The sequence below is a fragment of the Diospyros lotus genome, chromosome 10 (assembly GCF_014633365.1).
Source record: "Diospyros lotus cultivar Yz01 chromosome 10, ASM1463336v1, whole genome shotgun sequence".
Taxonomy (NCBI): Eukaryota; Viridiplantae; Streptophyta; class Magnoliopsida; order Ericales; family Ebenaceae; genus Diospyros; species Diospyros lotus.
Window position 1 is genome coordinate 29355408 of NC_068347.1, and position 54892 is coordinate 29410299.

Below are 54892 nucleotides of genomic sequence, written 5' to 3' on the forward strand. Positions count from 1 at the left end.
ACTCGGGGGTGGTTCCCCCTGTGTGGCCTTCTTTGGCCACCCAGGGGCTGCCACGTGGCGCTCTCTTGGGGTGCCACGTGGCGTTCTCTCGGGGGGCCATGGGGCGCTTTCTTGACCCGATTTCTTCGGCACTCACTCTGCTTTTATTTATTTTATACATAACAGTTATTAATCGATACTACATCATTTTCAGTTGAAAGTTCTCAAAATTGTTGATCGAATTTTATAAACTGTTGACCGATTCTAATAAATTGTCGACTAGCCCTGATAATGTTTTGAAAAGCAATCGATCGATTTGTTGCAAAAATTTCAACGGCTAATTGCAATTGATCTTTGTAGGTTGGATTTTATCTTGAACAATTGTACCTTTTAAGAAAGGACAATGAAACCTATATATAGAGGAGGATTTGAAGTTTGGAAAACGGGTTGTGAATGTACTCTCAAGTTTCAATATGCTTTGTTATTTTTTACTCTCATTTTCAATATGCTTTTTATGCTTTGTTATTTTTCACTCTCATTTTTCTATTAAGGCTATTTTTCATAATTGTAAATATTTTTTTAAGTCTTGTTTTAAGATAAATTTCAAAAAGAGTAGTGTGAGATTTGTATATCTTGTTGTGATTCCTAGCGGTTTGCTAGATGACCTACTTAGTTATAAGTATGAGATTGTATATTCCTAGAGGTTTGCTAGAGGACCTACTTAGTTTAAGTATGAGATTTTTAGTAGATTGGAATCTCTAGTAAAGAGTTAGAGTATTGAATGTAGGCTGATTTAAATCGAATTACTCTAAGAGTGTTTGATTGCACTAATTTTCTATGGAAAATATGAAATTATTACACATTTTTTATGGAAAACAATTAAACACTCTTAATTTTTCTATGAAAAAATATATATGGTACAAGCATTTAAAGCTTCTTTCCATAGAATTCATTTTTCAAGGGGGTGAGATGGTTTTTGTTTTTTAGGCAATATTACCTAGAATTAAATTCTAGGTAATGCAATCAAACACACTCTAAGGTGTGTTTGATTGCACACATTTACCATAGAAAATATGTAATTATTACACATTTTTTATAGAAAACAATCAAACACTATTAACTTTTCCATGAAAAAATATATATGGTACAAGCATTTAAAGTTTCTTTCTATGGAATTCATTTTCCAAGGGGGTGGGGGTGGTTTTTGTTTTCTAGTCAATATTACATAGAATTAAACACAATCAAACACATCTTCAATTCTAGGTAATACAATCAAACACACATTAAATTCTTTATGTTTTTTTGCATATTTTGATTTATACTTTCTTACTTATAATTCACTATTTCCATATTTATTTTTAAAACTTTTATAGAATTTTAAAAATTACACACACCAAATTCACCCTCCCTGCTATTCGATTACACAAACCCAACAATTTAATGATTAATATGTTAGTGATATATGTGCTAATATTAGATTTAGATGACATCTAGTATGTAATAACAATACATGTTTAATATTCTTGCAATTAATAAAATAACAATTTCTTCATTCATTGCTCCCCAAATGTGTATGAATGAGTCCTCAAAATTTCTTGACAGTCTTATTCTTAATTTATTAAGAATATGTGACAAAGATATATATTACAGGGTTTCTTAAAGGTATTTCTAATCCTTAGATTTATTAGATGGGGACTATGATGAGTTGATTATGGACTATCATATGAGTTACTGCCTTTGATTAATATGAGATAATAATGATAAATGATAGTGAATCACATGCCATATTGCATGCAGCTAGTAAACATATGAGTGAAAATTAGTTGAATATTTTACTAAATGTGACGCTTGTGACAGATCATATGGTTGAGATGATTAATGATCTGTTGTTGGTTTTTTATTATATATCTGGTCTTCAAACCAAAGGTGACAGAGTTGTCTTATGCATTGGTGCCAGAGATTTGCTTTTGAGCAGAACCATCCGAATTATAAGAGGTGAGAATGCTTTATGTATGGTCTCAGTGCAGTGGTGTATGTTGTACAGAGGCAGATGCTCACCGATGAGATCCATTAACCTTCGCGTGTGAGACAAACATCCTATACGATTGCAGTTGGTTGTGGTTGAAAAACCCCTGGGTAGGGTGCGCTTGATCAGAAAGAGTTTTATTTTTGGAAAGTATTCTGATGTGTCTCTCCATCACAGTGTATCGGATCTTGGTTTAATTATCAAATCTTGTGAGTTTAATAAGTTCATGGCTCTCACTTGATCTGGATGTTAGCTTAAATAGATTAATTCTAAGTATTGACTCCATGGCCATTAAGATTGTCTTGATATTATGCTAGATATCACTTAGGATTTTTCGGAGTGTTGTGAGGAAATAAAAATTTTCTAATAATAGACCGAAGTGTTTGGTTGGTGTCAAAAAGTTTGGTCTGCCTTGATTGCTACATTGCGGTGGACCTAGAAGATAATAATGTTATTTTTTCAACCACAACCAGCTTCGATAGGTAATGCATTGGTTTAACAAAAAATAATATTACTAAGTAATGCATTGGATTAGTGATTCCTTGTTGTTGTATATTTTTAATCATCGTTAAGGAGTTAATGATGATGGATGTATTGTTAAAAGTTAACAAATTAATGGTCTATAGTTTCATTAGACGAGATTTGATCTTGCATGATTTTATGCCATTGTTCCAGTTGATAGAGCATTAAATGATCTGCCAAAGCCATCTCATGCGTCTGAGACATAATTAACAAGGAGAGAGAAAAGGGAAAACATAAGAAGATAAGGGTGGCTTGTGAAGTATGCCCAAGAAAGTCTTCTGTTCTTGCCCAATTTTGAATAGTAAATCTTGGTTTTATTTTTTTTTTTGTTGTTGTTCATCATTTTCTTCCTCTATTCCATCATTTTCTCTTCTCTCCTTGCTCCTTGTTTCAATTGATCCTAAGGTTGTGAGACGACCAGGTCATTCAAGGAGAACCCAACACCTTGGAATCACCTTCGTAATTCTTTCTTGTCTAACACGTGAATGAGGCGAAGGGTTTCGATATGTAGCCTAGGTGTTGATCGACCTAGTCCCCTACATATTTGTGTGTGTTGGGGGGGGGGGGCGGTGGCGGCGGCTTGGTTAGCCAAGGAAACACGTATTTGAGCAAATTGACTCAGCAGAAGCTATTCTTAACAGAAGGATCTGGAGTTCGAGTCTAAGTGTATTTCAGGCGCAATCAATCAACGTCTCAACGAAGTGACATAATAACTATTTTTGTTTTTTTGTTTTGATGCGTATATATTTGCATATGACAGTGTATACTTAGTCTTTCAATGATTGTTTTTGTATCATTCTCGATGTGTGTGTGTGTGTTTTTGAAAATTTTTTAAAAATCATAGTGCTTCCTTATGTGATATACACCAAGTGTTGGTGCATTCTTATTATAATAATATTAATTTTTGTTTCTAATTTTCTAAACCAATATAGATTCTAAATAAATTTACAAAAAATAAACATTATTATCTCATATATTAATAGAATACCATGTTACCAACGGGTATTTACAAATTGATGATATTATTTTTCTTTATATACCAACTAATTTAAAATAAGTTTACATAAATTCAAAGTGACAGACCAAAATATACATTATCATTTTTGGTGTATCATGAAGTTGCCAAAATGCCAATCAAATGCAGTCATTTCTATTGATCCACTACTATAATTATTATTATTATTATTATAGAAAGTAAACAAAATTAAACAATTAGTTTCTAATTAAGTTTCCTAATAAAAATAGCAGAGGATGTGCATCATTCGACAATCACCCACCCACTTGTCCCATTCCCAGAGACTTTTAAAAAGTCAAATCCATCCGTGTATTTCGTATCGCTGAACCATTCGCCGGAATCCATTCAACGATCCCGCCGGAGTGCGCTTCAATTCTCGCTTCTCATCAGCCCCACAAATGTGGATGGATAGCTTTGACTGTGAATCAATGGCGATCTTAATTTGGCTGGCTGGAACCAGCACTATATATACTCCCTCGCCTCGACCCAATCCTCCAAGCCGGAGCCACAAGGGCACCTGGATGTGTAAATTGAATAAGCAGGGCCCAGAGCTCGCTTGAGCAATAAAACCAACCAACTGCCCTTCTGTTCTTGAAAAAAATAAAATAAAATAAACCATACCCGGCAAAATGGCCAATAAGGTAGCCGTTATGGGAGTTTCGTCCGTCCTTCTGGTGGCAATGGTGGTGGCTGTGACTATCGGCGTCTCCCGCAAGAACGGTGGTGACCCCGGAGGCGTCTCGGGTGGCGGCGGCGGGGGAGCCGAGATCTCGGCGTCGAAGAAAGCCGTGCATCAAATCTGCCAGCCGACCGATTACAAGGAGACTTGCGAGAAGACTTTGTCCGGCGGTGGGGAAAACACGACGGATCCCAAGAAGCTGATCAAGGTGGGATTTGATGCGGCCGTGAAGGAACTCGGCGAAGTCATCAAGAACTCGAGCTTCTTCCAGGAGGGCGCCAAGGACCCTCGCACCAAGGACGCGTTGGAGAACTGTGGGGAGCTTCTTCAACTGTCCATTGACGATTTGAAGCGATCCTTCGACGAGGTTGAGTCGTTCGACGTGACCAAAATGAACGAATATGTGGATGACCTTAAGACTTGGCTCACCGCCGCCGGCACGTACCAGGAGACGTGCATCGACGGCTTCGAAAATACGACCGGCGACTTCGGGGAGAAGATGAGGAAGCTCCTCAAGTTGTCTAGCGAGCTCACTAGCAATGGCTTGGCCATCGTCACGGAGCTCTCCGGGATCCTTACCTCGTACCCGCTTTCCAGCTCCAACAGCCGTCGGCTTCTGTCTGAGGACGGCTTGCCGGAGTGGACCAGCGCCGGACAGCGCCGGCTGCTCCAGGCTAGTCCGGGCACTCTGAAACCCAACGTCGTGGTGGCTCAAGATGGGTCCGGAAAGTACAAGACCATCAACGAAGCCCTCAAGGAAGTCCCAATCAAGGGGGACTCCACTTTTGTGATATACATCAAGGCCGGTTTGTACAAGGAGATCGTTAACATCACCAAGCAAATGAAACATGTGGTGTTGATCGGCGATGGCCCTACCAAGACCAAGATCTCCGGTAACCGGAGCTTCAAAAGTGGATACAACACCTTCAAGACTGCCACATTAAGTAAGCTATATATATATATATATATGCATATATCCCTCATAAAACTTGAGAGTGTCGTGTCTTACCAACTCTTGGTCTTAAATTCTAAATTTTAAATTCTAACGTGTATGCAGCTACCGACGGAGAGTTCGTGATGTTAAAGAACCTGTATGTGGAGAACACGGCAGGACACGAGGGGCACCAAGCTGTGGCCCTCCGGGTCGGATCAGACAGAGCCATCGTCTACAATTGCCACCTTGACGGCTTCCAGGACACCCTCTACGTGCACACCCACCGCCAGTTCTACCGCGACTGCACCATCACCGGCACCGTCGACTTCATATTCGGCGACTCCGCCACCATCTTCCAGAACTGCAAGATGATCGTGAAGAAGCCCGGGCCCAACCAGGACTGCATGGTGACGGCCCAAGGCCGCAAGGAAGAGCGCGCCATCAGCGCCCTCGTCCTCCAGAACTGCACCATCACCGCCGAGCCGGCGTTCGTGGCCGCCAAGGGCGAGCACAAGGCCTATCTGGGCCGCCCCTGGAAGACCTACTCCAGGACCGTGATCATGGATTCCTTCATCGACGGTAGCATCGACCCCGCCGGTTGGGCGCCATGGCAGGGCGATCTCTACCTGGACACCATCTGGTACGCCGAGTACAACAACAGAGGGCCGGGATCGGACACCAGCAAGAGGGTGACCTGGAAGGGGATTAAAAAGATTACTGCAGAGTCAGCGCAGTCCTTCACCGCCGGCAGGTTCATCGACGGCGACACATGGGTGAAGCCCACCGGTGTTACTTACAAAGCCGGCATGAAATAATTAAAGGATAATATTTTTATTTTTATTTTTATTTAGATCAGTGATGATGATCCCTTATTTTATTTTATTTTTAATCGATTGTCACAGTCTCTCGTGGAGGAGAGGAGTATAAGAAGATGGCAATCATATATATATATTCACACACACACACACACATATATATAAATAGTTCCTTTTCTTCTGTTTTAATCCAAATTTTCCCTTGAAAATTAATTAATTGTACGATGCTGAGAGAGTGACAATATTTTTCCTCTCGATTTTTTAATTGACATAATTATTTTTTTCTGGAGATCTCTGCTTCCACCGATATATTAATTACATTTTTAATTAATTCCGGCCAGCCATGCAAATTATTTAATGAATTAGCATATGAAATTATTTAATTATTTATATAACTGTAGAAACCCTTTTTCTCTAACCATTTGAAATTCAAAAACACATTAGACCTTTCAGAGAAGGGTTGATCGACTTTGGTAGGGTTCTTTAATTTGGATGCATATATTATGAGAATATAATTTAATAAGATATAAATGTAAAAGACTCATCGATAAGAATTGATTAATTATTTGGCATGAAATAAAATTCAAATATGGATGAGACATTTTAAATTCACAGACAAATTAATTCTATCTAGTCGACTTAACTTAATTGTAATTTTGGTACACTATTATTGAAGTTGATGATCCAATTGACCTAGACCTGATCTAGAGGACTTTAATCAACTGGAGATTTATTATGATCAAAATATGTCTATTCTACCCTTAAAATTTAACATTGCCAATACCTAATTCTGAAAAGAACATTTTGCAAAACAAAAAAGTAAAAAAAAATAGTTCTGGTTATATTTTATTTGAATTTAGTAACCCTCCAATTGCCTCCAAGGGCTTACTAGGGGGTTGCAATTTAGTTTAGTTTATTTTTTTTTTGGGCAAATTTCAGTATTTACTAAAGATAGAAAAAGATTTAACAATATTGTGACACCTGATACAAAATTCATGAAGGTAGAATAGGAATAATTATTAAATCTATATTTATTCTATTCCTAATACTAAAGTTATGTTTATTTAAATTTAATATATTTTTTGATAGCATTTTTGATAAATTTTATTTAAATCTCGTGTCCCATCCCCTTATCCATGTCCTAAATAAAATAGACAAATTATCACCCAAAGACAGACTAAAAGGGACCAAAAACTCCCCCCAAGGTCGTCAAAAGAAAATTGACACATAGTTTCTACTTAAATAATTTGACATAAAGGTCACTTAGAGAGCATCTAAGCTTGTTATATTGGGAAAACTCATGGTTTGGTCATCAGAAGATATAGCTCCACTAGTAGGGTCAATGTTTTGACATCGTGTCTTGGTTGTATATCGGGATCATGTCTTAAGTAAGGTATTCGACTAAAATCATACTCAAGTAATTATCATGTACGAGTTATAAGAATCTTGAATTTTATAACAATAAATATGTATTTACTACTATACTTGTCACTACTATAGCTTTCTTGTCTTGTTCTCTCTTTGATATACACTAATTTAACCATCAAAATTTATTTTGAAAGAATCAAACCTCATACTTGCAAAAAGTTGTCAATACTATGTAGGCCTCAACTTCCAATCACAAGGAGAATTGAAATTTGTAGTTTATCTTACTAACGTTATATTTTTTATTTTGCACGTGCATAGCACGAGCCATCCCTATACTAAAAGTAGATAATAAGTTTGCTTTACTTTTTTTGTTACAATTGATGCAATATTTCTCACCAAATGGCAGTCTACCCTCCAACTTGGATCTCTATGGTCGTATCACTGCTCTTACACACATTCACCCCGAGTCATCTCCCTCTGTCATGGGAAAAGATCATTTGGAGGTATTTAAAAGGATGGAGAAAAGGTTAGTTATATCTAATGTACCATAATAGAGAAAATCTATGAAGCATATTAAGGTTCTTAATTTCAAGAAATTAAGAACATACCACCTTAATCAAGGGCGCAAATGATTAGCAACCTTTCCAAACCTAATATCCCGCCCCTTACTCTAGCAAGACAAGATTATTATAAAGTCTCATTCTTACCCTCAATGAAGAATAAAGGGGACGCAAAAACTCCCCCCCAAGGTCATCAAAAGAAAATTGACACATAATTTTACCTAAATAATTTGACATAAATGTCACTTAGAGAGCATCTAAGCGCTTGTTATATTAGGAAACCTCATGGTTTGGTCATCAGAGGATATAGCTCCACTAGTAGGCTCAATGTTTTGACACCATGTCTTGATTGTATATTGAGATCACGTCCTAAGTAAGGTTTTTGACTAAAATCATGCTCGAGTTATTATCATGTGCGACTTATAAGAATCTTAAATTTTGCAGCAATAATAAGTATATGTATTTACTATTATACTTGTCACTACTACACTCTTATTTACTTGTTCTCTCATTGATATACGCTAACTTGATTGTCGAAGTTTATTTTGAAAGATTCAAACCTCAAACTTGCAAAAAATTGCCAATACTATGTCAGGCCTCAACTTCCAATCACAAAGAGAATTGAAATTTGTAATTTATCTTACTAATGTTATATTTTGCACATGCATGACAAGAGCCATCCCAATAATAAAAGTAGATAATAACTTTGCTTTTCTTTTTGTTGATTTTGTGTGATTCAAAATTGTTAAATGATTTTTCATTTGCATTCTTTTGATTTATCAAAATGGTTGCATGCTGTTATATAATATTGAGATGCATATTATATTCTTTTTGAATATAATTGTTATCCATATTAATTATTGTTATATGCTGTTAATTGTTATGCATATTATATTGTCGTGGGTTATTGGTTATACATGGGTTGCTGAGTTTATTATGGGCCGAGCCCATATCCGTTTTCGTGTTGCATTTCACTGCTGGTCCAGTCCATTCATTGGTCCATTTGGCGTTGCTATATAAGGGAAAACCGATGCCCTAATCTCCAGAATGTTTTGATTTTTCTTTCATGCTCTTTTTCAAAAATCCTAATCAGCGATTATTGAAATGAGACACGTCATGTGAATCATTCTCTCTTGTTTCGATCAGATCGATGTTTCTATGGTAAGATTAGTTGGTAAGTGATTGTATTGCTTAATCTTTGTGTTGTTTTAAGCGCTTGAGGCGTGAGAGATTGGTATACTATAAGAATAGATCCTTAGCCTTGATCGCGAGATCGGTTTAGAACAGATATTCACTTGTTCTTGTTTTGGATTCTACTTTTTGTTATGTTTTTGCAATACTATTTTTACTTCTGTTTGATGATCTTGTAACCAATTTTAAACTTGAGAAATCTAGTGGATTGACTAGAGGCGGAACATCTGCCGTGAGTAGGATCTATTAATCCGAACATGTATCTCGCTGTGTCGCTGTTTGTGTGTGTGAGTTGTGGTTTGAAATCTTTCGTTTCTATTTATTGCGCTTGATTTGTGTTTGGCCGAGATAATAGGTTGGTTAAAACCTACACTTTTTTGTTTTGTTTGTTACAATTGATGCAATATTTCTCGCCAAATGGCATTTTACCGTCTCTCACCAAATGGCACTCTACCCTCCAACATGGATCTCTATGGTCGTATCACTCCTCTTACACACATTCACCCCAAGTCATCTCCCTCCCTCGTGGGAAAAGATCATTTGGAGGTATTAAAAGGATGAAGACAAGGTTAGTTATATCTAATTAATGTACCATGATAGAAAAAATCTATCAAGCAATTAAGGTTCTTAATTTCAAGAAATTAAGAACACCACCTTACTCAATCAAGCAAATGATTAATAGCAACCTTCCAAACCTAATATCCCGCCCCTTACTCTAGTAAGACAATAATATTAAGTTTCATCTTTGCCCCCAACGAACATTAATAATTAAGTGTGTGATTCGTGCTATGTATGTGTAAATTAATAAAAATATGCATTTGATAGTTAAATTTTTTAATTAAGATGAGTTTTGTTGGAGAGTTAAATTAATTTTAAGAGGTCTTAAAAGAAAATTCATTGTATGGGCGTGTTCGGTGCGATGTTTGATATATAGTTATAATTTAATTTTTAATTTTATAAAAAAAATCAAATAAAATGATGTTTGATTTATATGATAATTAATAGTATGAATGCATTAATTAATTAATTAAAAGTTAAAAGTGAATGTACAAATAATATATAGCATTAATTAATTTTGGTGAATTAAAAGGTCAAATCCAATCCAACAAAATCGTTGCATTGAGCCATGCATTCTCCTGAATCCAAGCTATAGAGGATCCGCAAATGAACAAAATCTGTTCAAAATTATCAACCGCACAAATTTGGGGTGGCTTTGACCCCGCAACACTATATATATAACCCATCGTCTCAACCTGATCTTCCAAGCCATAGCCAGAGGCAGGGGCTTCTCATGCTGTAAATTCAATAACAGAGAGCCCCAAAGCTCACGTACCAATAAAGGCATCCCTCCTCTCTTCTCTTCTCTTGTACTTTCCATTTCTACGCCTTCTTTGGCGTCCCGACAATATATATCTATATATATATAATAAAATGGCGAAGATCGCCGTCATCAGTATTTCCTCCATCCTTCTGGTGGCCATGGTGGTGGCCGTGACCGTAGGTGTGTCCCGCAAGAGCGGAGAAGCTGCCGGCGCGGCTTCGGGCGGTGCCGAGATCTCGGCTTCCACGAAGGCCGTGAACCAAATCTGCCAGCCTACTGATTACAAGGAGACTTGCGAGAGTACTCTCTCCGGCGCCGCTGGCAACACGACGGACCCCAAGAAGCTGATTGAGGCGGCTTTCAAAGTGGCTGTCAAGGAGCTGGGCGAAGTCATCAAGAGCTCGAGCTTTCTCCAAGAGGGCGCCAAGGACCCTCGAACAGCCGACGCCTTGCAGAACTGCCGGGAGCTTCTGGAGTTCTCTATTGACGATTTGAGGAAGTCCTTCGACCAGGTCGAGTCCTTCGACTTCTCCAAAATGAGCGAATACGTTGCTGACCTTAAGACCTGGCTCACTGGCGCTATCACCTACCAACAGACTTGTCTCGAAGGATTTGAGAACACGACAGGCGACTTCGGGGAACGGATGAAGAAGTTCCTCAAGTTGTCTGGTGAGCTCACCAGCAACGGCTTGGCCATTGTCACTGAACTTGCCAGTGTCCTCACCTCTTATCCGATTTCCACCGGTAGCCGCCGGCTCCTATCTGATGACGGTTTCCCGACATGGGCCAGCTCTGGCCAACGTCGGCTTCTTCAGGCTAATGGCGTGAAACCCAATGTCGTGGTCGCTCAAGATGGATCTGGGAAGTACAAGACGATCAACGAAGCCCTAAAGGAAATACCTAAGAAGGGGGAGACAACTTTTGTCATTTACGTCAAAGCGGGTACTTACAAAGAGTATGTTAACATCACCAAGCAAATGACCAACGTGCTCTTGATCGGCGATGGACCGACCACGACTAGGATCACCGGAAACAAGAGCTTCAAATCCGGCTACAACACATACAGGACTGCCACCCTTAGTAAGTATATCTTCTTTGCTCAATATAGAATAAAATCTACCATTTATGGATGATTCCGTTATTACCAATAAGTGGTCTCATGCAGCTGCTGACGGAGAGCACTTCATGTTGAAGAACATCGGAGTAGAGAACACCGCTGGACACGACGGGCACCAAGCAGTGGCGCTCCGCGTCGGATCCGACAGATCCATCATCTTCAACTGCCACATCGACGGCTACCAAGACACTCTCTATGCCCACGCCCATCGCCAGTTCTACCGTGATTGCACCATCACCGGGACCATCGACTTCATCTTCGGCGACTCCGCCGCCCTCTTCCAGAACTGCAAGATGGTGGTCCGGAAGCCCGGGCCAAACCAGGACTGCATGGTCACAGCCCAAGGCCGCACCGACAAGCGAGGAGTCAGCGGCATCGTCATCCAGGGCTCCATCATCACCGTCGCCCCTGAGTTTGCTGCCGCCGCCGGCGAGCACAAGGCGTTCCTCGGCCGCCCGTGGAAGAACTTCTCTAGGACCGTGATCATGGAGTCCCAGATCGACGGCGGGATCGACCCAGCTGGGTGGGCCCCGTGGCAGGGCGATATCTACCTGGACACTCTCTGGTACGCGGAGTACAAGAACAAAGGCGCCGGGGCCAACAAGAGCAAGAGGGTTAACTGGCCTGGAATCCAGAAAAAGATTTCTGCCGATGTGGCTCAGACGTTCACCGCCCGCCAATTCATCGACGGCGATCTATGGATTCCGTCCACGGGAATTGCTTATCTTTCCGGCATGAAATCGTAATAGAATTGTATGATCCGTACATACGTTGGTTTTTTGCTTGTTGATCTGATTGTCGCATGGCATGCGCGCAGTTGAGTTGTTTCTCATGGAAATTAAGTTCTTAATTTGTGATGATTATGAGATGATGATGACCCCCAATCACACACACACACACACACATACACGTTATCCATTGATCATTCAGTTTTTCTGCAAATTTACCCGTGGAAATTAAATGTCAGCGGATCGTTCTTAATTTATTCGTCGCTGCTGCTGCATGCTCGCCACCTTGCTGACTGCCGCGGAGAGAGAAGGATCCAGCGGCAAGGCGGGCGACAAGGATGTGAGTGCGATTTTGTGCACCCGATTTTACGCAGGGTAACTTTACCCTCAGATAGAGCATCTCCAATGTTTTTAACATCCTGTTGTCTCCGATGTATAATATTTAGTGTAAAAGAGAATTTTTAAAGAATATTTTATAAATAAATATTAATTAATTAATTTAATTAATATAATATAATTAAAAATAAAAAAAATAAGTTGTTTTAAAATATATTCAATATTATATATTTTGATTAATAATAGGTATTTTATTTGTATATTTTGATTAATAATAAATATAATATAATATAATAAATATATTTAATATTATATTCATTTTATTGATCTTAATAAAATATTTTTATCTGTATATATATTTTTTTGTAACAATTTAATTTATATTTCTAATTATTAATCAAATTATACAAATATAATAAAAGTGATAAAAGATATAAAGGGAATAAATTGTTTTGAAATTATACAAAAAGGGGTAAAATTAAAAATAAAATGAAAAAGAAAATTTAGTGTTGATGAATAATATAATATCAAATTTGGTATTATACTATTCACTCAACACCAAATTTGGTGATTAAAAATTGTGCCCAACACCATTTTGCTGTATTTGTTGGAGAGGTTTCTGCGCTAAATTGCAATTGTCGCATTCATTGAATATGCTTTTAGTTTGGGGGTAAAAAAGTTATTTTGGGTGTCTCTCCACTTCTCCTAACCCATCTCATCTCTCTCCTGGCTTCCCTCACTCTTATTGTCGCTGTTGCATCCTTGTCGTCTCGTTGCATCACCATTGTCGTTGCATTCTCAGTGTCTCATGATGTCTTATTGTATATTCTTGTTGATTGCCGTTACATCCCTCTCTAATCGAGAAAACTCACATAAAAATACAGTTATTTAAAAGTGAGGGACCCACTTAACCTTGATAAACTAAAAAAAGGTAAAATTAAAGTGTAGTTTATGTAAAGTTCTTAATCAAATATCATAAATATTACTGTTGCAGACTTGCACGGATAATGTTTTTTTATCATAGCCTAAGCCGAGCAAGCTTAGGCCCAAGCCCATTAGCCAGATTGGTTGAGGCCTTCATTATTTCCAGCCTAGTGGTCTGGTCCGTACTACAGCCCAAGCCCACGAAAATCTTTGTCCTCTCGGGAAGATGTAACGGGCGCCAAAACAAATTTATCCAACGCATTTGAATCCCTTTCTCTCTCCTCTCTCTCTCTCTCTCTCTCCATTTTCTTGTATTTGCTTCCGAAACCCTAACCCAATTTCTGTGGTTTACGCTCCAAATTCAAGAGTTTTTTTGGGTTTTCAGATGAACTGCGAGTAGCGCTGACATGGACGGTCCGATTCGCCCGCCAGAAAATGAGTAGCGATTTGGAAGAACAGAGCGGGGGCCGGTTCCAGTCAGTGCAGCCACTTCGGGACCTTGAGTCCAACTGGGCTGTTGATCTCGCCAAGAACCTTGAAGAGTATCTGTTGAAAATTTGCTCCGGCGAGATTGCCGGCGAGGACCACGCCCACTTCCCTGTGAACTTCGCTGAGGGTTTGTATCTTCCAAATTGTGTAGTTCTTGAGTTGTTGATTTCCTTTTGGGTGTGATTTTACTTTTTCGGGTTTGTGTAGCTGCCCTGCTCCTTCAGGGTTCGATTCAGGTGTATAGTCGGAAGGTTGAATATCTTTACTCGCTGGTTCTACATGCCTTGGAATTCATCTCTAATAAAAGGTTTGGCTTTAGCCATATTGTTGATCAATTGTGCAAATTGATGTCTGATTTCATTTTTGGTAGTTATGGTTTCCAAATTATGAATTCCACGTGATCTTTCCATTCATTGACTTAAGCTGATGATCAACCTTTATATGGACCACGTAGCGCTGTCTAATTCTACTGGTTTTAAAAACTATCTACACGAGGACATATTGTGAAAGTAAAGGTTGTTGGAAATGCTTAAAGAGATTTGCGATTGGGTTGGAAGAAAAATTTATGCAGCTAGGCTTTTCAATCTAATAAATCCAGTTATTGTTTCATGAGGATATGCATGAGGTGTCTGAAAGATTATTTCCAGGTGTTTATGTAATAATTTCTTTTGGAATCAAATTATGTGTTTGACAAGATCTTCATCACAGGATTTATTAGAGTTGATATAGTTGTTTTATTGGATGGCTATAAGACCGTCTTTGCTATATAGCTTAGAATGTTTGGCATAGTTGAAATTTGGTTAGTTGAAATGAGAAATTTACAGTAGATGTGCACAGTTTGGTCAAAGGCGAGAGAGGCACTTGAGCGCAGCAAGGCGCTGTAGAAACACCTTGTGGAATGCCAGGTGAGGCTCCTTCACTTAGGCTAGTGCCTTTTTGAGCTGTTAGCCGTCACGCATTGCAAGCACTCATCTAGGTAAATCAACACAAAGCAATCTGAGTTTCTTTTGATTTTCCACATGTTTCTGTCAGGACCCTAGCCCTAACTTGATATTTCCTTTGAAGATAGAATTGGAATTGAGGGAGAAAACTGATAGAAATATGGGAAAATAGACATAATAATAGGGAGAACAGACATAAATGGGGGGTAAGCTAACAAAAAGTAGGGAGAAAACTAGGTGAAATGGGGGAGAAAATAGACAGAATTGAGGGAGAACAGAGAGATTTCAATAATCTTCTTAATAATTCATTCCTAATCCTAACATTGTGGGGTTACAGCTTTATATATAAAGCTAACCAATAGTTTTTTTTCTAGTTACAACAGTTATCACTTCTACTTCCACCACTCCACTACTCCACCTCACCTAACTACCCTAATACATAACTATAAATAATAACTGAATAAAGATATAACAATTGAAAAAAGAAACTTCCTAATTCATGGTCGTGACAGTTTCATACTTTTTATATTTGTCATGGCCACCATCAAGTACATCTGAGTGAGGCAACGTTGAGAGCATTTGTCAGGGGTTAGTTGGGGCCACCACATGCCATGTAATACCCCAAGAGTCCAGAGAAGGGTAGTATATATCGAGGATAAGTAAGAAAAGAAATAACACTAGCTAAATACCTTTTGGGTTGAATGTTGGTAAAGAACTCCCGGATTAAGCGTGCTTGAGTTGGAGAAACTTAAGAATGGGTGACCTTCTGGGAAGTTCACGTAAGCCCATCAGGGTAAGTTGTTCTGATCCTTCCTATTATTCGATGTGGGATGTTACACTGATGGGGCTACACGAACTTCCCAGGGGGTCACCCATCCTTGAGCTTCCCCAGTTCAAATACGCTTAACCCTGGAGTTCCGTGCCTACATTCAGCTCAAAAGGTATCCAGCTAGTGTTGTTTTTTTCCTTACTTATTCTCGATATATACTACCATTCTCTGGACTCTTGGGGTATTACATTCTCCGTCATGCGACTTTACAATTGGTCCCAGATCTCCCCCCTTTGCATGGCCGATATGGGATTCGCCTAAGGTGCTTACACGCACCCCCCTTTAGGGACTCAGCGCCCTTGCTAAGGTTTGCCCCACCATCCCGCTCAAAGGCTCGGGGCTCGGCTTTGATACCACCTGTAACATCCTGTATCAAGTGATAGAAAGGACCAGAACAACTTACCTTGATGAGCTCATGCGAACTTCCCAGGGGGTCACCCATCCTTGAGCTTCCCCAGCTCAAGCACGCTTAACCCCGGAGTTCTGTGCCTACATTCAGCCTAAAAGGTATCTAGTTGGTGTTGTTTTCTTTCTTACTTATCCTCGATATATACTACCTTTCTCTGGGCTCTTGGAGTATTACAATCAGAGTAAGTTGTTCCGGTCCTTTCTATCACTCGATACAAGATGTTACATGCTAGGAATTCTTGGTGCATGATGGCTTGTGGCATACCTTTCTTACAACTTCCTTGTCTCCTTGTGACATTTAGATGGATTTGCTGTGGGTTTTCTTGAACTATTGAAAGCAGCCTTGTTTTTCTTTTGAATTTCAAATGAAGCTTTCGTCTCTCATCTTCTTTTTGGTGTTATCATTTTATATTTTTTGTGTTTGTTGCTGAAATAGAGTTGAATACAATAGTGAATATTGTTTGCTGCTTAAATTAGCTTTTGAAAATTGAATATTGGTTGCTTGTTATATTGCTTGCTAATTAAAGAATATTGAATATTTTTTGTTTGTATTTGAGAGCATTTTAGATGTTTTACTATTATATGCATTAATGATTGCATTTTTCATATTAAATATATTTATTATTTTTTTTCCAATTGTGTGCCTTGATTTGCTCTGGTGAGCACTTTGAATGGCTTGGGTTATTGACTGTAACACTCACTCAACAATTAATATGCTATTTATTGAAAATAAGATGAGGTGTTTATACTCGTCAGAGTACGAGTAAACGTGTAGTACAAATTTAATTTCTGGATGAGTTCAGGTCGATTTACTGGGAAATTGTTGTTGGAAGTAAATAATTATACCAGAATTTTTGAATTTGAAAAGTAGTGTATTTGACTAAGCTAAGGATTACAAAATGAAGTCAACTGTAACTAAGTGTAGAGACCCTTGAGTCAAAGCAAATTCAATACCAATCCCATGATTTCCTAATAGCTAGATAACTAAAACACAAATCTGGACAAATTTGCAAGGTTCTGCTATTAAAATGTACTCCAAGATGATGATAGCTCTAGATTTAGTAAATTCCATATATGATATGAGAAATTCTAAGTTAAATAACTATCATAAATTAAGATACATTCAATATGCATAAAATAATTCACTTGAATCTAGGAATAATGGCATTTCCAGTCTTAGTAACCTCCATACATGATATAGAGACTCTAAACTAGGCTTATGCTTATAATTTAGATCCAAAAATTCAATGCACACACAACACTTAAGTTAACTAGATTTCTATTCATGCATATGGGGTTTGATTATTTTGGACAATCTATGGCATTGGATTGCTCAGCCATAAATCTCTATTATTATATCCAAGGGATTACAGAGCATGGAAGAAACATAAAATTACAAAATGTAAACCTTTAGTGTGTAATTTGTAGTGTTTAAAGTGTCAAGAACTTAACTTTGAAAATCAAAGGTGCAAATGAACTTACATAACTGAAAGTGCTTGTGATGGAGTTTCTTGAAGAAAGACAAGATGAATCTGTTTAATCGAAAATGGAAGAAAAGAACATTGCAAGAAAAGAAAGAAAATAAAACAACCAGAAAAATTTTAGAGTAGCTGCGTCTCTGCTTCCAAGTAACTCGTGAGGAGACTTTGGTGATAGCCACTATCTGGCAAAACCTTTAGAAAATTCTATCCAAAAAATAATAATAAATAATCCCCCCTCCCATGAGCATTAGTCCCTTTATATTTCTTTCTATTTTTTTTTCTAACAGAACTCTCAATTTTCAAATCTCCCGACAGTTCTTTTTCATTTTTCATTATTCCTCTACCCATGCTTCTGCAAAAGACTTTCTACTCATGCTCTCTTTTCAGATGTAAAGCATATCTATACTCAATTTGTTCCCATCGTGTGAAGGTGTGCTCTGTGCAATTATTTCTCGTGCATCCGGTTATGTAATGTAATATCCGGACATGATTTCACTAATATTCGGATACGTTGTGGGGTATTCGGATGTTAGTCTTTGCCTCTTCTCTTTGATATCTGGATACGTTGTGGGATATCCGGATGTGTTGCGCGAGTGTTGTGTCTTGTATCCGGATGCTTTAGTGACGCATCCGGATGAGGCTTCATTAATATCTGGATATGTTGTATGATATCCGGATGTATCTTCTTCGGATTTTGCTCTTGTATCCGGATGTGTTGAGGGACATCCGGATATATATACTTTTCATATCCAGATATGTTGTGAGGTATCCGAATATCTCTCTTGGCAGCTTCTTCATTTGTATCCGAATGCATTGAGGGACATCCGGATGCAGCATCTTCATATCTGGATGGCCTTGGATGGTCATCCGGATGTGTTGAGTAACATCCGGATGTTCTCTCTCCACACACCTAGGTGTGACTTTGATCACTTACGCTATTTGCATGGCTTAGGCACAATTTCCATAAGTCCTTGCAAAAATAAATAAACATGCCAAATTATCTTATTTAATAGATAGAAAATGGATGAAAATATGATAATATTTGACATATTTAACCACTAATCAGTGATGCATTGTCATAGTTTCTTTTGCCCTTGAATACCTTGGCTCTGTGGTCATACAAAGAAAAAAAATGAAAAAGAAAAATGAGATGATATAAAATAAGGTTTGAATGGTGCCTATGAAATTAAGGTGCAGAGTTGTGGTTTAGATGGTCTGGACCTATGGGATTGAGTACTGTTGTGAATCTACATCATGTTTGATGTTTGGTTCGATGAGTTTTATGCTAGCAATAACTACATATCTAAGCTTGCGGCTAGTTATAAATAAAAGGAACATCTTCAACATTAAAAGTATTGAGGGCATTTCTTGTCATATATCCAAATTTATACATGGGTGTGTAACAATGCTGCATGTTTGAAAATAAAAGTGCAAGGCCAATTCATTTCAAATAAAATTCTTTGTCTATGATTGAAAATTATCATTAACAAACTTAAAATAATCTAATTATTCAACTTTCTAGCAAGGTCTTTCTGAACATTCATTTCAAAATAAAAAAGTCAAGAATTTATAATTTTAGCTAGCTAAACAAATGTCTTTATCATCCTAAAATAAGAAAATAAGTAAATGAATAAATTAGCAGAGCTAATGTATTCAAAACACTCTGCCCATCAAATCCCCTAAACTTCATCATCTTTTACATTTGAAATGTTGATGAATAATAATGATGAGTGCAACCTCATATGCATTATAACTAAATATAAAAGTGCAATCGAAACTTAATGTTTCACATACAGGACAAAACATACATGGATGACTCAAAGGACAATTGTTAAAGAATTAGCTGTTTCATTTGCAATAATAAAGTATTTGGCTAGGATGATGTTGACCCTCATGGTCGGAAACCACATATATGCCTCGTGGTGAGGGCCTAGAATAGGCAAGACTATGTGTTAATGTATTTATCTCCAAAGACTTTCCGGAATGTAGTTGGATATTAGTTATTTAGTCCATATTTGTCAAAGGCACAAGGTGCAAGGAGGCTCAAAGATGCTTAGTTCTCATGGATGCTAGAGACAAACACAAACAAATAAAATCATAAATAACAAATAACCAACATCATGGTATCAACTAGTAGTGTTCAACAAATACTAGAAGTCTAGCCATTTAACTCAAATCTAAATGTTAAAAAACAAATAAACATTTAGTTTTTAATATAGTTGCACAAAAAAGAAAAATTACATTACAAGAAACTTAATTGATTGAAAAACAACATAAGGTCAAACTTTTGAAATAGAAAACACCATAAAAGAAAATAAAACTGGAAATAATCTAAACTAGTTGAAAACTATAAGTTTCACCATATAAAAAGAAATAACATTGAAAATAATATGAATTAGTTGAAAATTAAAAGAAGCAGAACAAATTTAAAAGAGAAATTGGATCAGAAAACAAAACATAACAGAAAAAATCAAAGGGAAAAAAAAAAAAAAAAAGCAGCACTGCAGCAGCAAGGAAAAATCAAAACAAAAAAACAAAACAATAAGAACTAGATAATAGGTTGCCAGAGGTTCTCTTGCTTCTGGCAACCCCAACAATGAAAGTAGGTGGTAGTAAGCCCGAGTCTCATGTGCCCACACCTGTGACCTCTTTGTTGGCACGTGAGCCTCATGCCCATAAGGTACCCAGCACATGAAATCTCTTCTGCAACCACTGATGATAGCCTTGCCTCTTTCTGATCTACACATACGTACTCATATCGACAAAAAACTAATTCTACAATGACAAATCGACTAAAAGTAGTGCTTCTTGAGTTCTCCATAAGGCACATGAGCTATGGATTGTGCCTGCATTTAAAGTGTTCACCTATGCACTGCCTTTTGGATGGCTCTGCACCTTGGTACTGAAGAGGCACACACCTCATGCCTGGGTGTGCCTTTTACAACTATGATTCAATCCCTTCAGTTTCCATTCATTTTCAAGCAAATGACAAATAATGCTTCTACAAAAGCACATGCTTGACCCCCTTGTTCATGGATTACATAAACATTCCAACAGTTATACAAGAACATACCTAACATTTAACCCCCCCCAATTTACAACAATTATAATTAGAAGTTTTGGGCAAAGAATTAATGAGATGAAAAACCACTAATAATGTGAAAGAGCCAATTACCTGATCTGCCAAAATAAAAATAAAACTGCAATCATGATAAGTGGCCTTTATATTGAGTATTTCAATTATTAAGATTCCATAATGCCTTGTCAAACATAAAGAAATAAATAATGACATAAATTTATTGGTTGCATAGAATAGTCAATAATTATAAATTTTTTGCATGTACTATTATCTTTCTTAACATATCAATTCTCCAAAATCCCCTAAACTTCCAAATCATTCTCTGAAACCAATTGTCATCTATTTCTATATTTGTTTTCTCTAAGTTTGAAATCTATATCCTTTCTTAGTAATTCTCCTTTCCTCAAGTTGTATCACTTCTTAAAAAAAATTATTTCATCACATTAGCAATAAATTTCAAGCGGTGGCCACCAATAGTGCAGTTTCATGCATTATCTGCAAGGTAATGTGTGAAAACATGCTCCGAAGCCATATTTCTATTTAATTTTGGTTTGGCATATATATATATATAGTTATGCACTATTTATCCCCTTCGATCAAGCTTCACTTGGCTGCTATAATTTCCTTTTGGCTGTACCTCCCCCCCCCCCCCCCCCCCCCTCTCTCTCTCTCTCTCTCACACACACACACATGAATTGATCTTGTCACAGCCCTTAAAGTACAATCAGTTTTTGAAACTTTAAATACCAATTCGCAGCTTAGAGTTTGATTATGCTATCAAATTTTTCATGTTTGTTTTAAGATTCATTATTGAAGTTCAAAGATAGCATTAGTTCTTTCAAGTGGATTTTGTCCTTGACAAGTCATGAATTAAGTTACATTCTTGTACTGTGCATTCTTTTTTGTGCACAAAAGGTGGGGAGATCATCATCAGAAGCCTTAATTCTACTAGGTTGGTTTGATTATTTGAATTTTAGCTCTCCAATTATCTTTCTCCGCATATGTATCTTTTGTAAGGCCATTGTGGTTTTTTCACCAAGTTTTTTTTTTCCTACCTCCTTTGCTACTAACTTTTTCTATTCAAAAGTGCAACGGTTGGTTTTTTCACATTCCTAATCATCTTTGTTGCTTACTATGCATCTTATTTTCAATAGTGGGCACTCCAATCTTATTATGAATAATTTTGTTTTTAATTTATTTTGTATTACATTTATCGCAATATCCTCATTTCAATTATGGTCATATTTTACACATAGTAAATATTAATTGCCCAACATTCTAATCCATACAACAAGAGTAGTATTATAGACTTTATAGTTTATAGTTGTCTAATGAAATTTTCCTTTTAGCTTGAAAGGGATTTTTACAATCTCTTCAAATGTTAGATTTACTTCTATATTTTAATAATTTTTTCTTGGTTCTATGAATAACATTCTTAATAATTTTTCATTTCTAAACAATTGATTTAAGATATCCTATCTTATATATTCTAGGAATAATTTAATCTTCAAGTTTTATTGCAACATCTTCCACACAAACATATAGTTGAGTCATGCCTATTTTACAGTCAATAGTGTCTCTATTGAGCCCCATACCTAATTATGGCTAACTCAGCCTTTCTTCGGACCCGCTCTTGTTGTGGGATCTTTCGCCGCTAGAACAACCACCACCCGAGAAGTGAAGAGAGCATAAGAGAGAAAAAAGAGAGCTTAAAAGAAACCTTTGAGAAACTCTATTGAGAATGGAATGAATACAAATGAGGAGGTCACCCTTATTTATAGCCCGTGGCTATGCGTACAAAAAACCAGAACACCCCTACTGATTCTTATCTACAACCCCTACAATTTAAATCTTCATCCATCTCCAACAAACTGGATATTGATGGAATTTTCCAGAACCTATCTCCAATGCTTCCATGTAGTGGATCCAATCATGTTCCGCCATGGGTCACCCTTCTCAGGAAAGGGTCTTCTCTTATCACGCCACATGGCATCTAGTCGACAAGTCTTCTCTCCTCTTGCCATGTGGCAGCTCTGAGGATAAGCATTCTCTCTTATCTTGCCATGTGGCAGCCCTTCAGATAAGTCCTCTCATGTGTTGATGATGCGGTCACCAATCAAGACCCGACCCAAGTCCGACCCGACCAAACCGGAACAGTATCACCGGAATAGTAACACCGGAACAATATTTTAATATTTCTTAAGTTTTAGAATTCTACTTGATTTAGGATTCAATTTCATATTTCTACTTAATTTAGGATTCTACTTCATGTTGGATTAAGATTTTATTTTTATTAGGATTCTACTTCATGTTGCCATGTTTACAAAACTGTTTTTCTTAATTAAATTTCAGCAACCTATTTGGGTTTTCTTAGCAAAACAGTTTTGTTTTTGCGTCTTCTTGAAAGCCAAGCTTCGGCCATTGAAGTTTGTTCTTTCAAGGGTTTGTTTTGGTGTGTGTTTTCTTCACACTCACGCTACACGCTGCGTCAGGTGGTATCAGAGTGGTTCATCAACCAATCAGATGGCCAATCTTGAAGGTAACAATAGCAACCAGCCTCGTGACGGTGATTGGGGGCTGCCCGCAGTTTGGAGAGCAATCGAAGAACAACGGGAAATAACTCGTACAATGGAGCAGCAATTGGAACGAATCCGCAACCAATTGGGCGTATTACAACGAGTTAAGGATAATCGGAATCGGATTAATGGCGTGAATCAAGCCGGCTACGTTAAATTGGGAAGACCAGCCATTAGTCCTGTGCTCATTAATCCTAGAAGACCAATGATGGATGATAGCGACGATGAGGATGATCTTGGTCGTATGATAGCCAACCCTAGTTGTAAAGGGACTAGGAGGAATGCGCAACAACACAACCGTTGGGGAAACGATGAGTATAAACTAAAGAATGACTTTTCGATGAGTTTGGAGCTTGATTTCGAAGATTATGTTGTCCTAGCAACCTCAACGTCTACAAACTCAGGTCTAATTTATGTTGCTAACATGATAGAAACTCTAAGGTTATTGACTCATATTGGGGTATTTTCTAGTCCCGAGTGCTCAGGCATTGCTTCACAACCCAATGATGGTGGCGTTTCTTCTGATCGGCTTGTGACTGTAAAGGAGATGGAGGCCATGGTAACAGATTCTTCTACAGTTTATTCAAGTTCTGGCATGGTTGAATCGAAGGCAATAGGAACATATTCACCTCTGCGATTACAAAAGCAAGATGGTCACAGGGATCTCTTTGTGGATAGAGGTGTTGGATCTCCCAGGCTAGTTAACTCGGATAGTGCAACTACTTTCGGTATTAATTTGAAATTAGATTCTAAAACTAAGAATGTTATAGCAGCTGCTGCTATAGCTGATCAAGTGCTTAGACCAAATGAGGATTCAAGCATCAATATTTTAAGTGATGGAGAGACTGATGGTAGTCATGGAATAAGGCTCTATTCGAAACAGTTGCAAAAGAATACTTCTCCAGGCAAGAAAAATCTACAGAGAATTCGAAAGCTGTTGAGGAGTCAAAATCAAGAAAGCTGATGAAAAGAGAAGGACCTATGATAAAATTTACCATATTAGAAAAACACTCAAGATGGAATGTTCAACGTCCTCAATCTAACAATAATAATACAATGGAGGCAGATGGCAACAAACATGGCGATGGTTGGACCCATGCCAACCTAGATATGGCTAAGAAGGGGAGGAATGTCTTTGCTCATGTTCCCTTAGCAAAAAAGTTCAAGCAGTTCAGGAAGGTGTCAAGCAAAGGTTGCACAAATAAGAAGTATAAGGCGATAGCTGACAAGCATAGAAAACACAAGGTATTTGAGATTGGAGATGAAGTCATGATATTCTTAAAGAATAAACGGATTCCAGCAGGACAACAGAACAAGCTCAAGCCAAAGAAGTACGATCCTTACAAGATTACAAAGAAAATAAATGATAATGCTTATGTTGTGGATTCGCCTAATCATATGGGTATTTCCAAACATTCAATGTGGCTAATCTCTCTTTGTACTTATTAGATATGGATTTGTCCAAACAAAATCAAAATTCGAGGTTGAATTTTTTCTCAAGTGAAGGTGAATGATGCGGTCACCAATCAAGACTCGACCCAAGTCCGACCCGACCAAACCAGAACAATATCACCGGAATAGTAACACCGGAACAATATTTTAATACTTCTTAAGTTTTAGAATTCTACTTGATTTAGGATTCAATTTCATGTTTCTACTTGATTTAGGATTCTATTTCATGTTGGATTAGGATTTTATTTTTATTAGGATTTTAGTTGGATTTTGTTTACAAATATTAGATGGATTTGGATTAGCCAAATACTATAAATATGCTTAGGATCTAGAGTTTGTAATCAAGTTTTTTTTAATCAAATTTCAGCAACTTATTTGGGTTTTCTTAGCAAAATAGTCTTGTTTTTGCGTCTTCTTGAAAGTCAAGATTCGGCCATTGAAGTTTGTTCTTTCAATGGTTTATTTTGGTGTGTGTTTTTTCACACACGCACTAGACGCTACGTCAGTTGACATGTGGAGACTCTTCTTGTGCCATGCAATTTTGCCCAATCACCTCTGTGTGATTTTTTGGCCGTATCTTTTAACCATTACTAAAATTCATAAATAAGGTGCCATGAACATAATGCTTATGTTAATGTCAGTAGATATATGCCACCCTCAATGCTATAACTATCCTTGATATTCCATGATGCATCCGTTCTTAATTCTTAGCCTGTGAATAATATATACATTTATCATCTTGTAATTTGTAGCCAGACTTGTGATCAACATTAATAGGATAGTTAATGGTATTTGATTCATTGATCAAAATGTTCCATTGGATAAGATATGTGAAATAACAAACACTGAGAGACTACAAATGTCATTCTTACTGAGTGTTAGGTGTTTGAACAGGCAACAAGACCAATCAGGGGGTCCATCAGTCCAACCAGAAGAAAGAGTTCCTTGTGCAGTACCTGAGGAAGAAAATGATGACTTTTGGGGTTATGACAACATTCCAGGTGGCCTAGTACCATGAATATTCTTTTGATGGTTTTGCCATTTGGTTTGCCTTATAAACCTCTTGAGGGTGGCATCTTGAGCTTTGTTTTATATCTTTCTTCTTTTGGTAGTGATGCTTCACTTACCAAAAAAGAATAGGATTTTTTTTTTTGGTTAAGTAAAAAAGAATAGGATTTACCATGTCCATTCTTTGACTAAAATTTTGTATGTTGCAGTTGAAGCTAAGAACTCCTTGGATGGTGCATTGTGCAAAGATGCTCAACTAAATCATTTTGTGAAGCCTCCTGCGAACCTAGTTGTGCTTGAAGGCGATTGCTTAGATACTAGTGGTGATGGCAGTGAACTGGAGTCTTACCTGGTACCTAGAGTTATTTTTTTCTTTTCTTTTTCTTTTTGTGAAAGTGTCACATTGTGATTGCTATCAGGGTGAATAAACTTTTTAATTAGATTTTTTTATTCTTCAGCTGTCAACCAGTGATATTTATCGGGATTTTATTCTATTAGACCCATGTGATGCAGTAGCAGTTGATAATTACTTTAAGGATAATAGAGCTGGTAAAGGGCAGAATGGTACCTATAGAGGTGGCTCTCTAATTTCTAAATCTCGCAAGAGCTTTCAGTCTCCCAATAATCGATCAGTGGGAACTGGCTGCAAATCATCAGCAGGAAAGAATCAGGATGCTAATCTCAATTCTGCTTCAAGTGACCATGGCTTTGAATTTAGTGGCGGTAATGCCATGCCTGATCCTCCTGACTGGGATATTCCCAAAAACAACATGCATGGATCAGAACTGGATGATAGATACTCGGAATCTTGGGACTTGGATGATTCAGATGGTGAAGATGATCCATGGAAGCCTTTGAATCCACATGAACCAGGGAGTTTAAGAGTAAAACCCTTTAAGAAAGGTTCCTAAACTTTTGTTTCTTTGCTTGCTTAATTTCTCGCTCTTGTTTCTCATGCACTAAATTGTTCTTCTTTCTGGTTTTGAACAGTGAAATCTATCAGAAGGCAAGGGATCAGTTCCACTAAACGAGTCCCTATAACTAAGGATTTCCCTCTTGCTAGAATGCATGGCACCATTAGTTTAGAGCTCGCCAAAGCATGGGAAGCAAGCCATTGTGCCTCAGAGAGGCAAGAATCTGAATCACCTCCATTATATGAGAAGGTTGGTTTCTTTACCCTGTAATGTTGTCGCGTTAAATGATCTAATAGTGGTTATGATGCTGCATGTTTTATCTACAGCTGAGACATTCACTCATTCATGGCAACCACAAAAGCTGTGATGCATTTTTTAATCCCAAGGACAATAATGAAGACAATGAATATGATGATGGAGGCCCTGATTTTGACATGCCCGAGGGTAAATGCGAGTATGAAGAAGTACCTTCACAACCTGAAAAGGTTAGGCAAATCAATTATATGTTATTGTATCAGGAAGCTGTTAATGGGAAAGTAAGCAATTATCATAGAATGCTCATGTGTTGATATTTATGCAGCATGATGAAGGTGATGTTTGCTTTCATATGAACAATATTTATGGACATGATGATCCAAGTTCTCAGGCTAGCCTAGAAGATCTTTGCCGATCTCACCTGGTAAGATTAGATTCGATTTATTTTTATATTGCATGCTTTGTCATGATACCAATCCCCACTTCCCCTCTGTCTGTGCTGGGGAGTGGACTGGCAAAAGTTTTGCTGGTCATATTACGTTTTTCTTCACCAATTCTCCTACTTTCAATCTTAAATGACTGTTGCAAACTTGCACGTATATGAAAGAGATTGGCATGCTTATTCATGCTGTTGTACAATAGCAGTTTCACATAATTATAGAAGAAGCAGGCCTAAGAACAATAAACCTATATGGCAGGAGCGTGATAACTAAGATGAGTATGTTATGATAGATGTATGGCTATATAAGAAAAAGAAAAATTAGTAATGATATTATTCATAATAAGATTGGAGCTAGGCCTATTGGAAATAATATTTGCCAGATGCAATTAAAGATGGTTTGTGCATGAAAGAAGTGGACCTGTAGAGACACCTGTGAAGAGAGAGTGGGATTGAAGAAGTTTGTAGCGAAAGAGCAACGGAAGATCTAAAAACAAAAACTTGGCAGAAAACTCTCAGTCATGACATGAGACATAATGGCTTTACAGATAATATGATCATTGATATAGATGTCTGGAGAGTTGAAATCCATGTAGCTGACTTTAATGGTATTAAGGCATGTAATGATGATGATAAATTGACAGTCAACTTCACATGGTTTTATCTTTGGGCATGTCATTTCATTTCAGTTGAATAAGTCCAGGCTCTCAAATAGCACCTGAAGAAAAATATGGTGGTTTCTTGGAACAGATCGTTTGTCTATCCATTCAGTTGATATTGTTTTTGACCATCTTTTTGTTTGATTATCAGCATTAGAACTGTTCTTAACATGTCCTCTTGAGTCTTGAATTTAGGATGCTCTCCTAGCTAGCATTGCTGAAAATGAGAAACAGACTGAATTAGCTGCTCGTGTCTCAACTTGGAAACAGAGAATTGAAAAGGACTTGGAAGAGGAAGTAAGAGGCCGTCAGTTTTATGCACACAACAAAATTTACCATTTTGGATTTCAGTTTCATGGACTTGAACAAATGATGAAAAACCTTTTCCTGGCAGGATTCACGCCCACCATTTGATATTCATGAATACGGGGAAGGGATTTTGGAGAAGCTATCCCTGGATGCAGAGAGGAGTATCATGTCATTTGCAGATGTTGTTATGGGCCATGAGAAAGAAGATGTTGCTCGAACTTTCTCTGCTCTTCTGCAACTGGTAATTTTCTATCTAAAGATTCCGTATATAAATCTAAAAAATAAGGTTGCGTTCTCTTTACTTTTCAATTTTCAGTTTTGAGTTTTGAATTCATTTTCAGTTTTTTATTTTGGTAGTCTGTTTTTAGAAAATTAAAAACGCGTTCTCTTTATCATTTTGAAAAACTATTTTTCAAAACAGAAAATTAGAAAACACGTTTTATTTGAAATTTTGAATATTTTTTTAATGATATTTTATTCAATAAATTTGATTATTAAGTAAATTATAAATATTTAATGTTAATATATTATTAAAAAAATATATACGTTTTAAAGTTAATGAATTTTGTAATATTTTTTTCATTATAATAATAAAATATGAATAAATAAATAAATAAAAGTATTTTGAATTTAGAGTTTGTGTTTTGCATAAAAACATTTAAAACAACTTTTGGTTGTTTTGAGTTTTCTTTATAATTTTTTTTTGTTTTCAAAAATATATTTTAAAAAATAGGAAAGAGAATGCGTTTTCATTATTTTAGAAAATTAAAAATTAAAAATGATTTGAAAACAGTAAAGAGAACGAAAACTAAACTTTTTTACAGATCCAATATTGTAATTCTACTTGGTTGTAGGCTGAAATCATTAACTGCCATTAATTTTTTCAGGTTAACAATGGAAATGTTAATCTGGAGAGGGGTCACACGGGCAGTGAGCCGGTCTGTTACACTGCCGTCAATCCATTCTATGTGCGGCTTCTCAGCCATGATAAGAGACCAGGAGGAGGTCATTTCCAGGCATCAAAGAAGAGAGCCAAATCACCTATGAGGAAGGACAAGTCAGGGAAGGAGAATAAACCCGCTGTCAGCTTGTCACATCCAGGATCTGCCTCGACATCCATGGCATCGCAGTTGAACTGCAAGTTCTCGGTAAAACTAGGAAAGGTCGGCAATGTTAGGTGCACCCCCGAAGGTAAGCGAAGGCGAAGGTCCCGGCTGGTTGAACCAGTCGACTGACAGATTCTGCAGGGCGAGTCGAAACTAGTTTGCAAGCGAAGTAAGCTGATTGTCGTCATCGGATCAGCGTTAGGAAATTCAACACACCCAGTTGAACGACATCCAAGACAATGTGTAAGCAGGAAGCAGCATACCATTGCAACAAGTCTAGCTAGATTGCCAACTAACAAATAATTAGTTGTGAATTGTTGTTGTCTAATGTAATATTTTGGGGGCTCCTTAAATCATTATAACTCTTAAGAGGCTGCTGCTTGTAGTATTAACAGTATATATCATCTGGTGAATTTAAAGCTCTCTCTGCTTCATTTGCTGCCCCCTGTGAAGCAAGGAGTAAATTACTAGCTGCACAACTTTCTATTTTTGTATCTTAGTTTGAATCCTATTGAATTTTGATTCATCAAAATGTCATTTCTCACTTGGAGAGTAGGAGTACAAGCAGGTGGGCAGGTGGGGGCACTGGGCTGTCCTCGTAATGGGTATCCGTTTGCTTTTAATTTTATCTAAAATATCAAAATCTTGTTGCCGTGTCTAAAAAAAAATATTTAAGTGGAGTATATAATAAAAAAGTTTAGATAAGCGGAGCTATAACTAATTCAGCTAAGTTTTTTCTTTGCACCAGGCAGGGGCACAATAAGAGATGTTTGGGTTACCATTTTTAAAAGTAACTTATAAGGTATTTAATTTTAAGGTGTGCAAAGTTTAAAAGTTGAGTTGTGTTTAAGTTGATAATGTATTTGAATAAATGTGATTTTAAGTTATAAGTTATATAGTTATGTATTTAGTTTGTAACAGCTGATAAACTATCAAAATTTGACAAAAAGATAAAAATAGATATATTGTTGAATAATATAAATAAAATTTATAAAAATATTAAATATATTAAAATATATATATGTGTATATACATTAAATATATATGTTATATATATATAATAAACAATGGAGAAGATGCAGGTGATGGCGATGGGCTGGGGTGACGACGATAGAAGACGGCATTGGATGACGGACGATGATGATGGTGATAAACATGGAAGAGGCGGACGTCGATGAGAAACATGGAGGAGGCAACAGTCAAAGATGGGTAAGGTGACAGCAACGATAAGAAGGCATAAGTATGAAGAAGGGTAAAGATTGAAAATATGTGTTTTTTTTTAGGGTAAATCAGTAATTTACTTGATTAACACAAAAATTTTCTAAGACCTTATTTGAAAAAGTTGAGGATATCTTATCACAAATACTAATAAAATAATTTATAATGTTAGTAACATTTAAGTTCGTAAATATTGTAACACGTAAAAAAATAAGTTATATATACCTTATAAATTAATTCAATAAATTGTAAGTAGTGAAGCCGATAATCCGAAAACTCTCTAAGGCCATCTCTAACGTTGGTAAAATTTCCTCTCTAAGTCAAATTTTGAGGAGGAAATGATTGGAACCTCTCCAATAGGACTCCCTATCCAGCAATTTCCTTCTCAAATTTTTAAGGAGTTTCAAAAAGCTCTCTACAGTTGATGAGTGATTTTTAGCTTCTCATATTTCTCCAATGACTATCTGTAAGATTTGAAGAAGACTCCAATGACTCTCTACTTCATCTGAAAGTTGAAGAAAACTCTGGTGAAAAGTAGTAGCAGTGGCGACGGCTACCAACAGTAGCAGAGGAGACGATAGAGAAGAAGGAGCACCAACGAGGCAGTGTAAGGTAGCTGCGGCAAGGAGCAGCAGAGTAGAAAGAGCATTGGCGAGGATAAGCGGTTGTGGCGATAGCTCCAGCAGTGACAATGACGACGACAACTCCCTCCTTTAGTATTCAGCGATTATCTTTTCTATATAGGTTTGTGATTTTTATGGGTTTGTGATTTTTATTATGTATTTTATATAAAATTTGTATATATTAAAGTATTGAGTTTTAATTATATTTTGATTAATTTGTGTATTTGATTATATATTTGTTTGTATGTGAATATTTAATTAATTTGTGTATTTGATTACATTTGTTTGTATGCCAATATTTGATTATTTTGTGTATTTAATTATTTATTTTATGTGTATATTTAATTATTGATTATGTATGTGTATTCAATGTAAATTTTATAGTAATAAAAATTATGTGTGTTGTTAAATAATTGTTTTTTAAAAAATATTAATAAATTTATTTACAAATATATTAAATATTATAAAAATCTAATATTGTCATATTTATTATTAAATTATTAAATAATTAAGAAATTTTGTAGTAATAAAAATTATAAGTGAGATAAAATAAATAAAATTAAAATTTATTAATAATTAAGTAGGGTAGGAAGCGAAATAAAAAGAATAATAAAAAGTATGGTTGGAGTACGTATTATTTTTTAAATAAAATTAAAATAAAAAATAAATTATTCATAAGGAGTGGAATTGGAGAATGTGGTTGGAGATCCCGCGTGCCTTCATCGGCTGACCTGACCAGACCGGTGTGAAGGGGAGCGAGCGGGCCATCATTTTCATTGTACTTTCCGTGCCCTTTTCGTCTTCTGACTTTCAGGGAAACAAACAGCCTCTTGACTCCGCCATCGCCATGTACATATACGTGAAACTAATCCTGCAAGCCAACGAAACCCGCAGTTTGGAGAGTGAAAGAGATGGAAGGGATAGAGCACAAGACGATCGCCGTCAACGGCCTCAACATCCACGTGGCGGAGAAGGGCCGAGGCCCGGTGGTGCTCTTCCTCCACGGCTTCCCGGAGCTCTGGTACTCCTGGCGCCACCAAATCCTCTTCATGGCCTCCCACGGCTACCGCGCCGTCGCCCCCGACCTCCGCGGCTACGGCGACACCACCGGCGCCCCCGCCAGCGACGCCGCCAAGTTCACCGTCCTGCACGTGGTGGGCGACGTCGTGGCGCTCATTGACGCCATTGCTCCGGATGAAGAAAAGGTGTTCGTTGTTGGGCATGACTGGGGGGCACAAATTGCTTGGTACTTGTGCTTGTTTAGGCCTGAGAAAGTCAGGGCTTTGGTGAATTTGAGTGTCCATTTCGTTCCCAGGCACCCAACAGGAAAGATTGTAGAAATATTCAGAAACTTATATGGTGATGATCACTATATCTGCAGATTTCAGGTGCTCTTTATGCTCTTAGTACTTAATTGATCTTAATAGTTATTTGAATTGGTTGAAGTTGTTTATTTTATGAGTTGATCTTAAAAGATTTCCAAAATGGAAAAAATAACCCTGACTTGAATACCTTGTCTGTTCTAATATACATTGATTTAATTGTGCAAAGTTATTGCAAGATTATTATGAGTTCACTTCAAGAAAACTTTTATTGAGCTGAATTCAGGACAACTTCAAGTAGTTTGATTCATTGCACAACCAACCTTACTCTTAACTGTGGCTTATGTTAGTTATGTGGAGTGAATTCCATTTCTAGCTAGTGTGAGCCCTTGTTAATTCAATCTTCAGTGTTCATTGGTTTGTGTATTACTACTATATGATAAGCATGTTTTGACCATTGATTAGCTGCTGAATGCTGAGATTGGTGAGGACAAGATTCCCACTAGATACATGTTTCTGACAACTTCGAATAAAATTTAAATTTTGGCCCTATATGTGTGCATTAAAATTGCTTAACATTTCTAACAGTCAATTTGGACAAATAATTGAAGATTTGATGGAATTCTCTGTTCTGTTTTCTAGTTTTTCGTTTTTCTGGGTAGGATTATTTCCCTATGCAACCTCAGTAATAGTAGTCTCTTCTCATAAAGGATGGATATTTGGAGCTATGATCTCTTTCTTTTTTTTTTTTTCCTTTCTTTTTTAAGCTATGGGGTAGATTTTGTGCAGTGATAAGATTGTTTTTTGAGTAGATCATATATATATAAAAATCATATTGAGTTACTGTACAAATGAGGTTGGTTAATTTTGATCATACCCTTTTGATGGAAATAACCCATTAAAATGTCTTTTAGTTGCATGTCACTATCACATTATTTTTGTCATGAAATTTGTGTAAAAAAGTCTAAAAAGTTAGCAAGTTTTATTTATTCATTATGCAGGCATTTTATGCATCTATATATTATTTTGGCATATCTATTTATATACCGATACCACATGGAACAACTGGCAATTTTTTTCTATTGTAATTTTGGGTCAATGCAGAAAAATATTCATTCAGAATTTTGGAGAATTAATATTGAAAAACTTTTTATGCACTGTTGTGATTTAGCAAGGAAAAAACTTGTATATTTCCAGCAAAGTAGACTCACTATATATACTGTTTAGGAGATGAACTAGCCACTTCCTTAAAATAAGGAGCCACTATCTAACCACCTAATTTGAAACAAAACACAAATTAAGGACCATAACTCAGCCCATTACCAGATAAAGACAACTGAAAAAACAACCAAACAACTTTGAGAAAAAACAATAATTCATAAATTTGATAATCTGAAAATTATTCCTCATTTCCCGACACAGACTATTCATAGAGTTTAACATTTCATAGTTGGGAAAACCCAACTCATTAAGGTCTTTCCTAAGTCATTTGTGTATTTTGTAGGAACCTGGAGAAATTGAAGCTGAGTTTGCAAATATTGGTTTTAAAAGAATTGTCACAAATTTCCTGACATACCGGAAGACAGAGCCATTTCATCTTCCTAAAGGTAAAGGATTTGGAGATTCACCTGATGATCCAGTAATCTTGCCCTCTTGGTTATCAGAAGAAGATATTGATTACTATGCTAGCAAGTTTGAGCAGGCTGGCTTCACTGGTGGAATTAACTACTACAGGGTTTTTGATCTGTAAGTTATACACACGCTTGTCCGTTTCCGGTTCAGCAAAGTCCTGATCATAATAATTATATCTCATATGCTAGAGATATTGCAGCTTCTTTTCATGTAGATTTCAAACCCTAATCTTTAACCACTTTAATGCAGAAACTGGGAACTGACAGCTCTGTGGGCAGGGGCCCAAGTGAAAGTGCCAGTGAAGTTCATTGTGGGTGATTTAGACATGAGCTATAACCTCCCAGGAGCCAAGGATTACATCCACAATGGTGGTTTCCAGAAGGATGTGCCCCAGTTGGATGAAGTTGTTGTCTTGGAAGGTGCAGCACACTACATCAACCAAGAGAAGCCTGATGACATTAACAAACACATTCTTGAGTATGTCCACAGGTTCTGATCTGTTCACCCTTTGTTTGATCCTTGATGTTGTATTGTTTCATCCAACAAGGTGGCAGCACCTGGCAGTGCTGCTGAACCCTAAGAGCCCGTTTCATTTTTTATTGTCGGCTTTTATCATGTATCATTTTCAATACCACCCTTTTCGGATATTTTGTGTTCAACTTTTGTTCTTTCGTTAGAAAATGTGTTGGATTTTTATTTATAAGCAGTATCATGTTCGCATAAAGGATCATATAATTAACTTTACGTACACAGTGAAATTAGGCTTGATATGTTATGATCGAAAAGACTTATCAGCACAGGAGAGTTTTGGAGAACTCATAAAAACATCCCATAGCCCCGTGTTAATGTTTAAGAAAACTAGAAAATTGCCATGGTGTCAAGTAATTGCAGAGAGGAGAGATAACAGAATGGAAAGAAAAATGAATCTTTCTTTATGTTAGTGTTTGTTAATAAAGATATGAGTTAAAAAAAATAATATATGAAAAATATTTCGAATAAAAATATTTTTTATTAAATTTATTAATTTTTTTTAAAAAAAATTATGTAATTTTTTATTTAAAATTTTTCAAATAAATTTATTTTAAATATTACATATAAGAATAAATGACCTATATATCCCTTGTATTTCAAAAAATTTAACAAAAAATCTGATAAAAGTTTTAGAATATTTTTTTTATTTTAATTATCTTATATATTAATTTAAAAAATATTTCAAATTTATCTTATTTATTTTAACAAATACTATCATAAAAATTATTTAGAGATAATATTTATAGCTCAGCATGTAAAACAATCAACTACAACAACTGAGCCCAAATTAATATCACTGACTGTGAGATAGAAGTAAAACAATGACAAGATAAGAATGACGACATTGTACATATAGTCAAATACTATCTACAATGTTTGAGTGGAACTTTCTTCGTTCTTGTACCAAAATGATCAAAGCACGAGGGGTTGGGTTGGTGGAATTTTATTCTAATCTTCAATCAATCTTCGGCAGGCGGCAGCCAAACCAAACTTTCCTTACCAGCGATTTGGTGGACAGGAAGGGGACACGGACGGCAGATCTGGGTCCCTTTAAAGTAGCATACAAAGTCGCATTCTAATTTTTTGTCTCAAAAGGTGAATCGTTCACTCTAGATGTCTTCACAACTAGCTCGACAAAATATAAAGAGGTTAATTATGATGACTCAGTTGGATATAGTGACTAGATCAGTATTTATTGTGCATAAGAAGCCCCTTCATTTAGAGAAATTATTCTCATATTAACGCTGACAAGATTCGATCCTTGATTCTTATTTCAAATTGATCCTTATTTCTACTTTACCTTGAAGTCACTTTGTGCCCGCGCTGTGACTCGCTGAGCTGGCCATGCAAGTCGCACTCTAATTTCTGCATGAATGAGAGAGAGAGTGAGAAAAGCAGATGCCGTGCGCTTAACGGAACCGCCCACATTTTTCCGAATCCGGGCGATGGTTTTGTTGAATTTCTTCAGCCTCAGGCTCCTTCTCATGACCTTTCATTTTGTCACTTTCCCAGGAAACAAACAAGCTCTTGATGCCGCCATGGATTAATCGAAGGAAACGAAACATGCAAGCCAGTGAAACCCACAGTTTGGGGAGAGATAGAGAGAGATGGAGGGAATAGAGCACAAGACGATTGCCGTCAATGGCCTCAACATCCACGTGGCGGAGAAGGGCCGAGGCCCGGTGGTGCTCTTCCTCCATGGCTTCCCGGAGCTCTGGTACTCCTGGCGCCACCAAATCCTCTTCTTGGCCTCCCACGGCTACCGCGCCGTCGCCCCCGACCTCCGCGGCTTCGGCGACACCACCGGCGCCCCCGTCAACGACGCCGCCAAGTTCACAGTCCTACACACGGTGGGCGACGTCGTGGCGCTCCTTGACGCCATTGCGCCTCATGAAGAGAAGGTGTTTGTTGTGGGACATGACTGGGGAGCCTATATTGCTTGGCACTTGTGCTTGTTTAGGCCTGAGAAAGTCAGGGCTTTGGTGAACTTGAGCGTCCATTTCTTCGCAAGGCACCCCACAGCAAAGTTTGTAGAAACATTCAGACATTTCTATGGCGATGATCACTATATCTGCAGATTCCAGGTGCTCTTTCTTCTGTATATTATCTTAATAGTGAAGTGTGAACTGATCTTAGTTGCAAAGTATGTATTGATAGTCATATACCTCGTGCTATTTTCTCAAGATCCAACTCCACAGTGGTAGGTAGTACGTATATTAGGGAGTTCTTGGTATGTTACTTTGTCCCATGAACTTGTAAGTGACCTTCAGCTATACTTTTGGGTGAGAACTGTCGTGTTATATATTTAAATTGAATGAGAGATAAATTAATCATTATTTGAATTGGTTAATGTTGTTTATTTCATGAGTTGAGTAGCATGGTTTTCTTATAATGTGCATTAATCTTGTCGTGCAAAGTTATTTACAAGCATGCCTCTAGCAAACTTTCAGTGAGTTGCGTTGCTGAATACATGTGGATTTCAAGTAGTTTGATTCATTACACAATCTTTCTTAATGTCAATTGTGGTTCATATTAGTTATGTGAAGTGAATTTCATTTTTAGTGTGAGCCCCTTGCACATTATTTGTGCTGTAGAGTTTTTGTATACTCTATTTTGTTACTGTAATATAACCACGTTTTCATTAGTGATTGGCAGCTGATTGTTGAGATCGGAGAAAACAAGATTCCTTATTTTATACTAATCAAGTTCAGATAAAATTTAAAATTTGTCCCTTTTTTGTGTGCATTAGAATTTTTAAAATTATTTTTAGCGGTTAATTTTGGACAAATTTGGTGGATCTGCTTGTTCTGTTTGTTTGCTTATATTCGTCCAACTTCAATAATATTGTCTATTTTTCTAATTATTAGACTTGCAGAAATCTCTTAGATTTTGGGTTATCTACCAGAATTGATGTGATTCATGAAATAGGAATATCATATAAACGACTCTCTCTCTCTCTCTCTCTCTCTCTAAGTTAGAGGGTAATTAATTTTTAGTGTAGGGATAAGGTTGTTTTATGAGGAGTAGTGCATAAATATAAAAATCATGATGAATTTTTATACCAAATAACTTGGTTAGCTGTTAGCATGTTATTTTGAGCGAAATGACCCATCAAAATGTCTTTTGGTTGCAAAAATACTACGATTTCATTATTCTTGTCATGAATTTGCATAAATATTGTAAAAGAATAGCAATTTTTTATTTAATTCAATGACCCCAAATGGTAAAAAGAGAGATTTTATTCCAATTTGGATAGCATAGTTTCAGAATTTGAAAAGTCTTCCCGTGCCTTGGGATTCTTTAACTTCCATTTATGTTTATTTCAATGTTTATGAACCCTGTTTATTTTTCAGAAATAAATAACACCTTGTTTCTGGTACCCTGTTTGATTTATTATTTTTTTCAGTTTTTTGTTTCTGTTTTTAAAATCTTGAAAAAAAGAAAAAAGAAACTCCATTTGGCTATATGATTTGTTTCCAAAAAAGTGAAGACAATTTTCATTTTGTTGTATGTTAAAAGTTTCTTGTTTTTGTTTTTGAAATGGTGTTTCCGTGTTCACTTTTTTGCTTCATTTTTTATTATTAAGTTTTAACGAAGTGTCAAATTCACTCTCTAGTTCCCATCTTCATCTTCAGCCGTGATCTAGATATTTAATTCCTAATTAAACTTTTAGTTGAATTCTTAGAACTATTTCATAATTGTCAGTACATCACTACTGTGCTTTGAATTTTTATTAGTTTTTCTCGAGGATGAGATGGTAATAGAGTAAAATTATCTTGTCAATTTGATTACTTGATTTAAATTAAGAATGGGTGAAAGGGAAAATTTTTCTGGTCTATTTGGATGGTTTGAGTAGAGCAATCAAAATTTGATCAAGAACTACGAATGTATTATTTCCTATGTACTAACGTTTCCATTCAGAGAATGCAACCTTAGCGGTTTCAGCTTCTTCTTTTTTTCTGTGAATAAATAAAAAGCTGAAACCACTAACAAGTATGTTCAACTGAGCTTTGCTACATGTGGCATGGATTGTTGCTTTCTCACTTGTTTAATTATTAAGACTCCTGAAAATAAAAAAAATGTTCTCCTTATAAAAATTGTGCATTGGGAAATTTCTTTCTGTTCAATTTTAGGTTCTACATAGACCTTCCCTTGAAGACCTTCTCGCCTCTAAATAAGCAGTTGTTGTAATAATTTATGTTGATGGACCAATTATAGTAGCATCTTTTATGAGAAATAATTGAACATAACCGCTATTAACTATAGGATCACAACAGAGTGTAACTAAAATATATTTATATTTTTGTTTCTTTTTTGTTTACTTGTCGAAGGGCATCAACCTCTAGTAACTTAAAATGGTTCTAATATAGCTACTAGTTGTTTTGATTGTTAGTTTTGTCAGGATACATCTAATTTTGATCAAACACGAAAACAGATTAGAGAATAGATGCTTGTATTTGTAGTTTTTACATCACATTAAATGTTTCATTAGGTTAGCTTGTGGAAATGGATCTGAAGGTTCCTTTTTTTTTTTTTTTTGTCGCTATTCTTTTTCTCTTTTTGGTTGGTAATCCTGACAATCTATTCAATAGGAATCTCTATGTTTTGGTAAGACTAAAAATCCATTAACTATGCAAGTAGGGCTGGCAATGAGCCGAACTACTTGTGAGCTGGCTCGAGACTCGACTCGAAAATTGGCTCAGTAAGCTAGCTCATGATACAAATGAGCCAAGTTTGAGCTCAAATATTTGGCTCATTTAGTAAATGAGCCGAGTTTGAGCTACCATTAGTTCGACTCATTTGGCTCACGAGCCAGCTCGATATACTTATATATATATTAATTTTATAAATTTATTAAATAAAAAAATATTTATTACTTAATACTCAATAATATAAATATATACTTAATAATTTTATAAATATATTATTTAAATATATATTATATATATCGCATATATTATTTAAATATATATATACATAAAAGTAAGGTAATAGTCAATTTCGAGCCGACCCAGTTCGTAGTCATCATCGAGCCGAGCTCGAGCTAAGAAAATCAGCTCATATCGAGCTCGAGCCAAGCTATGAGCTGAGCTAAAATCAATGGAGCTGAGCTCGAGTTGGGCCTAGCTCGACTCAGCTCGGCTTATTGCCAGCCCTATATGCAAGTATGCAACCTCATTCTTAAGATTAGAACCCAATATATAAAGAAAACATTTACCCTGCAAATTCTCCATAAATGGCTAATGGCAAAGGAAATGGGAACCTGTTATTTGTTGTAAAAATGTGGTTGACACATCATAGATGACATTTTTTATATAGAAATTATGTATGAATATCATTTTGTTTGTATAAATGACGTTATCAGATTATTCCAATAATATTTTCTATATAAAAATACTGTAAGAACATCATTGTTCCATGTATAACTGCTAGTCTTGCCAACCATGTATAAAACTGCCATATTCATATAATTTTCAAAGGCATTTTATTTATTTATTTATCATTTATTATTTTTGCTATGTGTGTTTATATAATCATGTGACATGGAACTGGCAAATTTGTCTCTTGCAATGTTGGGTTGATGCAGAAAAATATTCATTCAGAATCTTGGAGAATATTGAATTACTTGCATTTGCAGACCACAGGGCAAAGACTGTTCTTGATGTTCAAAATTTTCTAGATGGGAAATTCCAATTCATTATGGTCTTACCTAAGTCATACATGTGTGTGTGTGTGTATTGTAGGAACCTGGAGAAATTGAAGCTGAGTTTGCAAAGATTGGTCTTAGAAGAGTCGTCAAAAAGTTCCTGACATACCGGAACCCAGAGCCATTTCGTTTCCCTAAAGGTAAAGGATTTGGAGATTCACATGATGATCCAGTCATCTTGCCCTCTTGGTTATCAGAAGAAGATGCTGATTACTATGCTAGCAAGTTTGAGCAAACTGGCATCACTGGTGGAATTAACTACTATCGGGCATTTGATTTGTAAGTTATCTTATTACACTTTCAAAATGGCACTGCAAATTTTTTACGTAAGAAGTTTGTACAAAATAGTTTTTTCCGGGACATATTGATGCATATGCCAATCTTGGCCCCTTTTATTTTATTTTTTTCTATTGACGAGAACCCATGGCGACTGTCCCTCGAGTGCACGCTGAGTAAACTACAGCAGCTTTAAAAGTGGCCTCATCCCCAACTGGCTATAGTGGCCCTGGTCATCGAGAGGACAACTCTTTAGGGTGGTCTCTTTTGTCTGTTCCATTCCTAGGTTCAATCCATCTTAACCTGTTAACTTACTGCAGAAACTGGGAACTCACAGCTCCATGGGCAGGGGCCCAAGTAAAGGTGCCGGCGAAGTTCATTGTGGGTGATCTAGACTTGGTTTATCACATCCCAGGAGCCAAGGACTACATCCACAATGGTGGTTTCCAGAAGGATGTGCCCCAACTGGATGAAGTCGTTGTCATGGAAGGCGCAGCACACTTCATCAACCAAGAGAAGCCTGATGAGATCAACAAACACATTCTTGAGTTTGTCAGCAAGTTCTGATCTCATCTCCCCTCCTTTGATCCTTGATGTTGTTTTGTTTCATGCAATAAGCCAGCATCCGTCGGTGCTACTGAACACTAAGAGCCCATCTGATTTGGCTGTTAGTTTTTATGAGTTTGTTTCCAATGTTTACGTTCAGATTCTTGTGTCAGAAAATGTGGGTCTACTGATGTTGGCCAATTTTCATCCTTCATGAGGAGAATGATTTTGGGGTGACAAATAATTTTTGAAGACTTCTTTAATATATTAGGGTATGGTTCCCTATTTGTATTTGCAAAAATTTATTATTATTGCACAACTATTATTTTTGTGTAAATTAGTTATCACAAATTTGACCCTCATATTATGAAAGTTTGGTCACTCCCAACAACAAATCTTTTGACAATCATCCTGAATTTTTTATTTTGAGAGTTAAATTTTGTTTTGCCTGAGAAATTACGCTAATGGAATTAATTTAACACTCTAATGTACATGTTGTACACAAAATAGTCCAAGCTATTTTGTGTACTAATTTGACATTTCATTATTTATATGTTTTGCATATCTGTCTAAGTCCATGCCAAATTCCTCCAATGAGTCATTAATTCTATTAGCATCAACCTTTTCAATCATAAATCTCACTTAATCATTGGAGATGGCCACCAATTTCCATGCAAACCCGAGATCAACACAACATTAAACCTCATTTAGAAATTGTAAATATATAAAGATATTTTGGCCATTTAAAAATATTTAATTAGGGCTAACTAATAATTAGAAAATTTTAACACAACATTAAATCTCAAGGGTACATATTGCATTTTCTCAAACTTCAAGGATAATTCTTGCAATTACCTTAAACTTTAGGATACCACATATAATCTTTCAAAAAAACATATGTTATTATTTAAATTTATGTTTTAAGTTATAAATTAATCCTCAATTAATACATTTTTATATATCTAGTAATATAAATGTATAAATTATATATTTATATAAATATAATTATAAATAAAAACTAAAAAAAATAAAAAATCAAAGCTTCTACTCACATAGCAAAATAAGTTCAGTAGTGACTAGAAAAGCATCACAGTCATTGATAAAACTAGGGGTGTTTAAAAGAACTACTAAATTGTGAAAACTGACCGCACCACATTACACAATTTTCTTATGAAAACGATTTGAGATGGTTTGACAAATCTTCATACCATACAGTTTGTGATTTGATAAAAATACATACGGTTAAAAACCAAACCGCTCGACTAGTCTAGCAATATAAAAATTAAAAAAATAAATTATAAAACCATAATCTTTCATTCCTTTCTACCCCAGCTCTCGCCGCACCAATACTGATATCCTCTCATTTCTTTCACAATTTCAACTCTCATTCTCCCCATCGACAAATCCAACATTCTCTACCTCTCATCCTCCTTTCTCTAAATCTTTCATTTGGATTTATCTATAGTGCTTGCTGTCAAGAATGTCCATGGGGTTGCTGATTTTTCCTCTCGCAGTTGTTGTATCCCTTGGGTTCTCTTCTGCAGTATTTTTTCTTGATATTTAGGTAAATGCCTATTTCAATAACATCAATTATTTTAGTGATGTTATGTTTATGTGGTATGTGAATATGTTTTTATGGTTTGGACAAATGGCAAAAATCGCATCGCACTGCATTTTGCAGTGTGGTCTAATGCAGTTAATGGAGACCAAATCAAATTGTGCGATTTGAAGTGATAAAAAAGTCGCACGTGTGATTTAAAGTATTAAAAATGATTTAAACTGTCCAAACCACATTATGAACACCTCTAGATGAAACCCATCATCGAGGATGAGTTCGAGGGTTTCCAAATCATTAGATTTTGACAATTTAAAATTGAGAGAGAGAGAGAGGGCAGGAAGAGAGGGGAGGGGGACATTGGCAATTTAAAACTCAATTATCTACTATTGTTGGTAGAGTTGGCAAATGGGCGGGCCGGGCCATCTCTTACTTGGCGTGGCCATTTGGTGGGTTGGGTCAAATTTGGCTCGTGAGAGAGGCGGGCTAGGCCGGGCAATGGATATTTAACATGTTTTTTAAATATTTTTTTTATTTTTTCTCAAATGCAACAATTTTTTTAAAAATATATTTATAAATAATTACAAACGATTGCCAATTTTGTATTTTTCAATGTCCCCTTCCTCAAAGGGCATCCAACTCCTTCATATGCTAAAAATATGATCGGCCTACAAAAACACTACCCTCGGGGTTGTCCCAGAGGGTACTCCAATACTTAAGTTAGTATGGTTTCAATAACAAATATATATTAAGATGCAAATAAATAATAGGTTATTAAATGACATTAAAAAAATAAATTGATTTTTAAGTGTTGCCCAACCTCTTTGATTCCTTCAAACGGTACAAGTATGTGCAAAGAATTGCCCTCGGGATTGCTCTTGAGAGCACTCCGATGCTTAAGTTATTATGGTTTGAAGAAAAAATAACAAAATTTAAAGTACGAGAAAACAATTGTCTATTAAAATACATAAAAAAAAGCTTAAACTAATAATTGCTCAGCGTATTTCCTTTAAGAGGAAAGATCATTGTGTTGTGGATAACCCTACACTGTCATTATGTTTTGATTCGTTAGATTCATTGTACAAATCTATTCCTCGTTTGTCAAATTCAACATCTAACCAATCTTTAAAACATATACACATTTTCAATATCGTTTGTTGCAACATTTATTTATTTGGATTGAGTACCTTATTTCCTGCAAAAAAAAAGCTAAGTCCAATGGCACTGCGGACACTGGGAAGGGTTAGTAAATCTTGGGCCATGGTGGCTAATACCTGATACGTGTGTTAATTTTGACGCCACCATGACAAAATATCAAATGTATTAATTTGATCATTAAAAAATAAAGATCTCATATTTAAATAGAATTCAAGTTCGTTAAATCCACTAAATGTTTGTGGATTATCCTTTGGTTTTTCGATTTGAGGTATGTGGATCACCCCCATTTTAAGAATCCCTTAGACTTCCCTTGTGAAGAAGAATTTTCACTACTTGGTTTATTACCAAAATGTGACTCATATAAATTATACATTCCAAAAATTAAATTTCGAACTTTTGTTTTTATTTCTTGTGTGTCAACCCCCATAATCGTTTCGTAAAAGTCCAAAAAATATTCAACACCTTCCTACTTTTGTGTGGAATCTAATACAACTGTCATAAGATATAATAATGGTATATTAGTTCAATATTTTTAAAAAAAAATTCCATGGAGGCTATAAATTGTCCATATATATTTAAATCTCTATATTCTGCAATGCAACTAACAATAAGAAATATTTCATGAATAAAAATATGTGTGGTAGGATATTTACAATCAGAAAATATTTTTGTTGCACTATAAAATGTTTATAATATATACAAAATAACATCTGACTGTTCTCAATCACTATCCCTTAGTTGCCATGTTTTGACCATTTCCCTATTCCAAAATAATTCAAGTTGTTGTCTATATGGTTTAGTTTTTTGTAATAACAACTAAGTTGAATTCCATCTAGTTTGAACATTTGTTGGAAATTTTCTATATGGTAAGCCAAATCCATTAATAAGTTGTTTTCACTCTCAAGAACGGGATTCATTACTTCGAATTAAAGCCAAAACACCTCTTATTTTAGTTAATGACTCATTATATACTTGTAGACCATCTTGTACACATACGTTTAAAATATGGCATGCACATTTATTGTAAAATAGTTGTTCATCTAAAATTAATGAAAAATCGCGTTTTAGTCGTTCAATGGCAGAGCCATTGTTAGTCGCATTATCATTAATATTGTAATTATAATTGGTCTCTTGAATTTTACTTGCAATTACATTACCTCTATGTTGTTCTACTAATTCTATGAATCTAATTATTCTTTTTTGAATTTTTCATTCTTCATCAATCCAATGTATGGTGACACACATATAATGGTTATTTGTCATATCATACCAAATATCTGAAGTTAACGACACCCTTTTATTAAATGCATTAAATGTATTTATCAATTATTCTAAATACTCTAGATATAACCTCATGCTTCATTTTTTATAGTCTTTCGTGAAAAATCCCTAGCTCCAAGTTGTAATACATTTTTATAATACCATTTAAACATTGCATGCTCCCCAAACAAAGAAAAAAGATTAAGTTTTAATTATTAGTTTTGCTAAGCTAGATTTATCAAGTTCTATATTATATTGAAAAATCAAACCCTTATGTTGTTGCAATTATGCCCGCGTTGTGTCTAGATTGCCATCATCATGTTTTAAGGCATGTCTCATCAAGTGTCCAGTCCCACCCCCTGGTTGGCATGAGTAATCTTTTTTGCAAAATTTACATAGAGCTCTTTGACCCTTCCTAATTATATTAATGATCTCAAACACCTGCCAGACATTACTAGTTCATTGTCGTTTGGAGTTGAATTGTGAGCTAGACGGCTCCTCATTTGGTTGTTTTGAGGAGGTCCGACCCTCATTTGGTAAGGGTAGCTTAGTTGGTAGAGGTGGAAGGTTACCAAACATTTGCATATCAAGATCTTATGATTTGGGAGATTGTGTTTTTGATTCAGTAAATGATGGGTGTGACTATATGCCCATTGACTGCCACTCCAATTGTTAAAAAAATCATGGGGGAGTGGTGCCATTAGGGGTTTGCAGAAGATGTATTGACTCAAGGGGGCTCCATGAAAGAAGCACTACGAGAATCATTTCTGCAAGTAGTGAGGGAGCGACGAAGGGAAGACATGATTGTAAATGTAGAGTAATGAAACCAATCAAAGATATTGAGACACTATAAAGTATAGTAATTAACAAGATAGTAACAAAGCATGCCAACTTATAAAATAGTGTATCAGTAAGAGAGTAAGATAGTGCAAGCAATTTTTTGTGATTGAACAACTTCAACAATTGCTTATATATAGACGCAACCATTTGAACGTTTGCAATATGCAATGATTCCATGCAACCTTCTCAATTTAAAATTTTAATTTGATTCCCCCATTTCAAATTCCTTGCCATCAAATTCAAGTGAGGGTTGAATCATTGGAGCTTAGAAAATGCTTGAAAATCCTATTGGATACTATGAAAATTCAAACTTTGAATTTCAAATTGATAATAATCATTGCAAAAGCCATCAACTTGATGCCATGGTTCCCTACCATATTCCCTGTCGTCAAATTCAAGTGGGGGTTGAATCATGGGAGCCTAGAAAATACTTGAAAATTTTATTGGATACTCCGAAAATTCAAACTTTGAATTTCAAAAGTGATCAGAATCACTGCAAAAGCAATCAACTTGATGCCATGGTTCCTTGCCATCAAATTCAAGTAGGGGTTGAATCATGAGAGCCTAGAAAATGTTTAAAAATCTTATTAAATGCTATGAAAATTCAAAGTTTGAATTTTAAAGTAATCAGAATCACTGTAAAAGCCATCAACTTGATGTCGTGTGTAACATCCAGTATCGAGCGATAGAAATGATCATAACAACTTACCTTGATAGGCTTACGCGAACTTCCCAGGGGGGTCACCCATCCTTGAGCTTCCCTATCTCAGACATGCTTAACCCAGGAGTTTTTTGCCTACATTCAACCCAAAAGATATCTAGCCGGTATTGTTTCATTTCTTACTTATCCTCGATATATACTACACTTCTCTGAGTTATTGGGGTATTACATTCTCCCTCCCCTTAAGCACATGACATTCTCATCATGTAACCTTACAACCAGTCTCAGATCTTCTCCCCTTTGGGAGCTGCCATCCTAGAAACCTACTAGGAGCTGCTCCTTGTTCAGGCCCTCGCGCCCCAGTGCCATTCCCCGTCCTTGTCGGACTGCCTTCTCCAAGGGTTAGCTCTGATACCACCTATAACATCTTGCATCGAGCGATAGGAAAGATCGAAATAATTTACCCTAATGGGCCTACATGAATTTCCTAGAGGGTCACCCATTCTTGAACTTCCCCAACTCAAGCACTCTTAACTTAGGAGTTCTTTGCCTACATTCAGCCCAAAAGGTATCCAGTTAGTGTTGTTTTCTTCCTTACTTATCCTCGATATATACTACCCTTCTCTGCGCTCTTGGGGTATTACACCATGGTTCCTTGCCATCAAATTCAAGTAGGGGTTGAATCATGGGAGCCTAGAAAATGCTTGAAAATTTTATTAGATATTATGAAAATTCAAAGTGATCAGAATTTTGCTAGGCCTTGTCAAGCTGGGCTAGGCTAAGCCGAGCCATTTTGATGGGCCGGGCCGCGAGCCACAAAGAACTGGCCTGGCAAAGCCCACATTCTTTGGGTCGAGCTGGGCTGGCCCATCTTCTACAGTATCGAGTTGGGCTAGGAGGTGGGTCGGGTGAGCGGGCAGACTCATGGGTTGCCTGACCCATTTACCAACTCTAATTGCTAGTGGCAATTGATATAAGAAAGGAGATGACAACAACGACAACGGCTACGACGATTGGAAAATAGTGGCGAGCGAGACTGAGAGACATGAATTATAATTTTTAAATTTGTTTGAGGGTATATTATTTTCTACTTGGTTAACTTTAACTTTTTTTCACCAATTTTAGAGGTTTACAGATCAAAAGTTAACTCACTCAATCTTTTTTAAAACCACTAGCCCAATAACTTTAAAGCTGGGTGACTGCACTATCACCCTGTAATTAAAACACAAAACAAAACACAATAAAAATTTTATATTTTTTTTCCTTTATTTTGGTGAAAGGTTTATACTCATTCGTGTATGAGTATAGTTGTAATCCAAATTTAAATTTATATTTTTTGGATGAATCCAGGTCATCCACTAAGAGATTTATTTATTGCAAAATAAAAAGAATGTCACACACAAACACACGCATTTGGACAAATTGGTAACAAGGTTTTTTTATGATTTTTTTAGACAACGTAACTAGGAAATAAAGTAAGACAGAAATTGAAATAAATACTGAACGTGAGAATATAAAATTGAACAACACTTAAGTTAAGACAATTTCAGCACCAACCCGTTAATTCCCAAACTTTAGCATAAAGGATTAGCAACATTAATTTAATTTCAGATATGAGGGTTTGTTATTAAATGCAATTAGAGATGATGATAGTTCTAGTTTAAGCTATTCTCATACATGATATGTGGGATTCTAATTTAAACAACTACCATAAATCTAATTACAATTAATATACAAAATAACTAAATTAATCATCCGAGTTTGGGTATGATAGCGTTTCCAGTTCTAGTAACTCTCATGCATGATATGAAAGCTCTAAGTTAGGCTTACGCTTCAATCCAAACCTAGTAATTTCTCAATAATCAAGACATACTCATACTGAAATTTAAATTAATGTTACTCATTTAAAGTGCAGCTTTCTTTGGGAATCATTGGCGTTGAATACTGTCCTTACTTTAACCCAAGATTAGATTTAACTACTCGTCTCCATTTAAAAGTTGATTGACAGGAATTTAAATAACAGAATTTAAAGGGCAGGAATTAAAATAGTAGAAACTAACCGGCCATTTAGGCAGTGGATAATTAAAAGACAAGAATTAAAATTGTAAAAATTTAAAGGCATAAATTAACCGGCCATTTAGGCGGTGGATAATAAAATAACAATAAATGACATAAGAATTTAAAAGAAGAAAAAAATGAAGTAAGATCACAAGAGAAAATATAAAGAAAATGAGAAAGAACAAGAACAATTCTCAAAGAGAGAATTATAAGGAAACGACTAAACTTTGATTCAAGAATAATAATCACCCTTACAAATACAATCAAGTGAGCTATTTATAGCCCCCAAGATACAATACAAATCACACAATTTTAATTATTCAACTAGACATAATTATATCTAATGGACACTCACATACTTAAAGTTAAATGGATTTTAGCTATAATACATATCTAATATTAAATGGATTTTAGCTAAAATACATACCTAATAAAGCACTCATAAAGTTAAATGGATTTTAGCTATAATACACACCTAATAGTTAAATGGATTTTTGCTAAAAAAACACACCTAATAAAGCACTCACAAAACAAATAAAAAAAAATAATTATACCTTTCTTTCGATCTTAAATATGGTTTAAATTAGATATTAATATATATTTTATGGTTATATGTAAATTTAAATTGAAAGATGAATGAAATGAAGTTCTAAAGTAAATAATAATAATATATAAAATTATATATAATACATATATATCATTATATGCATGCATGTAATATATATATAATATAATCTAATATATATATATGTGCCATGTGTAATACATATATATAATATATAATTTATTAATAACATTAAATTATTTTTATTTTTTTTAGGCATGAAGAATTCAAGCCCATGAAGACTTAAAGTCCATGAAGAATTCAAGTCCATGAAGAAATCAAAGCCATGGAGAAATCAAGTCCATGAAGAAATCAAACCCATGAAAAATTAAAGTCCATGAAGAATTCAAGCCCATGAAGAATTAAGGCCCAATTTGAGCAACCCATGGAAAATATTATTTGGAGAAGGCCCAAGGATTATTTTTAATCCTAATGAAGATTAAAAACCAATTTATAGAAATCTATTTTTATTTTTTATGTGAGAGCTTTATTAGGTGTGTTTTTTAGCTAAAATCCATTTAACTATTAGGTGGATATTATAGCTAAAATCCATTTAACTTTATGAGTGCTTTATTAGGTATGTATTTTAGCTAAAATCCATTTAATATTAGGTGTGTATTATAGCTAAAATCCATTTAACTTTAAGTGTGTGAGTGCCCATTAGATATAATTATGTCTAATTGAATAATTGAAATTGTGTGGTTTGTATTGCATCTTGTGGCCTATAAGCATCTATTGATAAAATCGGTAACTCTATTTCTCTTTTACTTTATTTTTGTTTGTGCATTGTATATGAGACTGAGATCAGGTAGAATTTTGAAACAGTATTTTCATATCATTCTGAGTCTTTACCTGCAATTGGATTGTCAACTTTACACTCATGTCTCAAAATTACTACAATCTGTCTGCACAAGATACTTATCATGATGAAAATTATCATTTTGAATCTGATTTGTCTAGACCTCTTAAGGATTATCTATACCCTCTTAGGCAAACCACTTTTGATTTGCAATCAGACACTACCCATTTGTTACCCACTTACCATGAAATTGAGGTTTGGTGTGCTGTGTGTGAGACTTCAGCTCATTTAACGGATGACTGCCCTATAATACCTGCTTTTAAGGAGGTATTGTATGGTCAATCCAGTTACACACACACACACAACTATGAGAGAATGTATTACCAGAACCATGAAGAAAACTACCATTCGGACTTTGATGCATATCACCTTAATTCACACTTTCATCCAAATTTCTCATGGGAAAATGATTTTGTAGCCCAACCACATGAGCACTTCCTTTCCCAGCCTCAATCATTTCAAACTAATGAAGGGTCTACATTCGATGCATATCAACCCCCTCATGGGAGTTCATTAGAAGATACCTTCAATCTATTTATGCAAGGCCAAATGGAAATTTTTACACAAATGTCCAAATGTCAAGAACATACTATTAGAGTTACAGAGGACATTAGGAACCAATTGACACAGCTAACACAGACTTTGAGCATGTCAGAGCCTGTCCATCCCAACTCACTCCAAATCCCATTAATAAAACCCATCATCAAAAGAGAAAGTCAGGAGCAGGACATAGGAGTGACTGTCTTAAGGAATGGAGAAATAATTGAGAAACTTGATGCCCCTAGGACAGTACACCCTTTGGTGCAAGAAGAGAGAGTGGTTGATCACAGTGAGGTAGATGTCAATGAAGACTTGGAGGAAGAAAAAGACCAAAATGATGTAAGAAAAGAAGAAATCTGGGAGGAAGAAGAGGATAAAATTCGAGAGCCAAAATGTGAAAAAATCATAAGTTTATCCACATTTACCCCTCAATTTCTATCTTTTAGGTTAGTCGATATTATTGAGGATCAAATTAAACCAAACACGTGTGAGATGTTTGTGCAAATTAATGTGCCATACGCGGATATAATAAAACCAACACCTCTGGACAATATATTTTCAAAATATATATGTGCATTCATGAGAAAAATCAATTTATATAATTTTGAAAATAACTTTAAAAGTGGTGTAGTGAATGGGAGATATTATACGATTAGGTGGGCAACCACTCATTTGATCCTTAATTGGAAGAAAAGAAAAAAAAATTCTAAAAAAAAAATAAATAAAAATATAATAAAATAATTTTATATATATATATATATATACATATAAGTTGTTCCTTTTCTTCATTACTTAACTAGTGTTTCTCTATGTGCAGTCTAAATAAAATTTCTCCATACGAGTTTATGTATTGAAGACCGCCAGGTATGCCTATCTTCTATCCTTTTATTGCCAATTGAGGACAATACGCAATTTAAGTTGGGGGGTAAGGTGTCTACAAAAAAAAAAATAAAAAAAAAAAAAAAACCAAAATTAATTAAACAAAAAAAATTGAATTGAGAGAGACAGAATTGACGCTGGTGGTAGCCATCTTTTCTTGGGCAGTGCAATCACACTGCCCTATAAAGAAAGAAGGCACACTGCCAAATGTTGAAAACAGAGGTGCCGAGCGTTGAAAAAAAAAAGGCACACTGCCAAATGTTGAAAAATGAGACGCTAAACGACGTCAAGTCTGACGGTGCAATTATGGCATGCCTCGAGTCGAGTGTAGAATAGTGATGCCCATTGCTCTATAAGAGACTCCATATCTGTATGAGGCAAGTCACCCCTCTTGAGCTCAATCTTCTCTCCTTTGTGTCAATTCTGTCTCTCTCAATTCAATTTTTTTTGTTTAATTAATTTTGGTTTATGTTTTTTTTTTTTTTTTTTTTTTTTTTTTTGTAGACACCTTACCCCCAACTTAAATTGCGTATTGTCCTCAATTGGCAATAAAAGGATAGAAGATAGGCATACCTGGCGGTCTTCAATACATAAACTCGTATGGAGAAATTTTATTTAGACTGCACATAGAGAAACACTAGTTAAGTAATGAAGAAAAGGAACAACTTATATGTATATATATATATATATAAAATTATTTTATTATATTTTTATTTATTTTTTTTTTAGAATTTTTTTTTTTCTTTTCTTCCAATTAAGGATCAAATGAGTGGTTGCCCACCTAATCGTATAATATCTCCCATTCACTACACCACTTTTAAAGTTATTTTCAAAATTATATAAATTGATTTTTCTCATGAATGCACATATATATTTTGAAAATATATCGTCCAGAGGTGTTGGTTTTATTATATCCGCGTATGGCACATTAATTTGCACAAACATCTCACACGTGTTTGGTTTAATTTGATCCTCAATAATATCGACTAACCTAAAAGATAGAAATTGAGGGGTAAATGTGGATAAACTTATGATTTTTTCACATTTTGGCTCTCGAATTTTATCCTCTTCTTCCTCCCAGATTTCTTCTTTTCTTACATCATTTTGGTCTTTTTCTTCCTCCAAGTCTTCATTGACATCTACCTCACTGTGATCAACCACTCTCTCTTCTTGCACCAAAGGGTGTACTGTCCTAGGGGCATCAAGTTTCTCAATTATTTCTCCATTCCTTAAGACAGTCACTCCTATGTCCTGCTCCTGACTTTCTCTTTTGATGATGGGTTTTATTAATGGGATTTGGAGTGAGTTGGGATGGACAGGCTCTGACATGCTCAAAGTCTGTGTTAGCTGTGTCAATTGGTTCCTAATGTCCTCTGTAACTCTAATAGTATGTTCTTGACATTTGGACATTTGTGTAAAAATTTCCATTTGGCCTTGCATAAATAGATTGAAGGTATCTTCTAATGAACTCCCATGAGGGGGTTGATATGCATCGAATGTAGACCCTTCATTAGTTTGAAATGATTGAGGCTGGGAAAGGAAGTGCTCATGTGGTTGGGCTACAAAATCATTTTCCCATGAGAAATTTGGATGAAAGTGTGAATTAAGGTGATATGCATCAAAGTCCGAATGGTAGTTTTCTTCATGGTTCTGGTAATACATTCTCTCATAGTTGTGTGTGTGTGTGTAACTGGATTGACCATACAATACCTCCTTAAAAGCAGGTATTATAGGGCAGTCATCCGTTAAATGAGCTGAAGTCTCACACACAGCACACCAAACCTCAATTTCATGGTAAGTGGGTAACAAATGGGTAGTGTCTGATTGCAAATCAAAAGTGGTTTGCCTAAGAGGGTATAGATAATCCTTAAGAGGTCTAGACAAATCAGATTCAAAATGATAATTTTCATCATGATAAGTATCTTGTGCAGACAGATTGTAGTAATTTTGAGACATGAGTGTAAAGTTGACAATCCAATTGCAGGTAAAGACTCAGAATGATATGAAAATACTGTTTCAAAATTCTACCTGATCTCAGTCTCATATACAATGCACAAACAAAAATAAAGTAAAAGAGAAATAGAGTTACCGATTTTATCAAGAGATGCTTATTCTTTTTTATTTTTTATTTTATTTTTTTCTTTTTGTTTTTGCCTTAATCTCCCCGGCAACGACGCCAAAATTTGACTGCACTCTCACCCTGCAATTAAAACACAATAAAAACAAATCATAATAAAACTTTTATATTTTTTTTATTTTAGTGAGAGGTTTATACTCGCCAGTGTACGAGTGCAGTTGTAGTCCAAATTTAAATTTATATTTTCTGGATGAATCCAGGTCGTCCACTGAGAGATTTATTTATGGCAAAAGAAAAAGAATGTCACACACACGCACACGCATTTGGACAAATTGACAACAAGATTTTTTATGGTTTTGTTTTTAGACAACAGATACTAGAAAATAAAGTAAAACATTAAACGTAAAAATATGAATTTGGATAGTGCTTGGGTTAAGACAATTTCAGTACCAACCCGTTGATTCCCAAATTTTAGCATATAAGATTAGCAACATTAATTTAATTTCAGATATGAGGGTTTGTTATTAAATGCAATTAGAGATGATGATAGTTCTAGGTTAAGCAATCCCCATACATGATATGCGGGATTCTAATTTAAGCAACTACCATAAATTCAATTACAATTAATATACAAAACAACTAAATTAATCATCCGGGTTTGGGTATGATAGCGTTTCCAGTTCTAGTAACTCTCATACATGGCATGAAAGCTCTAAGTTAGGCTTACGCTCCAATCCAAACCTAGTGATTTTTTAATAATTAATACACACTCATACTGAAATTTAAATTAATGTTACTTATTTAAAGCGCAACTTTCTTTGGGAATCATTGGCATTGGACACTGTCCTTGCCTTAACCCAAGATTAGATTTAACTACTCATTTTTATTTGAAAGTTAATTGACAAAAATTTAAATGACGTAATTTAAATAACAGAATTTAAATGACAAGAAATTTAAAAGCATAAACTAACCGGCCATTTAGGCGGTGGATAATTAAATGACAAGAATTAAAATTGCAGAAATTTAAAGGCATAAACTAACCGGCCATTTAGGCGGTGAATAATTAAATGACAAGAATTAAAATTA

The 54892-nt window shown here is 35.7% G+C and overlaps 5 protein-coding genes across 5 annotated transcripts; all 5 read left to right on the forward strand.

The window, feature by feature from the left end:
• Positions 1-4171: 4171 nt before the first annotated feature.
• LOC127811225 (probable pectinesterase/pectinesterase inhibitor 21) lies at positions 4172-5970 on the forward strand. Its single transcript, XM_052350933.1, has 2 exons — positions 4172-5165; positions 5279-5970. The coding sequence occupies exons 1-2, from the start codon at positions 4172-4174 to the stop codon at positions 5968-5970; spliced, it is 1686 nt and encodes a 561-aa protein (XP_052206893.1).
• A 4550-nt stretch (positions 5971-10520) lies between these two features.
• Positions 10521-12273, forward strand: LOC127811226 (probable pectinesterase/pectinesterase inhibitor 21). The gene is made up of 2 exons (XM_052350934.1): positions 10521-11490; positions 11576-12273. Exons 1-2 carry the CDS (start codon positions 10521-10523, stop codon positions 12271-12273), a joined length of 1668 nt encoding a protein of 555 aa, XP_052206894.1.
• Positions 12274-13778: 1505 nt separating this feature from the next.
• Positions 13779-29997, forward strand: LOC127812229 (condensin-2 complex subunit H2). Its single transcript, XM_052352611.1, has 11 exons — positions 13779-14131; positions 14212-14311; positions 25665-25771; positions 25988-26130; positions 26237-26681; positions 26769-26941; positions 27019-27177; positions 27273-27371; positions 28241-28342; positions 28440-28595; positions 29242-29997. Exons 1-11 carry the CDS (start codon positions 13951-13953, stop codon positions 29587-29589), a joined length of 2013 nt encoding a protein of 670 aa, XP_052208571.1. The 5' UTR covers positions 13779-13950; the 3' UTR covers positions 29590-29997.
• Positions 29998-32169: 2172 nt separating this feature from the next.
• LOC127812103 (uncharacterized) lies at positions 32170-36448 on the forward strand. Its single transcript, XM_052352429.1, has 4 exons — positions 32170-32689; positions 34128-34369; positions 34505-34744; positions 36299-36448. Exons 1-4 carry the CDS (start codon positions 32213-32215, stop codon positions 36315-36317), a joined length of 978 nt encoding a protein of 325 aa, XP_052208389.1. The 5' UTR covers positions 32170-32212; the 3' UTR covers positions 36318-36448.
• On the forward strand, positions 36394-41634 carry LOC127812106 (uncharacterized). The gene is made up of 3 exons (XM_052352431.1): positions 36394-36870; positions 40531-40772; positions 41090-41634. The coding sequence occupies exons 1-3, from the start codon at positions 36394-36396 to the stop codon at positions 41334-41336; spliced, it is 966 nt and encodes a 321-aa protein (XP_052208391.1). The 3' UTR covers positions 41337-41634.
• The last annotated feature ends 13258 nt before the right edge of the window (positions 41635-54892 follow it).

Coding starts and splice junctions, on each gene's coding strand:
- LOC127812106 (XM_052352431.1), top strand. CDS start 36,394: ATGGAGGGAATAGAGCACAAGACGATTGCCGTCAATGGCCTCAACATC. Junction 36,871..40,530: donor ACTATATCTGCAGATTCCAG/GTGCTCTTTCTT, acceptor TGTGTATTGTAG/GAACCTGGAGAAATTGAAGC. Junction 40,773..41,089: donor TACTATCGGGCATTTGATTT/GTAAGTTATCTT, acceptor AACTTACTGCAG/AAACTGGGAACTCACAGCTC.
- LOC127812103 (XM_052352429.1), top strand. CDS start 32,213: ATGGAAGGGATAGAGCACAAGACGATCGCCGTCAACGGCCTCAACATC. Junction 32,690..34,127: donor ACTATATCTGCAGATTTCAG/GTGCTCTTTATG, acceptor TGTATTTTGTAG/GAACCTGGAGAAATTGAAGC. Junction 34,370..34,504: donor TACTACAGGGTTTTTGATCT/GTAAGTTATACA, acceptor ACTTTAATGCAG/AAACTGGGAACTGACAGCTC.
- LOC127811225 (XM_052350933.1), top strand. CDS start 4,172: ATGGCCAATAAGGTAGCCGTTATGGGAGTTTCGTCCGTCCTTCTGGTG. Junction 5,166..5,278: donor CTTCAAGACTGCCACATTAA/GTAAGCTATATA, acceptor ACGTGTATGCAG/CTACCGACGGAGAGTTCGTG.
- LOC127811226 (XM_052350934.1), top strand. CDS start 10,521: ATGGCGAAGATCGCCGTCATCAGTATTTCCTCCATCCTTCTGGTGGCC. Junction 11,491..11,575: donor ATACAGGACTGCCACCCTTA/GTAAGTATATCT, acceptor GGTCTCATGCAG/CTGCTGACGGAGAGCACTTC.
- LOC127812229 (XM_052352611.1), top strand. CDS start 13,951: ATGAGTAGCGATTTGGAAGAACAGAGCGGGGGCCGGTTCCAGTCAGTG. Junction 14,312..25,664: donor GAATTCATCTCTAATAAAAG/GTTTGGCTTTAG, acceptor GTGTTTGAACAG/GCAACAAGACCAATCAGGGG. Junction 27,372..28,240: donor ATCTTTGCCGATCTCACCTG/GTAAGATTAGAT, acceptor TCTTGAATTTAG/GATGCTCTCCTAGCTAGCAT.